The sequence below is a fragment of the Sarcophilus harrisii genome, chromosome 2 (assembly GCF_902635505.1).
Source record: "Sarcophilus harrisii chromosome 2, mSarHar1.11, whole genome shotgun sequence".
In the NCBI taxonomy this organism is placed as follows: Eukaryota; Metazoa; Chordata; class Mammalia; order Dasyuromorphia; family Dasyuridae; genus Sarcophilus; species Sarcophilus harrisii.
The window spans coordinates 336656686-336728774 of NC_045427.1; the positions used below are offsets into that span (position 1 = coordinate 336656686).

The 72089-nt window shown below is 34.2% G+C and overlaps 1 protein-coding gene across 1 annotated transcript; it reads left to right on the plus strand.

Annotated features, from left to right (window-relative positions):
* Positions 1 to 26025: 26025 nt before the first annotated feature.
* PAX9 (paired box 9) lies at positions 26026 to 40794 on the plus strand. The gene is made up of 3 exons (XM_003756436.2): positions 26026 to 26692; positions 30124 to 30263; positions 40106 to 40794. The coding sequence occupies exons 1-3, from the start codon at positions 26026 to 26028 to the stop codon at positions 40358 to 40360; spliced, it is 1062 nt and encodes a 353-aa protein (XP_003756484.1). The 3' UTR covers positions 40361 to 40794.
* Positions 40795 to 72089: the final 31295 nt, after the last annotated feature.

Below are 72089 nucleotides of genomic sequence, written 5' to 3' on the forward strand. Positions count from 1 at the left end.
GAGGAAAGAGGATAAGAAAGGGAAAGACTAATAGGGGAAAACAGCAGTATTAGGGGAAAGGTGTAAAAAAGGGAGGGATTTTAAAGGATGTTTGAGGGAGTCATCAGAACCAACATACTGGGGATGAGGGAAGGGGGAAAGGAAAGAGAAAAGCATAACGTTGGATAAATAAGATGGCAGGAAATACAAAATTAACTATTTTAACTGTGAATGTGAATGGGATGAACTATGTCATAAAACAGAACTGTATAAAAGACTGGATTAAAAGCCAGACTCTTATAATATGTTGCTTACAAGAAACACATTTAAAGCAGAGTGATACACACAGAGTGATGCTGCAGATGAAGTTTAAAAAAAAGCAGGTGTAGCAATCCTGACCTCTGATCAAGTAAAAGCAAAGATAGATCTAATTAAAAGACACAAAGAAGGAAAGTATATCTTACTAAAGGGTACCAAAGATAACGAAGCAATATCATTACTAAACACATATGTACCAAGTGGTATAATATCCAAATTCCTAGAACAGAAGTTAAGAGAGATGGAAGAAGAAATAGACAGTAAAACTATGCTGGGAGGTGAGGTTTAATATTTGCTCCCTCAGGACTAGATAAATTGAATCACAAAATAAATAAGAAAGAAATTAAGGAGATAAATAGAATGTTAGAAAACTTAGGTATGATAGATTTATGGAGAAAACTGAATGGAGGTAGAAAGGAGTTTGCTTTTTTCTCAGTGGTTCATGAAGCCTATACAAAAATTGGCCATATATTAGGACATAAAAACCTCAAAATCAAATGCAGAAAGGCAGAAATAATAAATGCTTTCTTTTCAGATCATGATGAAATAAAAATTACATTCAAAAATTACAGAGGAAAATAGACCAAAAATTAATTGGAAATTAAATAAGTTAATCCTAAAGAAGGAATGGGTGAAATAGCAAATCATAGACACAATCAACAACTTTCATCCAAAAAAAGGACAATAATGAGATAACATATCAAAATTTGTGGGATGCAGCCAAAATGGTTATATGGCTGGTTATAAGGGAAAATTTTATATCTCTAGATGCTTACTTGCATAAAATAGAGAAAGAGAAGACCAATGAATTGGCTTACAACCAAACAAGCTAGAAAAAGAATAAATTAAAAACCCTCAATTAAATACCAGATTTGAAATTCTGAAAATAAAAGGGGAGATTAATAAATTTGAAAATAAGAAGACTATTGAATTAGTAAATAAAACTAAGAGTTGCTTTTATGAAAAACCCAACAAAATAGAAAAACCTTTAATTAATTTGATTGGAAAAAGGAAAGAAGAAAATCAATTATTAGTCTCAAAACTGAAAAGGGTAAACTTTCCACCAATGAAGAAGAGATTAGAGCAATACTTAGAAGTTATTTTGCCCAACTATATGCCAATAAGTTTGATAACTTGAGTGAAATGGAGAAATATGTACAAAAAATACATCGCCTAGGTTAGCAAAAGAGGAAATAACTTATTTAAATAGTCCCATTTTAGAAGAAGAAATAGAAGATACTACTCAGCTTCCTAAGAAAAAATCTCCAGAGATAGATGGATTTATGTGTGAATTCCACCAGACATCCAAAGAACAATTAATTGCAATACTATAAAAACTATTTGAAAAATAGGGAAAGAAGCAGTCCTACCAAATTCCTTATATGACACATTTAGATGCCGATAGCTAAACAAGATAGGATAAAAACAAAGAAAGAAAATGATAGACCCATTTCCCTAATAAATATTGATGAAAAAATATTAAATAAAATACTATCAAAGAGATTACAGAAAGTCATCCCCAGGCTAATACACTATTACCAAGTAGGATTTATAAACAGGAATGCAGGGCTAGTTCAATATTAGGAAAACTATTAAGATAATTGACTATATCAATAACCAACCTAACAAAAATCATATGATTATCTCAATAGATGCAGAAAAAGCATTGGATAAAATGCAACACCCATTCCTATTAAAACACTAGAGAGTAGAGGAATAAATGGACTTTTCCTTGATATGATCAGTAGCATCTATTTAAAATCAACCAGTAAGCATCATAAATAATGGGGAAAAACTAGAACCATTCCCCATTAGATCAGGAGTAAAACAATGTTGCCCACTATCACCATTACGATACAATATTGTATTAGAAATGTTAGCTTTGGCAATAAGAGAAGAAAAGGAGATTAAAGGAATTAGAGTAGGTAACCAAATTATCACTCTTTGCAGATGATATGATAGTATACTTAAAGAACCCTAGAGAATTGACTAAATACTACTAGAAACAGTTCACAACTTTAGTAAAGTTACAGGATACAAAATAACTTTGTAGAAATCATCAGCATTTTTATATGTTAGTAACAAAGTCCAGCAACAAGAGATACAAAAACCAAATTCCTTTCAAGATAACTGTCAATAATATAAAATATTTGGAAATCTATCTGGCAAGGGGAAGTCAGAAACTATATGAACACAACTACAAAACACTTTCCGCAAAAATAAAGTCAGATCTATTCAGTTGGAAAAATATTAAGTGCTCATGGGTAGGCTGAGTGAATATAATCAAAAATGACAATACTACTTAAATTAATCTACTTATTTAGTGCCATACCAACCAAAGAAATTATTTTACAGACCTAGAAAAAATATTAACAAAGTTCATCTGGAAGAACAAATGGCCAAGAATTTCAAGGAATTAAGGAAAAAATAACGCCAATGAAGGTAGCCTAATTGTACCAGACCTAAAACTAGATTTCCTCTGACTGGAAATACGGTTCGTCCACAAATTATGGGCTTGCTCTGAAGGATTGTGTATCTTCAGATGGCAGGTTGCTGATCTCTTGTGAGTGGAGGATAAAGGTATTCCTAAGGATAATGATCTGCTAGAGGAAATAGCTTTGTAAAGCAATGATCATCAAAACCATTTGGTACTGGCTAAAAAATAGAGTAGTCTATCAGTGGAATATGTTAGGATCATAGGACAAAATAGTCAATGACTATAGCAATCTAGTATTTGACAAACCCAAAGACCCCAGCTTTTGGTATAAGAAGTCACTGTTTGACAAAAACTGCTGAGAAAATTGGAAACTACTAGGGCAGAAACTAGGCACTGACCCACACATAACACTACATACCAAGATAAGGTAAAAAATAAGCTCATGATTTAGACATAAAGAATGAGCAAATTAGAAGAACATAGGATAGTGTACCTCTCAGATCTGTGGAGAAGGAAGAAATTTGTGTTTAAAGAAGAACTAAAGTACATTATGGAATGCAAAATGGATAATTTTGATTTTATTAAGTTAAACAGTTTTTTGTTCAAACAAGACTAATACACACAAGATTAGAAGGGAAGCAATAAATTAGGAAAACATTTTTATATTTAAGGGTTCTGATAAAGGCCCCATTTCTAAAATATATAAAAAATTGATTCAAATTTATAAGAATTCAAGGCATTTTCCAATTGAAAAATGGTCAAAGGATTTGAACAGACAATTTTCAGATAAAGAAACTAAACCATTTCTAATCATATGAGAAAGTACTCTAAATCACTATTAATCAGAGAAATGCAAATTAAGTCAACTTTGAGATACAGATTCACTAAGATGACAGAAAAAGATAATGATGAATGTTGTAGGGGAAAACTGGAACACTAATACATTGTTGGTGGAACTGTGACCAGATCCAGCCATTCTGGAGAACAATTTGGAATGATACTCAAAAAGTTATCAAACTGTGCATACCCTTTGACCCAGCAGTATTTCTATTTGGCTTATATCCCAAAGAGATCTTAAAGGAAGGAAAGGGACCCACATGTGCAAAAATGTTTGTGGCAGTCCTTTTCATAGTGGCAAGAAACTGGAAACTGAGTGGATGCCCATCAGTTGGAGAATGGCTGAATAAATTATGATATATGAATATTATGGAATGTTATAACTCTATAAGAAATGATCAGGAGGATGATTTTAGATAGGCCTGGAGAGACTTACATGAATCGATGCTAAGTGAAATGAGCAGAACCAGCAATATCACTATTATAGAACAATCAGTTCTGATATACATGACTCTTTTCCAACAATGAGATGATTGATGCCAGCTTCAATGGTCTTCTGATGAAGACAGCCAGAGAGAAGATTGTGGGAACTCAGTGTGGATCACAATATAACATTCTGGCTCTTTTTGTTGATGTTCACTTGCATTTTGTTTTCTTACTCATTTTCTTTCCTTTTTGGTCTGATTTTTCTTGTGCAGCAAGAAAATTGTATAAATATGTTTACACATATTGGATAACATATATTTTAATATGTTTAACATAGATTAGATTGCTTGCCATCTAGGGAAGGGGATGGGGGGAAGGAGGAGGAAATCTGAAACACAAGCTATGTAAGGGTCCATGTTGAAAATTTACCTGTGCATATGTTTTGAAAATTAAAAACCTTTAAAAATAAAAAAGATATTATTAAAAATGAGAAGAATCCAGCCAATCTAAACTACCATGTACAAAGAACATTAAATACAATTGTCAAGGGTCTAGTCAAACACTTCCATTCTCGCCAATGTTATTTTCAATACCATATCATAATAAATACATTTTAATCAGTAATTTCATGTTTCCAAAACAAAGAATTGGTTCTAGTGTGAGCCACTTTTAATTGATTCCAATACAAGCCCTGAGGGAGTTCTATGATATAACAATATCTTGTGGAAAAGAAAGTAAGAGGAGTATGACCTGAGTCCATCAGCATTGAGAAAGCAGAAGACAGCAGGTTTATTATTTTCAGGAAAGAGAAAGGAAGGAAACAAGCATTTATTAAGCATTTATTGTGTTTGAGACCAATATAAGCAAAAAGGAAAGTACTCTCAGCCCTCAAGGAACTTAGATTTTAATAAGGGACAATGTACAAAGAGATCTGGAAAGCAGGTGAAGGAGGCAAAAAATGAAAGTAAACTATATTTGAGCATGGTTTTAAAATTGAGACTATGTCAGAATTAGGTTCAGGAAAAAGAATGAAGGCAGGCAAGTCTGGGGCCCTTTATCAAATGAAGATTTTAAGAGACAGTTATCAATGAAAAAAAAAGGAAAGGCCTGATGAAGACCTATTCCTTAGTGATTGGTCCATAGATCCAGAAAGTTCTTCCAGGGTGAGAGGTCCCAGGCTTTTAAGGAAGATCCAGGAGGTACCAGCAGTGAGTATTGATGTACAGAGGGAGTCAGGAATGATATAGGGAAGGAAAAGGAATTTGAACTCTTTGAACTCAGGAAGCTGAATCTGAACTCTTCTTCCTGACTCCAAGATCAATATTCTACATAATATTATCTAGGTACTCTGTGGAACAGAGAAATGAAAAAAAATCCAGCTCTGTCTTTCCTTTAATTTAATCTCTTCATTATTCTTCAATAATTGGAAGTCATCTTCTCCCACTTCAATCTCCATCAGTCTCTTTCTCCAAATAGAGAATATTACAGTCTGTTTTGAGTCTGAAGTTCTAGACTTATAGGTATTTTTAAAGAACCTTTTTAAAAATTACTCTAGACAATAATTTCCAAATCCCTTCAAATTCAAGCCAGAGATTCTGTGTCCCCATCATTAATCCACATTGGCAATGAAAGTTCCTATTTTTTCCTTAGTTGGAGGCCTTACTGATGCTCTTTATTGCAAAACTTACATATCCTTAGTGAAGGAAGAATACTTCCTTCCCAACTAATGAAGCAAGACAGACAATCCTTCTTTAGCCTATTAAATCAATGAGCAACCCCACTCTGACAGAGGCACTCCCTTCTACCCAAAACCTTTGGATCAAGGCCAGGAGGCTGACTTCTGTCTTGGAGAAAATCCTCCTGTATTGCCCAGAGCATATATTCACAAAGAGCAATGCAGCCTGAAAAAGAACAATGTGTAAAGTATTTTGAAACTAGAAAGGTTTACTTAGAACATATTTCTAGTTGTGGGGAGAGAATGGGATGGGAGTAGTAAGGGAGGAAGGAACAGGTCAAGGAAATTCTTACTAATGTGCTATGAGTATAAAAAAAACTGTGAAACTTCTCTGTGAAATCATCAATGGTAAGAGAACTATTTAACTTAGTCCTGGCTGAAAGCCATTGCCCTGACTTTTCTTAGAAACATCAGGAAGGCAAAAGGTTTCCCTGGCTATTGATTTTCGAAAAGTTTGTCCTCTGTCAGCTTGGATCTGAAGCAGTATTAAAGAATTTTCCTTTCCTTAACATATGTGTCTTTCCTATAACCTAAGTCCACTATCACATTGAAAGAATTCCTTCACTGTCCCTACCTCTCTCTTCAGTGAGAAAGAAAAGTTAAATAAAAGGGGAGATGTGATTTGGAAGGGGGGGGGAAGTTAAGAGATTTCCAGACTTGATCAAGGAGCAATAGCCTTTTTTTATACATATAGCTTTTTATTTGCAAGTTATATGCATGGGTAATTTTATAGCATTGACAATTGCCAAACCTTTTGTTCCAATTTTCCCCCTCCTTTTCCTCCTCCCTTCCCCCAGATGGTAGGTTGACCAATACATGTTAAATATGTTAAAGTATAAATTAAATACAATATTATTATGCATGTCCAAACCATTATTTTGCTGTACAAAAATAATTGGACTTTGAAATAGTGTACAATTAGCCTGTGAAGGAAATAAAAAATTCAGACAGACAAAAATAGAGGAATTGGGAATTCTATGTAATGGTTCATAGTCATCTTCCAGAGTTCTTTTGCTGGGTGTAGCTGGTTCAATTCATTACTGCTCTATTGGAACTGATTTGGTTCATCTCATTGTTGAAGATGGCTATGTCCATCAGAATTGATCATCATATGACTAAGAACCATTACATGGAATTCCCAGTCCCTCTATTTTTACCTGCCTGCATTTTTGATTTCCTTCACAGGCTAATTGTACAATATTTCAGAGTCTGATTCTTTTTATAGAGCAAAATAACAGTTTGGTCATGTATACTTATTTTGTATTTAATTTATACTTTAATATATTTAACATGTATTGGTCATCCTGCCATCTAGGGGAGAGGATGAGGGGAAGGAGGGGAAAAACTGGAACAAAAGGTTTGGCAATTGTCAATGCTGTAAAATTACCCATGCATATAACTTGTAAATAAAAAGCTATTAAAAATAATTAAAAAAATTGATCATCATGTACTATTGTTGTTGTAGTATATAATGATCTCCACAGCATCAGTTCATGTAAGTCTCTCCAGGCCTTTCTGAAATCATCCTGCTGGTCATTTCTTACAAAACAATAATATTCCATAATTTTCATATACCACAATTTATTCAGCCTTTCTCCAACTGATGGGCATCTACTCAGTTGCCAGTTTCTGGCTACTACAAAGAGGGCTGCTAAAACATTCTTGACATACAGGTCCTTTCCTTCTTTAAAAATCTCTTTGGGATATAAGCCTAGTAGTAACACAGCTGGATCAAAGGGTATGCACAGTCTGATAACTTTTTGAGCATTGTTCCACATTGCTCTCCAGAATGGCTGGATGTATTCACAATCCCACCAACAATGTATCAGTGTCCCTGTTTTCCCACATCCCCTCCAACATTGTGTATTATCTTTCCCTGTCATTCTACCCAATCTGACAGGTGTGTAGTGGTATCTCAGAATTGTCTTAATTTGCATTTCTCTGATTAATAATGATTTGGAGCATCTTTTTATATGGCTAGAAATAGTTTCAATTTCTGTGGTGGTTTTCCTGGAAGCAGCCTTAGTCTCAGTTGAAATAAATAATTATTCCAAAATTGCAGCCAGCTGGTAAAAATGCAAATGTTTATTTCTCCTTCCAAAATAGCCCGGTTAGTTGAGGCCTGGCTCCAAGAGATCTTGCAGCTTTGTCCTTGGCTTCTGCCTCTGCTTTCTTCAGCCTCCAGTCAGCACCAAGTTGGAAGATGCAATGAATCTGTCTGTACCTCCAGTCAGTTCCACCAGAAGAAGTAACTTCAAGCTTCAAAAGCTCCCTGTATTTATGTGATCTCCCAAAGGTTAACTCCACCTTCTGGAGGGAGAGGGATTCAGACTAAGCTCTACACGTGTGAACTCCATTGAGTACTTAGATACTTATGAGCTCTCTAAAGGTGTGAACACAAGCATGGTTTCCATCAGTTGTACTTAGTACCTAGTTCAAGTTCTAACCCAAAATAACTTTTTCTAAGATTAAATCAACTCCAATGGCTTAACACTTTGTAAAGATTCCAACAAATTTCTTCATCTGAGAATTGTCTGTTCATATCCTTTGACCATTTATCAATTGGAGAATGGCTTGAATAGCCTTTTTTTTTTCAACTTGTTTTCCAATATTCCTCATGGAACAGTATGGCAGCAAAAATTTTTCCTTTATGTAGACTTTTGATTTTTCCTTGGAAAAGATAAAAGTGATCTCATCAAACATAAGATTCAATTCAGGAAATTTGGGTCAGTTAGGATTCTATCCAAGGGAATATTCCTGTAATGAGTTTGAAGGGATCCTGGACACTGAAGAAATCTGACCAAACACTTGAATTGAATATTGATGTTTTCTGAGAGTTAGATATATACTTTGCTTGTGAGATTAGAAGAGGAAACCTTTATATATCTTCTCTTCCTCTTCTAAGAAGAAAGAGTAAGATATAAGAGGAATAGAATTAAATTCTAAGTGATTAAATTGAATTTGAAAAATCATTCTGACACATGGAGCATCTAAGATTAAGTTAGATGATTGTCAAGTCCAAGAACTATTTTAAAATTTTGTTTTAAAAATCAGAATGAGTTTAATAAATTGTTTTAAAGAAGCAAAAGCAAAATTTAAAGTTTTATAATATTTTTCAATAAAATTACTCCCTATCCAACCTGATAGAAAATAGAACTCTTTTAACCTTCAATGAAAAGAAGAAGGCTCTATAACTGAGGTTAAAAGGAGTTGGGTTAAGCCAAAGGAGCAGCAAGATTTTACTGTGTGCAAAAACATTCAGACATTTGGCATTCCTTTTGCAATAAAATTTTATTGATGATCGTTTGAAAGTTATAGCAACTCCAAAGTTATAAAACTTGTCATAAAATACCAAACAGTCATTAGCTTACCTGACCTCTTCTCAATATAAACATTTACCTCCAAATGTATTTTGTTCCTAGCTATAAGGGAAAGGAAAGGAGTTAAAAAGATTAAAAGTTTTACCCACTGTTTTATTTATTAAAGCTTTTTTTTAATTTTCAAAACATATGCATGGATAATTTTTCAACATAGACCCTAGCAAAACTTGGTGTTCCAAATTTTCTCCTCCTCCCCCCAACTCCTTCCCCTAAATGGCAAGTAATCCAATATATGTTAAACAAGTTAAAATAGATGTTAAATCTAAATATATAAATACATATTTACTCAATTATCTTGCTGCACAAGAAAAATCAGATCAAAAGGAAGAAAAATGAGAAAGAAAACAAAATCCAAGCAAATAACAAAGAGTGAAAATGCTATGTTGTGATCTACACTCTATTCCCCCATTTACTCTCTTTATCACAAAATCATTGGAACTGGCATCAGTCATCTCATTGTTGAAAAGGGTCATGTCCATCAGAATTGATTATTGGATAATCTTCTTGTTGCCATGTATAATGATCTCCTCGTTCTGCTCATTTCACTTAGCATCAGTTCATGGAAATGTCTCCAGGCCTCCCTGAAATCGCCCTGCTGATCATTTCTTATAGAACATTCATATTCCATAACTTATTCAGTTATTCCCCAACTCATAGGCATACACTCAATTTCCAGTTTCTTGTCACAACAAAAAGGGCTGCCATAAACATTTTTGCACATGTGGGTCCCTTTTCCTCCTTTAAGATCTCTTTGGGATATAAGCCCAGTAGAAACACTGCTGGATCAAAGAGTATGCACAGTTTGATAATTTTTTGAGCATATTTCCAAATTGTTCTCCAGAGAGACTTACACGAACTGATGCTGAGTGAAATGAGCAGGACCAGGAGATCATTATATACTTCTACAACAATACTAGATGATGATCAGTTCTGATGGATCAGGCCATCCTCAGCAACGAGATCAACCAAATCATTTCTAATGGAGCAGTAATGAACTGAACTAGCTATACCCAGAAAAAGAACTCTGGGAGATGACTAAAAACCATTACATTGAATTCCCAATCCCTATAGTTATGCACACCTGCATTTTTGATTTCCTTCACAAGCTAATTGTACAATAATTCAGAGTCTGATTCTTTTTGTACAGCAAAATAATGTTTTGGTCATGTATACTTATTGTGTATCTAAGTTATATTTTAATATATTTTAACATCTACTGGTCATCCTGACATTTATGGAGGTGGGGGGTAAGAGGTGAAAAATTGGAACAAGAGGTTTGGCAATTGTTAATGCTGTAAAGTTACCTATGTATATATCCTGTAAATAAAAGGCTATTAAATAAAAAAAATTTAAAAAAAAATTGTTCTCCAGAATGGCTGAATCCATTCATAATTCCACCAACAATGTATTAGTGTCTCACTTTTTCCACATCCCCTTCAACATTTATTATTATTTTTTCCTATTGTCTTAGCCAATCTGAGAGATGTGTAGTGTCTCTCAAAGTTGTCTTAATTTGTATTTCTCTAATGAGCACCTTCTCATATGATTAGAAATGGTTTTAATTTTTCATCTGAAAATTGTTCATATCCTTTGACCATTTATCAATTGGAGAATGGCTTGAATTTTTATACATTTGAGTCAATTCTCTATATATTTTAAAAATGAGGCCTTTATTAGAACCGTTAAATTCTACCTACTGTGAAAAATAAGAAATCTTAAGCGTTATGATCTATATTTATTCCTTATATTGGAAACAATGAAAGTTACATCTAGTTATTTATATTTAGTGTTGATAAATCTTTTTGTGGAAAGTATTATTATGTCCTTCTCTTCCATAATGTAATTTATATTTGTCAGAGCTTAAAATGACTAGAATCATATATGATCTCATATATTATATATTCTTGGTGAACATGGGAAATAGAGATAGGAAATTAGTCATACCTAATTTTTTTGTAAGAGCTCTCTTCTATCTTTAGATATGTTTTTATTCATAAAGGGTGACATGTTGCCTGCTAGCAGAAGAGATGCTCATAAAATGGAACTAGCTATATATGCTTTATTATGTGACTTGAGAAGTGAATTATTTAAATCTTTGCCTTATTGTTTTGAATCATTTCATATCTCTATTTCATTCCAGAGAAAAATAAATCCTCTGCTTCTAAAGTACTAACAATATAATTAATTCATAATTCCATAACCTGTAAAATATTATAGCTGGTATCAGCTTAAAAACTTTGATAAACATTTGAAAGAGTATTGCAGAAAGTAATTAAATTTAACTTGATTTCCAACAAATGTCTAGGGGCTGATTTTTATAATTTTCTATGTACAATTATGTTCATCTATTTTTATGTGTGTAGATAGGGAATATATCACTTCTGAGTAATTTTCAACTCTTAGGCTATATTTTAATTGGCTATAATTCATAGTTACCTAAGGTTGTGAATTTAAGTCAATTTACCATTAAAAAACGTAATGAAATATAGAAATGATTGACTCGTCTTAACTTCATGCTGATTTCTCCAAAGCACATGAAACTCTGAGTAACCTTTTAAGACTTAAAACAGATAAATGTATATAACTATTTGTAGAAATATATTTCGAGAGAAATTATAGATGTGTCTTGGCAATCTAAAGTATAACTGATTTATGAACATACTCAAACTCTTATTAAGTTAAAGTTGTTATATTTTAAAATCTACGAAAAGATGTAATGAGATTTTAATGAGAAAAGAAAGTTTCAACAAAATTGTGTGTGAAATGTGTTTCCCTTTACTTTCTTTTTAAAAGAGATAAATGTTATATCATGGGGAAATATTAGAGGAAGAGAGGGGAAAGCTCTAAGTTGTTACAATCATTAAAGAATCAAATTGTCCTCAGTGCTTAAGTCCTTTTCTAATTTTATTTTAAATGTTTTTTTTTTTTTTGGTAACAAAATAGATGGCATTTGCATATAATTGCATTAATCTGATGCATTAATCGTCTAATTTCCTAGAATAACAAATGTTTCTGCCCATGGTGTTCTAAGAAAGAAAATAAAAAGAGAAGTATTCACAAGCAGTAGAGCACCAGTCCTGACATATAGATGGATACACTCACACAAGCCTTGTGCTGATTAGAGTTTCTTTGAGGATGACTATGAGCATGTAGAGGATATTCTGAATATAGCTTTTTGATTCTTGGACAATTATGAATAGTTCATTACAAGAGTAGACATTAGAAAGGATGAAATTAACAATCATCATAATTTAATTTAATAAAATTGCCTATTTATATGACTTTTATAAAAATGCTTGGATAATATATGCAGTAACAAAAAAGGGGGATGAGTCAGCATGGAAAATGAACAGCTATCTCTAAAGGGAAAGACAAAATTATTTCTTTTAAATTACTGTATTTATTCCTTCCTTCCCTTTTATCCTTTCAGTTTATTTTCAATAGAATTAATTGCTAGAAAACAAAAATTTGAGCTTTATGTGTATCATTCCACTTTGTTCTAGTTTCATATCTCACAAAATACTATTGACATATATTCATTGCTATTAAGTACCAACTTTACCTGGTTGTTGAGTATGATAATCAAGTTAGAAAAGAACAGTGATTCCAAATACATTAAGGATATCATACAATAGTTGTAGCAATGCTCTCCATCTTTGTGAAAGCAGTTTGATAGCTATCTTAACGTAATTCTGATTTTTTTTTTTGGTGATAAATCATGCAAATATTCTTTCTTCTCTTCTCTTTTTATATTTTACTTTGTACATCCTGTGTTTATGAGAAAGAGTTTTTTGTTCAAATTATAAACTTATTTGCTTTCTGGGATGATTCCAGTGTATCTTTAACGTAATTGCATTTGAAGCTTTCTGTGTACAGTTGGGTGGTAAGATTGTGAAATCACAACTTGTGTCTTGGAGTTCTAGTGGCATGTACAGACAACAGCATTCTGCCTTCATCATTTCTGTTGACATAAGAAATCATAAAGAAAAAAAATCAATATTAATCAGCACCATCCAATTGTAACTTATTCATCCCTTCTGTAAAATTTAGTGTATATTTTACCCCAAGGGTGTATGCTCCCTGATGAGTCTAATTTTCCTTTAATAGTAATAATACCCTGCATGAGTATAATGCCTTTTATCTTGAAAGTTCCTCAAGTGCCCTAGTATTTATATGTTCAAATTCAAAGTATATGTTTATGGTAAGGTTTCCATATATTCATGTTTAAATCTCTGTGTTCTTATTTGCTTTCTTAATTTCTTTCGACACAAAAAAATCCTTGAAAGAAATGAAGTATAAATGGAAAACCTGTTTGGGAGCTAAAGTCTTTTCATCCAATTTAGTAAGAAGAGATTCATTAGAACATGTAAATTCTATATTAAAATTTGATGAGGGAGTGTTAGAGGGGTAAGTCTCACTGTTTATGCATTCCTTGGTGATGTTAGTTTATAGATAAATTCCAAATATTTGAGCTTTAAATGCTGCAGATTTCTAGAGTCTGATCCCTTCTAAGGGAGAAAAAACAATTTCCCCTGGTCCTAAATTAAAACACACACACACACACACACACACACACACACATGAACACACACACACACACACACTGAGAAACAGGCAAATTTAATAAGAAAACATTTTTGAATAAATTAAGGTTAAGGCTTTTCAAGTCTGTGGAAGGGTGAGGATGAGGGAGATGTGTAATTAGTTTTAAATGATGTAATTCTGTGAATAGACATACTTCTATATGGAAGCTACATGACAGCAGTCTTTTATTGTTCTCAGTCATAGATTGAATGTCTTGATCGAGAAGGAATTGGTTTTGGATTTTTATATATCTTATATAGCTTACCTTTAAGCCAATTTGTTTGCTAGAAAACTATAAATGTATGTAGTTACACTGCACAACCATCTTCCAAATAATTAAACTCTGAAGTCAAGTGAATTAAAGCATTAGAGTTAGAAATAAAAAAATCTAAGCAAACAATAGCACAGTTTTCTTATATAAAACATAATGACATTGAATATATGTTGTATTTTGGATCATAGGTTAGGCTTGTAAGTGTACCATTTATTATGTAATAGAAGCAAAGAAGTGGAAGAATCTAATGCTGCCATTTCCTGAATTTCAGGGGTTGAAATTTTTAGCCTTAACGTGGCATTATTGTAGGTTTTTACAATTAAATAGGGTAATTATTTTCCTTGCCACTGAAAGGTAGTTTCTCCTAAAGGACTGAACCGTGCAGTAGGCAGGGCATTGCATCAGAACCTAATTATTTGGGACAGGAATAGAATATAAGTTCCGTAGCCAATAAAAGCTGTTAAAGGAATTTATATAGGCAGAACCTCAGTTGTCAGTTCGCCAGAACATTATAAACAACAACTCTATTTCTTCAGAAAGATGTTGGGGGATTTTTAACAGTCCCCTCTGGTGTAGACCTTTGCTTTATCCACTTTCTAAAGAGTGGTTTCAGCACTAGATAACTTACTGTTACTGCTCTGTCCAGCACCAGAAGAATTGTATCAAACAAAAGAGTTACAACAATAATTAGACAGATTTAGTTAAAAGTCTCTGATCCTTTATGGTGTGTGTGTGTGGGGAGGAGGACGGGGAGAGGGAGCAGGGGAGGGAAGGAGAAAGAAAGTAGGAGTGAGGACAAAAGAGAACTTGCCTGACTTTTGAAAACAAACGAATTTTCTGGTCAATAACTCATAAAATATAAATGAATAATTGTTCAGAGTAAAATAAAAGCCAATTATTAACTGGATGGGTCTAAGAATGAAAAGACAATACGAAAACTTAAGTCCAGGCCAAACCATTTCCATATTTTATCTCTCCCTTATGACCACACTGTTCCATTCCTGACATTCATCTTTTATCAAGGAGCTTCATTCACCTTCTCTTTTTCTTTCTTTTGAGGAAACATTTTGAGGAGAAAAAATCGGATCATCAAAATTACAGTTCTAAATAGTCTTGTGTGGTTCTTTTATTAATTTACAAGTATGTTTATAAATTTATTTTCAAGAATAAACCCATTTGTTTTCATTAAGAATAAGAACATTATTGTACTACATCAAAGACAAAGTTTTTTAGGCTTTTCCTGAGAAGCTTTGAAAAAAATATCTTTTTTCCCTCAACTACCTGAGAAATATCTACATATTTTATTAAATGTCTTATTAACATTTTTATAGTTTTTTTTCAAAATCAGGGAAATCAGTCCACCAATTAAATATAAAAACTTTAAAAAATTAATTTGCTTTGTGTGAAACAGTGTACTAAATACTAGGGGTAGGAAGACCACCAAAATTTTTTACATATTAATTTTTTTTAGAATTAATCAGGCATACTGGTTTAGCAAAACATATTCTTCCCCCAAATTCCTACACTAAGCTAGGGGGAAAAAACCTGATAATCAAGTCAGTGAATCATGTAGTTTTTGTTTTGTTTTGTTTTTATTTTTGAAAAAAAATATTTTAGATATATGTTTAAATGTTTGCTATTTAAAGCCAATTCACTTTTTTTCTTATTATTTCAGCAGAGGTTGATTTGTGTGGATGAAATTATTTTGTTCTGAAGATTTCCATGATTTCTTCCTTCTTATTAACCCCCTTTAGTAATTAAAAAAGGTTATTCTTATGCTCTCCTCTGATTACATTGCTATAATTTTGTTGCTGTAATACTTTTCATTTTTCTATATATCCAGCATCACACAAAATAATTCCCTATTTAATCTAATGATGGGATCATGGCATTCCAAGATCTTATCCAGTCAAATACCATCATTTTGCTAGGGTAGAAACTGAGGCCCAGGGAATTTAAGTGACTTATAGGATTTGAATAAAGGTCTTTTAACTCCAGAACTATTCTGTCTTTCAATATACCATGCTGCTTCCTCTGACACTTTGTGGCTTCAAGTACTAAGTCAGAGGCAGCCAAAGAGTTTGTGCACAATACCTCTGTATCATTTGTCTCTCCTTCAAGGCTGGTACGAACCATGGTACATCATAATCTACTGGAGTCAATACCAGATTCTGGGCTCTTTTAGGAACCTGACAAAGAAAGGTATAAGGAGAGAAGTTCAGAAAAATTATGCCAGATTTATTTCTGAGAAGAAAAGCCCAAGGCCAGCTAAATGCTAGTTATTGCTCCCTGTATGGGCTCAAAATGAATAAAAAATTGACACAAGAAGGCATCCTGTAACTAGTGGGAGCTACTTGTAAAAGAAATATGAACTTGCTTGATTGCAAAAGAAAAAAGGAAACTAACAACAAAAGTTCCCCAGAGATCCTGCTTGCTAGAAAGGACTAGAAAAAATCTTGTTAATCTGCCAAAACTAGAACTCTTTTTAACAAATAGAGAGAGTCTCTTTGCAATCCTGGGAATGATCCAAAGAATAATTTACTAGACTAGATCTGACTGTGAGACCTGAAAACTAAGGCTTAGAATTGTTTTAGAAGCCCAGAAGTTTTAATTTTTAGAGTTTTAGTTGGACACTTAGTACTTCCACTGGACAAGGCTAGTTTCGTGGGAACTTGGCTTAGCGTGGCTCTAATTTCTTCTCTATTTCTTTCTGACATGGACTCTTTCAGAAGATATACCTCAGAAAAATAAATCCTTTGAACTAGAAAAAAAGAGATGCAGTTGTTATTTTCTTTTATTCCTCCCCCCTCCTCATATGTCTCCAATGCTTTTTAAACTGTCAAAAATAAAAAGTAATCAAACTCACCTCCCACATTGGTGTAAGGGGAAGGTATTGTGCCAAGATGTATGGATCAATGCTCTCTGAGATCCAAGCTGCCTGAAAGAAATCACTCTCACCTTGACAGATTTGTTAATTATCCATTTTAATGCTATTATTTCTCTGATCCTCATCTTTCAATTCCTACTTTAATTCTCTTTAAGAAATAAAAAATAATAATAATGAATGGGATTCTGACTTTCAACCCTGTACTGGCCAAGATGTAAAGTGTTGGGAAAGTGTGGGGGGGACAAGGGAGTAGCTGAGAGAAGTTGACACTTTGAATTTAGATGAAAAATAAAAGATGATTAATTCTGTTATAAGCAAATAACTTCCAATTCTCTCCTTCTTTGGCATCCTGTCCCCACTTTGGAAAATTTAGAACAATTGATAGAACATATAGATGTTCTATTGGTTGATGGATAGATGAGAGGAGATGAGAGGAGACAGAGTGGGCTCAGCACAAAGGCTTGCAACAGAAAATTTTATACTGGACTTAAGAACTGAGAGGGGCTTTCAAACACTTGTGAGGGTTTTTACTTTCCCTAGGAAGGCCATCTCAAGGCCATCTTTTGTGGTTCTCTATCCTTTCTCTACTTCCATGCACCTAAGGATCACATCCAGGGCAATGATAGGCTTTTTAAAGAGACAGATTAATTTGTGATTCAAGGAATTTAGAAGATGGGTTAGATCCCTGTAAACATTTGAGGATAAAAAGCAATTCTTAGGTAAAGGCCAAACCTTAAAGATGGGAAGGGTTTTGGCATACCCTTATTCTGTTCTCCAAGTCCTTCTCAATTTTGACATGAAAGAATATTTCCCCTGTAGATGGTGCTTTGAAAAGGAAGGAAGAGGAATAGAGAGAAGAAACCTTGTTACACCTAGGGATCAGGTAGTTCTGGGATGATAAAGACCCGAGAAAGGAATGATATAATAACAATATTAACAATGATAATATGTGTGTTCCCATATCTCCAGTAAAAATAGACTGTCCAGGTTGAGACCTTGGACACAGGACTCTGGAAGGACTTCTTAGCTATGTTAAGAATTTGGAAGTAGTTAGGGCAGTGGCCAGAAAAATTGGCTAATAATGTCTTGGTACATTGTGGCAGGCACAATCCATTAGTACTTCTTGAAAGTCTTTGCCCAGGAAGTGGAAAGCAGATCCCTGCACCAAAATAAGGTCAAAGGATTTAGAAACTGTGGTTTCTAGAGAGAACCCCATCGCTCCAGGGAGCAGTATGATCCTACCTGAACAAACTTCATTGCTGATTTCTCACCACTGATTCATCTTTAAAGCCAGACAATAAAAATCTGAGATAATGATGGGCTTTTGAAGGTGCTGGTTGTCTTTGCCCCAGCTTGGAGCACCACCAGGACAAGATCTTCCTCATATGGGCTTGCACAAATTCTTTCATTTAATCCGGGGCTAAGTGTATTTGTTCCAACCACCTTGATCTCTAGAGATTAGATCTAAGGGCTTTGACATCTCTCCTGATCCCTTCAGAAATCCTCTGCCATCCAAGGAGCACCTCTTAGAGCCCCTCTAAGTACAGAACCATCCTAAATAAAACGTGTTGTGGTAATAGTATTCCCATTGTTTTAATCCCCAAAGGAGAAAAAAAAAATCCTCTAAACACAATTTCTCGACATAGGAGCGAGGAAAGTTTTGATGGAGGATGAAAGTGATGATAGTGGGGAGCTGTTTTAGCAGATCTTAATCTGCATATGTAAGAATGAATTTAATGAAATTAAATGATTCAGTTATTTTAAATGAACCTGGTCTTCGAAAGAAAGAATGAAAGAGAAAGAAAGAAAGAAAGAGAGTCTATTCTGTCCCGTAATAGATGTCCCTAGAGGAATCTGTCTCAGATCTCAATTCTTAGAACTATGAAATCTTTAGCTTTGGGACTTTTAGCCGAAAAATCCTTGTAATTTAGTAATGATAGATAAGAAGTGCAAACGCTTTTAACCAAAGATCCCTAGGTGCTTGCCCTTCATCAAAGGTTTCTATTTCTGTGGGTGCTGTGACACAAAAAGAGAAAAAAACTAATTTGTTTGACAAAACGAATTAGATATTTGACTTAGATACTCAGTGTTCCAAAGCCTGAGATTTCTCTATGTCTATCAGTCTCTCAAATTCTCGTGTTAATCTTACGCTAACACGATCAGAGCCTTTCCCTTAAAAACAAGTTCGCAATTATTTAAATATTTCATTAAAGAAAAATGACCACAACAAATATGGATCTCTACAAACTTTTTAAAAACTTTGAAAAGTGAAATGGGGATAAAGCTTAGGTTTTAAAAGACACGACTGGTTTAATGCATTCCCTCCCCCCTACCCTTTTTAATTTTTTTTTTTTTTTCAGGGAAAGGTTAGCTAAATATTTGCAGTCTTTAGAATGAACCAAATCGCGTAGTTTCTCACCTCGGAATTCTGGTCTCTTCTGAAACACAAAGCGGAGGAGGCGGGGGAGAGAAATCCCATCTGATGTAGATACTAGGAAACCGAAAAGAAATGTCCATCGTTTTTAATTGGGGAAAACAAAGGGAAAGAAGAAACTGAGTAACAACTGGGGCGAGGGTTTGGCTAGAGTTGGGGAGGAGCACTTAGTAATAGGAAACAGAAGAAGAATTGAAAGCGGGTTTCCAGAACCAGTAAAGGTCCTTCCCCCCACCCCCATCTCCTCAGAAAAAGAAGGAGCAAGAGTGATCCTAAATCAGATCGCAAAGCCGACATCCAGTTCGTGTTGCAAGCTACATGTAAGTAGCTTATCCCTTCTGCGGCGCTGCATAGAGTTAAGATTTCATCGCTTGTGAAAAGGGGCATCAGAAAGTTCTGCTTTATTTTCACTGGGAGGAGTTGTAGGGGAAAATGAAAGAGCAGGGAGGGTTGAAAGGAAACGGCGAAAAAGAGAAAGGTGAAGACAATTGCTTGAGGCAATTACATCTCTCATCCCAACCCTTAGTAGGATAGCCTCTGTATTCCTCCAAAGAGTGGAGCTTTGACTGTAGATTCCTCCCACATCCTGTCTTCCCGCAAGGGAATCCCCTTAATCAACAGTCTACAAGATGGTGTCTGGGAGAACTCTCTGTATCCATCTACCTGTTCTCCCAGAGCCTCGATGTTCCTTTTCCTTTTTTCGAAGAAATACATCTTCTGTTTTTCAATTCATCATGATGCAGAGACAGCTAGACATTATATCTTCTTAACTTCCCGAAATCCACCCCTTCCATCGCCATCACCTATCTCCGTCTTCTTTCCCCTTGACTGCTCTTTACTCCTTTCCTTGAGTGTACGAACTCGACCACATACATATTTTATGATCTGCACCACCCTAACTTATACATGAAAAAGTAAGGGCTATTTGAAGCCGCCTCTCAATTTAGAGAAAGACGGAGAACCCATGCTAGAAAATGGGGTTATCTGTACCGAGGATCCGAGTTGGTCTCTGCAGCAACTTTCCCACACTGATTCGGCTCTTCTCCTAGTTCACCTGGGTTTGTATAACCGAAAGCTGCTTCACTGTATTCTAAGCCCCAGGTTGAGACTCAAGTAACAATTAGAGCAGTGTTTGTCAATTTAGACAACCGTTTGGCTAACTGAAATTCCGAATCTCTGTAAGACACAGATCACACACACCTGTTTGGTTTCAATACAATCCTCCCTCTGCTTCCTCACCAAGCGTGCCCTCTTCTCCCCACGGGCTCACATTCATTCACTAAAAGTTAAAAAAAAATCCATTTTTTGATTCCAAATAGATCCCCTCACAAACAAATTTCTACTGCAATTTACAAATAATGAAAGTCCTAGTAACTGGAGTTTAGCTTCGAGTTTGTTGCTTCCAGAATCCCTCCATCCCATCTTTAAAGGACTTGGGATAGGAGATATCCTCAGGTATTCCTTGCAATGATGTGCCCTAGACTGTCATTTGTTCAATAGGATTGATCTTCTTTCATGAATGAGGAAAGATTGAGCATAATATTACTCTTTGGTATTTTTTTTTCTCTCTGTTCTTTAACAATTCAAGTTGAAAACTTCTGTACAACTTTGTTCTCACTCCTTCCTCCTCCCAGACCTGACTCATTTTATGCCTAAACAAAAGGAGTCCTTCAGACTGCAAATAACATGCAGCCCATGTTTTTATCAGACTTTTATGGGGCAAGTCCCTCAGTTTTCCTTCTCCAGTTCGGTATCTGAAAACAAAACAAAACAAAAAAAAAAAACAAGTTTAGAAAGTCTTTAGACCTTTTCCAAAAGCCTAAAACCTTTTCCAAGAACCATCAGAGAATGATCTGGGTACAAGTGTCTGTTTGTCCTAGAAAGGTGACTGATGTTGGACCTGGAAAATTTCTCCTTCAAGGACTCCAGGGTGAGGCAGGAAAGGGAAAGATTACAGGTGAAATCTTAGGGGTCTGAGTTTGGTGACAGATTTATTGAATTTTTATAGAGTCTCTAAGTCAGCAGCACTATGGGGAAAGGGGATGCCAAAGGAGTCATCCGGATTTAAATCGCTATTGGTCCTAACTTTCAGTTCTAGAATGGCAGTTCAAACTCTCTAGTAGTATTGTTTGTAGTTAAACTTACCTCTATACAACCCTCTTTCCCTTTCCCTGTGGGACCTTCTCCCCTGGTAAAGGCCTGTATGTAAGCTTTGGGAAGTCAGGATTAGATGGGGTGAGATGAAAAGGACTTCTTTCTCCTCTCTCTCTTTCCCCCTTCATATTCCTTGTCTTCCTTCTACTTAGAATTTCTCAATGGGTAAATATTTACATTGAAAGCTGAGAACGAATGGGTCTCCCCTAAAAGGAAGCCAAAGAGAGAGAGGAGGAGGTTTTTTTTTTTTTCCCTTCTCTTCAATTTGAAACTGCTAGAGGCATCGATATTAGTGCTTTTGATTTGTCTTTAAATTTTTGATCAAATTATTTCAGTTCATATTTTATTTCCTGGCCAAGGAGACAAAGCACCTCTTCAGTCTAAAATTGACCCTTCTGCCTCTTCACAAAGACTTGGATCCGTACTCTCATCTATATCTTCTGTCTTCTAATAAATTCTCTTGCTCTCATTTTCTTCCCAGTCACTTTTCTCTGTTTCTCAATTTCGGGGAAGCATACAACGTCTTTTAAAATAAATTTCTCGTCCCCTCATTTAGATGCTCCGAGAGTGTAAAACTGGGAATTTAGTTTCCTTTGATTATTTGACATTTAGGTTTATTACCAATCTAGTCACGGGAGCAGATTATATACCTTTTACTTTTGGTCTCTCCGGAATCCCTCCGCCTTGATAAGCAGTGAAACTGAACTTTATGCTCTGCCTTCACACCTCAGTAAGACGGAAATAAGACAAACAAATTCGCTGCTTGATAAACCTTTTCTCTAAGCCACTTGGAAACAAGTTCATAGAAGTTCTTTTTACCTAATACATTGGGGATATATATTCAGAGCAAGGGAAAGAGGCCCAGAATCTTTGAGTTAAGGTAGTGGGAGTGGTAAACTAGACATAAACGAGACTCATAGTAAATGCAAACAAGGATGGGAGATGGGGGAGGGAAGGTGTAAGTAAATGTGGAGAAGTGGGTAGTGCATAATAGTTAAAGCGAACTACAGAAGTAAATAGAAAGTGGGAAAGGTAAGGCAGAAAGGCACTGGATATGTTCTAGATCGCAGAAAAGGGAATCTGAGGTGTAATCTCTAAGGTTTTTTTTTTTTCTTTTTTAAATCACTCTCAAGAAATTTCGAAGAGCTTGGTGCGAATCCTTCCGGTTATTCACTCTAAATTTTCTGGGGAAGCTGGAGACGATTGGGGGGGAAAATAAACAAACCTCGTTATCAAAAGCATTGGGAAAAGAGCCATCCAAATTGGTGCAGTCTCCCCAAATGTTACACTGCAGTCGAGAAAGTACTGCAAAGTAAGTTGACAATTGTAGCCAACACATAGTAGTGGGGATGAAATTTTTTTTGCAGACATAAGTACTGTAATTAAATTTAAGAATGACAAGAATTTATAAATTCTCATATAGTAAAATTTGTCATTTCTTGTTTAACACCTAGAGTATGTTTATAAAGCCTGAGGAGAGAATTTATTTTTAAAAATCTTTTTGTAAATGGCAGAAGTAAATGAGTATTTCTGAAAAGAAGGGTATCCTGATGAGGTTTTGTAAGAATACTATCAAGGCAGATTAAAAATCCAGATGATTTTAACAAAAACATAATATCTCTGAGCATTATTTCCAGTTTTGGGACTTTTCATGATATTCTGATTGAGTTCCTATAAGAGTTTTTTTATTATTGTTTTGAACAGTTGGCTTTTTCTTTTGTTTTAAATTAAAGGAAGTGTCAAAGTAAGGGAAGCTTCTTACTAGAGGGGTGATATTGAGAATGTCAATTTAAGATTTCAGAATATCAAACACTCCTATATGAGAATAACTATATACCTAAATTGACTACCAACCTCACAGGGTTGTTAGAAGGATCAAATGATATCCTGTATTTAGAACTACTTTGTAAATTACAAAATGTTTCAAAGGTAATTATTTGATTTTATACATATCAAATACATACTAAATGTAGTATTGTAGTTTAAGAAGATGTAACCCACTAATCAAATTCAACAAGACATATTTGACTTTGCTTTCAGTTTAAACAATATAATCCACAACCTATAAAAACATAAATATTAGAACTCAATAACCACAGTGTGTATCATGCCTTTGTTATTTCTATGATAATGCAGAAATATCAAAAAAAGCCAGGATAGTTGGTTTCATTTGTATACACACATTCACACACAGGAACACAGACACACAAGCATGAAAGCATGACATTTTCATCTTTCACTCAATCTTTCAGATTTAAATCATGTGCTATCTTCTTAACATTCGAATCTGACACAATTATATTGGTTAAAAATCAGTTATGAACAATAGCAGTTCAATGGGAAACAACTTCAGAGTGCTTGAGTTCCACATGGTTGGCTTGTACTAAAATTTTACCTTTAGAAGTAATATAGCTAGAGGTAGCTGCCCTACTACAACTTGAGTATTGTACTTATTGTAATTTAAGACTACTGACAAAAGCTGGGTCTTACTTCACTCCAATCCGGCGGTTCTTTTTGGCCCCAGGATCTACATAGAGAAGATACTTTTTTATCTTCTCTAACTTATCTTCCCTAAAAGACCTTCTTAAGGTAAAGCCAAAATATGGCCACTAGCTTGTCTTCTGAATTGGAAAACTTAAGCAGTTTCAGATAAGGATTTTCTGTGGTAAAGGATATTGAATTTTATCAGTCTTCTTATCCCAGACACTGAATTTGGGTGGTCTCACCAGGCCTACCTTTCTTTCACTATGACCAAGTTTCTAAAAGTGCCTCTTCATACCAAAGTTATGACGTCATTAGAGATTAAATAATTCTAAATGCTTTTCTTTTTCTTTCCTCAATCCACACCTTCCAACTCATATGTTAACTTCAATTATTTGATATTAGACTAAAAAGTACTGATAATGCTAACCTAAAGTGTTTTTGACCCAACGTAATCGTTCCCTTCTCTTCCCGGTCTCTTTCCATAATCTGGGTTAATGTTTAATTTAATTTAATTTAATTTGACTAACCAATATATATTTATTCATGATTTTTGCTTTCTCTTTAAGTTACAATAGGGCAGATGTTAAATATTCATTTCTATTGTTATTTAGAAATCCAGGTGCTGAGTACTACTAAGAGAGAACGGAAGGAGTTTCCAGGATTGTACTGTCAGTTACCTTCTGCAGCCAATCTCAAAATCATTTTCTTTGAGGCCCGCCTCTTTGGAGGTGGGTCATTGGTGATTGATAGGCAGAGACACTCAGCCCAACTCAGCCCAGCCCACTTTACTGCTTAGATTGAAATGCAGAACTCGTACCTCTTTCTTCGGGACACAAACTTCCTTTTATCCCTTTCCCCTTTTAATTTCTTGTTCTCTGCTCCTGGGTTCAACAGGAGGGACTCGTGGCTAGAACTAGAGGAGACTGAAGCACTGAGGAAATAGTCAAAGTTAGTTCTTGGAAGTCTAGAGTGACTGCTTATTGGTGTCCTGGTCAAAGGAATGGGTAAGTGGCTGCGTACTGTAATGGGAAAATTTTCTGTTCTGTCAGACTGGGTGGGAGGACAAGTGGCAGAGGAGAAAGAGAGAGAGAGAGAGAGAGAGAGAGAGAGAAGACAGAGAGAGACAGAGAGAGAGAGGGACACAGAGAGAGACACAGAGACAGAGACAGAGAGACAGAGACAGAGACAGAGAAAGAGAGAGACAGAGACAGAGAGAAAGAGAGAGAGACAGAGACAGAGAGACAGAGACAGAGACAGAGGAGAGAGAGAAACACACACACACAGAAAGAGAGAGAGAGAGAGACAGACAGATAGACAGACACACACACACACACACAAATAGGGAGAGGGACTGAGAGAAAGAGACGGACAGAGAGAGAGAGACACAAAACTAGAAAGGGACAGAGACAGAGACACAGAGAGAAGCAGATTCAGAGAAAGGAGGAGAGAATTATAATTTGTTACCGGAAAGTCACAACTTGCTTATTGACTTTGCTTGTATTTCCTACACGTTATAACAATAAGTTAAAAGTCAATAATACAGGGAGATCTAATGTCTGGGTGAGTGATTATTAAAGCCGTTAGAATAAAGGAATTTTTACATTATGGATCACTAGAGTACCGGTGGAGGCATTTTGTTACACAGGCGTACTCAGCATATTTGGCTTCCCTTAGAATCTGTCTTTAGAGCTGGTTGAGCAGAATAACTAGCTGAGCGTAGGATGCTGAAACAGAGAGAGTTTGTGAATCCCAAGAATTGTGTCCGATTTCCCCTAGTCAGTTTTGAGTTTTGAGTTTTGAGAACCCCAATGATCTGACTGCCTCTTTATTTTTAATTTGCGTCCAGAGCAACTAAAATACTTGGACGGCAGAAAGAGGGTAAGGAAATAAAGTAAGTAGACGTTAATTTCAGTAAAGTTCCAAACAGTGCGATTTGGGAGACACACAGATTTGAGTCTAGAGAAAGGAGTGTCAGTTCAGTCATTGGGCTCTTAGAGGGACTAGTCCAGGGATCTCTTTAGTTTTTTCCCTGAGAACTTCAGGAAGGAGGAAAACTGGTGCTTTGATAGTTGTCACAACACTCTGTGTGTGCGCGTATGTGTGTGTGTTCGCGTGCGCGTGTATGTTCTTTTGCAGAGCCAGCCTTCGGGGAGGTCAACCAGCTGGGAGGGGTATTCGTGAACGGGAGGCCTCTACCCAACGCCATCAGACTCCGCATAGTGGAACTGGCTCAATTGGGCATCCGACCCTGTGACATCAGCCGACAGTTAAGAGTATCCCATGGTTGTGTCAGTAAGATACTGGCGCGCTACAATGAGACGGGCTCCATCTTACCTGGGGCGATTGGGGGGAGTAAACCTCGGGTCACTACCCCTACAGTTGTGAAACATATCCGGACCTACAAACAGAGGGATCCAGGAATCTTTGCGTGGGAGATTCGTGATCGTTTGCTAGCAGACGGTGTATGTGACAAGTACAACGTGCCTTCAGTCAGTTCCATCAGCCGAATCCTTCGCAACAAGATTGGGAATCTATCTCAGCAGAGCCAGTATGATTCTTATAAACAGCATCAGCCACCGCCTCAACCCACCTTGCCTTATAACCACATATACTCCTATCCGAGTCCAATTACTGCAGCTGCAGCCAAAGTACCGACTCCTCCTGGAGTGCCCGGAATTCCCAGCAATATGGCCATGCCTAGAACTTGGCCCTCTTCACACTCTGTCACAGATATCCTGGGAATCCGTTCCATCACGGACCAAGGTAAGTTCGGGCCTGAGAGGGAGAGAGGAAATAGTAACAGCGAAGTTTATTTTTTCCATTCCCCTTCTCACGGCAAACTCCTCTTTAAGACTTTTAAATCGCTTTAGTACTCTCCACTTGGAAAACTATTGTCTATGGATTGTCCTCCTGACCCTTCTAACAGAAGACGTCCTCCCTAGTAATTGCAATTCGCTATTTTCTACTCACCTCAGAAGCCATCTAAACACCTTACCTAGCTTCTGTTCTCTAGAATTTGATTCAAATTACGAATCCAAGGCAGTATAACTTCAAGTTTAAATAGCAACGGGGAGAGAAAAGGATTCAGCTAACTCTTCGAAAGACAATTCAGCTCCTAGACCAGGCCTCTTGGAGCTAGGGCTTTGCATTGAAATTTCTGTGTTCCCCTACTCATATTCTCTTAATCAGGCCAAATTTGCTCAGACAGGAAGTTCAAATGTCACCTAATTGGTTTCATTCTTTATGCTTCACTTTATGAAACAGTGAGTGAACCAAAAAGAAAACCATCGGTTACTTTGTGTGGCTCTCCTTCCATGAACTAATCTTCTACTTTATTATTGTTCATGTTTCCATTCTACCTTTAATTGGGGAGAGGGAGAGAGAAAGCTATGGGAGGGAGATAATGTCAGTCTTTGTTGATAGCTGTTTCTCTTTAACTAAAACCTCCACATTCTTGTGAACAAATCTTTTAACTTTTTAATTTTGTCTAAAGTGAAATAGACTAAGATTCTTTATACTTAATACCTTCTTTTTCTTTTATTTTTTTCCTTCATACTGTTTATCTTGCGTTTGTCCTCTGTTTGTCTTTGTCCTCTGCTTGTCTTTCTCTTATTTCAGCTTCCTCTGCATATTTTTCAGTTCTGCAGCCAGAGTAGAAAGCTGTTTTGATTTTGCTTTTAGTTGCAATAGGATCGTTTCCCTTTTCTCCTTTTCCCCTTCCATCCCCCTGCCTGTCCCAACACCTCTCTGTCTCTGTCTCTGTCTGTCTCTGTTTCTCTCTCTCTCTCTCTCTCTCTCTCTCTCTCTCTCTCTCTCTCTCTCTCTCCCTCCCTCCCTCCCTCCTTCCTTCTTTCCCTCCTTTCCTCCCTTCTTCTTTCCTTCCCTCCCTTCCTTCCTCTGCCGTTTTCTACATCGGTAGACTAGGGAATGAACATCTTTTTGGCCGGGCAGATTAGCTTCCTAAAGTCCGGGGTAATCAGTATTTCCGTAGGCGAAGTTTGTTTTCTTTTACTAAATTGTTAAAAATGCCGAAGAGGCAGATCTCAAATAATAGTGAGGACTAAGAGGTGTGAACCTTACTTATATCAGCTCTCTATGCGTTTGGAAAGAGCAGAGGGGCAATTCCATTTTGGGAAGGATAGATACCTTTAATTATTTCCTCCTTTATTAACACCACATTGGCACAGTTGCCTCTTTCAGTAATCAAACAATAGTCGCAGCTTTTCATTCCCTAGTTGTTGATAACAGCATTTAAAAGACTCTTCTGAAAGCCCTCATCAGAGCCAGTCAAGTTAGAGTGAACAGAACATTGGAAGCTGCGTTCTGAGGGTTGTTTGCCCTTGATTTATAGGATAAATTGACCTCGCTGACATTTAAAGGAAGCTTCTATTCATGAGAAAGTGTGGGATCTGTAGGAATGGGGGCTCTCTCAGCGATCTCAGTTTCTTGAGACATCTGGCTGGTGCCCATCGACTACATTTTGCTGAGAAAGACGAAGAGATATAGACAGCTCTGTGCTGGAACGTAGACTCAATCCAAATGGGAACTCGACTTAATTAATTTATGAGGAAAACTCATTCAACAGGGGTAGACAAAATTGAAAAAAAAAATGTTCTCCTAACAGGAATCACAGTTAGACTAAGATGTCGCTTGGCAGTTTCTCTGATTAGTGAGTGGGGAGGGGAAGATCTTTGTGATGTATTTGTTGTTGTGGTTTTTTTTAAATGCTCTAACATTGAAAATCTTGCTTGTGAAAAACAATTATTCTATCTAATCATTGCTCCTAAACATTCTCTCGTTGGTATATTTGTGTGTGTCTAAATTTCTAAAAAAAGAAAAAGTCCAACCTTTCAGTCCATATCACTGAAAAATAATATGATGTGAAGTATGCAAGTCCTAAACCCTGTGTCTCTTTTAAAAGAAGCATACTAATAAAAAAGTGATAACGAATGAATAAGCATAGCTTTAGGTTAAATTTTAGAATTGTTTTGTCACTATATTTGTGATTGTCAATTAGAAACAAAAAAGATTTGTAAACCTTTCGTTCATCCTCCTAAAATATCGAATTATTGAACATGTTTTTATTTCTATTCTCTTTCCCTTCCTTGCATGACCATTCTTTTTCTAACATTTTCTATAAAGCCTAGGATTTCAGAATGGTAAACAACTTATTTATTATCACAGTCCCTCACTTTTTCATAAGTACTTCTACTGTTCATATCTAATATCTGATTGACACAAACATCTCGACATTACCTTCCATCTGTATAATTGTAACAGTATCAGAAAGTCCAGATCAGGCGTACATATGGGGAAAATGGGCACTCATATTCAATTCTAACTATGCGTTATTCTTGTTATTTGTTCGTAGGCTTTTCAAAGTACTTTTAAAATATTTTTAAAATTTCCATTGTTAAGTTTTTCTCGTGCTGTAGTCCCATCCGGCAAGACTAGTGCCTAGACACCTCTTTTTTCAGAAATAATGTTTGGGGGTTTGAGGAGATTTTTGTAAATTCATAATAGAAGGAAATGCTAACTTTCAATTCTAATTTTTTAAAATTCAAGTTCAGGATTCCTCCCCTCCAAGAAAAGGGACTGTTTAAGAACTCCTGAATTCCACTGATTTACATGAAAAAATGTGAAATAGAGAGTGATATCTGTAAATACAAACACATTCACACTAAGACTGAAATGCTTGCATTCTTTTCATCTTTTAGCTCCAGCGTTCTTAATCTTGCTTGATTAGCCTCCTAGAGAAGTCGAGTTTAAAATGGAGAAGAGTTAGGCTTTGCCTCTTGCCTCTTCATTTTTCTTTCCTTGATGCGGGGAAAACATGCTTTCTCATTTCCTCCTCGTTTCTCCATTAAAGTCAGGTGGAAAATAAAAGTCTTTGTTTTTTCTTTTTAAAGCAAAAAATCTTGCTGGAGGAGATTGCAGCATAAGACAGGCTAAAAATACTTTTTAATTTAAAAAGAGATGGCTTGGCCCAGTGCTGGGGAAGGGCAGGGTAAGACCAGAGAGGAATTTAACTGAATTCTGCAGACTCTGGATTTAGAAGCATCATTTAGCTCCTTTCTGGAGATTTTAGGCAAGTTTGAGGAGATGTTAGATGTCTCTCAAGCTCACAAAATCATTTCATGAAGCCTCAGCCAGGCTCCAGCTTGCCTAATTTCTGCTTTTCTTCTCTACCACAGTGAGCGACAGTTCCCCTTTTCATAGTCCAAAGGTGGAAGACTGGAGCAGTTTGGGCCGCAACACCTTCCCTACCCCTACCCCACACCCAGTCAACGGTCTGGAGAAAGGTTCTTTGGAGCAGGAGGCCAAATATGGACAGGTAAGGAAAGACAGGGGTCCAAAGGCATCCCTGGAGTTAAACTTTTAGGAAAGGTCCACAAAGGCACACTCTGAGACTCTTGAGCTAGGAATTGGTGGTGTGTATATTTTTTAAAGCCCAACGATACAATGAAGAGACACACATTTAATCCTGAAACTGTCCTATTATATAAGTATGATTGCCTCCATTTTACACACCAAGAAACCTAAACTAGAAGAGATTTTAATTAAGTGACTTGCTAAAATATGATCCCTAAAGTTCCTTCCAACTCTGAAATCAATGGTATCAGGATTTTTTGGATATTGGGGTTATTCCATTCTTGGTCACTGACAGGCACTAATCCTATACCGAGTTGGTAATGTTAAGAGCCAGCTTCGCCCCCTCTGTCTTTCCAAGGAACACAGGCAGAGAATTGCCTAAATTCAAAATTTCTTTTCTTTATTCTCACTTTGAACCTCTCCAGTTCTCCAAAGTTCATGTGCATTAGCATAAAGTGGGGGATCACAAATGGATGCTCCCAAAGTCATAGGAGGACCTTTGGTTTACATAATACAAATCTCCTCCACCCTCATCCCCCAGTCTTAAACCTATGCTCAAAAGGTGCACAGCCTCTGTACAAAGACAGGAGAAATGACAGAGTCAGATCCAGATATTGAAAATTTCAGGATGGCATTGGATGGCAGGAGACGGGCTGTTAGCTCTTGAGTCCAGCATCTAGCATTCTCTAGTCATAAAGAATCTGGGGAAGAGGATGGAAGATAACACAAGTGGCTCTTTTCTGGGCTGGGGGAAAATGTCTGAGCCATGACCAGCAACTCCTTCCATGCATCCCCTGCCAGACTCAGGGTAAATGTTTCTGATGGCTCAGAAATGCCCAAAGTGGAAAGGAAAGAAAAGAACAGAGAAATCCATAGTTTTAGTTCCAAATTCAGCTGGAGTTCTCTTTCGCAACTCGGTCTCTCATTTGGTGGTTCTGGTGAAATCTTTAAATAGAGGTTTCTGATTAATGCCTGCTATGGCTGATTTGGGAGTCAAGACAATCCATCTGCGGGTACTTTCTGGTTTAGGGATGGTGCATTTTAATCTTAATTTTAAACACTTCTGGGGATTACTGTGGCCATCACAAACCAAAATCTGCCACACAGGGAACTGGGGTAACTAGATAAAGTTAATAAAATTAGCATTTGTGATTAAAGGTCAAATCATAATCTCCCCAAAAAGGCTTAGTGAGAAAACCTCAAATTGTACTGAATGGTGGTGGACTGTTTAATTTTTGCTTCCTTCCCTTTCCCAAAAGGAGATATTAAAGCACTTAAAAAAAAAAGGAAACTGACCACCACCACAACAACAACTACAACAAAACCCAAGCCAAATAAAGATTACCACCCTAGAATTTTAAATCTAAATTCAACAGTTAAGTATACACTCGGTATGTAAGTACATACTCAGGCTTTCAAGTTACAAATATACTCAAATGTTACCCCAAACATACTTATTGTCCAAATTCTGAAAACTCCAAATACCTAGCTTTTACTGGGTGCCTTTATTTTTGCGTATTCAAGATTTCTCTTTCTAGAAGGAAAAAAAAAGATTATTAACATAAATTGAGCTTTTTACTTATATTAAGCTCTTGGAAACCCCGAATGATTTCCTTTTACAGAAACTTTCCTTGCCCCACTTAAATAACAAAAATGGAAGAAAAAATTATATACACTATCTCATTATATTCTCTCAAGGACCTAGGTATCAAGAGTCTGAGAATCATCCAAGGTAATACCATTCTTATGTAGCCCAGTGAAGACTAGAAGATCTTTTTTAAGCTTCCTGGCCAGAATCAGAATATTTTTCCCCCTTTTCAGTGATACATAACTTCTACCAAAACATTTATTAACAAGGAAAGAGTTTTCTCTTTGTTCACTGTATACCTACTAAAAATAATATTGATAAGAAAAAATTATGAAGAGGTCTTTGATGTTATTAAACATCAAAAGATGTTTCCTTCCCCATGGTGAACTTTTAGCAATCAAATTAACTTTTATGAATTCAAGAGCATAGCATATTATGTTTTTGAGGTCAATCTTCAGGATATCTCCAAGGACTTTGATAGACATTATTATATATTCTATGAATAGCATAGAAAAATTCATAGATGGAAAGGATTTTATTGTTCTCTTGGGATGCCTCTTTATAGTTGATGAAATCGGTTGCTATACAGATAGTTTCTCTATGCAAATAAAAAGACCTTGAATCTCTTTTCCTGTCACTTAAAATTTGTAGATCTTTTCTGAAAAAGCTTAAATAAATTTTATTCATATATATGATCATAAAGTTAAATCGATAAAAAAAATAAAAGTTTGAACACTGAGAGATTTGCTTCAAGATGACATTCCAAACAAAAATTGCTTATATTAGACAGATTTAATATTCAGAGATGGTAAATCTTAGAACTGAACCAGACATAGAACTTTAAGAAACAGTAAGTCAAACAGTAGTAAGTCTCTTCCTGTGCTCAGGAAGAAAAAACTAAAGCTGAAAACTGATTTTTTTTTAACTTCAAAGAAAAAAAGTGTTATATGTCAAAGTAATCCATGGATATTCTTATTTGCATTATGTTTTTTTTTGTACTGCTAAGGAACTAATTACTATATTATTACATTTAGAGAATTAAAAATAATGCAAATGTTTAAGTAATGAAAAATGTCTGGCTACTTTGAAGTCTTTGAGTGCCTTGTTAATTTTCTAAGGCTCTAAGGATGTGCTGGGTTTAAGTTTAATTTAATTTACATATTAAACAATATATCCCTTTAACTTTGCAGTACACTTTACATACTTTATCTCATTTAAGCCTCACTGTAACCCTTTGTTGCAAAGCCTTTTACAGATGAGAGAACTTGCACTTAGATTAAATAATTAGCTGATGTATCACTTAATAGTAATAATAATAACTAAGTATCAAAGGCAGAATTTAAACCCAGCTTTTTCTGACTTCAAGTCCAGGAAGTAATTCACTATGATCCATTTGATTCTATAGATCAAAAAGAAACCTGTATGTATTTGAAGATTCAAACACCTTTTGATTATGGAATGTAATATAATTCCTTGGCTAAAAAAATCATACATATGTATACACATGCTCATGTGTGCATATATCTTTTCATTGTCCAAAAAAACACAACTTTATTAATATTACTTCTGAAAATGTCATCAATATTGTCAATAAAAAATGCAAAGCTTTTGGTAATATGTTTGGTCTTTAAGTCTGTGACTTTTGGGGGTTGCATGGAAAGAAGGTCACAATTTTTAACATTTACACAGTTTATTACTCTTAAGTGTCATTTGTGAACACAAAAGATATTATTTAACTTCCTTTTGCTGTGCAGTATATGTGTATATTACACATTTTCTTTTTCATTACATAAATGAGGAATTGTAACTGCAGAACATGAATCATTTATCCAAGGCTAGGCATCAAATCAAGGGAGAAAATTCAGCTTCTTGAGACTCAGATCATAAAAGTTCACCAAGTCAAATTACAATGCAGGATGGAGTGGGAGTAGTTGTAAAGTTCAATTTTAGAGAGACAAATTTAGGTTTGATGTTACAAAAAATTTCCTAACAATTAGAACTACTACAAATGGAATGGCCTATCTTAAAAATGGAGTTCTTCAGCTAGATGCTAGATAATAACTCAGTGGTCCTTTTGTATTTAGGTTGGACTAGATGGCCACTGAGGTCTCTTAAAACAAGCTGAAAACTGATTTTTTTTCACCCCAAAGAAAAATCTGTTATATGTCAAAGTAATCCATGGATATTCTTATTTGCATTATGTTTTTTTGTACTGTTAAGGAACTAATTACTATATTATTACATTTAGACAATTAAAAATAATGTAAATGTTTAAGTAATGAAAAATGTCTAACTACTTTGAAGTCTTTGAGTGCCTTGTTAATTTTTTAAGGCTCTAAGAATGTGCTGGGCTTAAGTCTAATTTAAATTTAAATATTAAATAACATATCACTTTAACTTTGCAGAATACTTTACATACTTTATCTCATTTAAGCCTCACTGTAACCCATTGTCGCAAAGTATTTTACAGATGAGAGAACTTGCTTAGATTAAATGATTCTCAAATTCGATGGTTCTATATGACTGCAACAACCAAAAACATAAGATTTGATGGCTGCTGTATACTGGTGTTTTTTGCTTCCCAATTTAAAGGTCCAAAGAATGTCTGTTCGATTTTTCATAATTAGAGCCTTATATACATTTCAGTTACATATCCATATGTTTGAAGGAAAGGTCAGCATAATGTTTTTTAACATTGCTACACTGTATGATTGGCATTTTATGCTACTTTTGAGTAGTCCCTTTCTACTTTCTCACACAAATTGGAATGTTTTGCAGATAACTACTAACAAATTCAGATTGTCTTTATCCATGGATAAAAAATAGAAACATTATTATTAAGCTTAAGAAAGTAAAAGAAAAAGAAAAATACCTACTCTGTTTCTCACTCTATGAATCAATTCTTTCTTCTATTCTTTCATGGCTGATTCTTTGCCAACTTCAGTATTGAGAACACATAATCCTTGGTGGCTACTGTGACATAATACAAAATATTTCACAAAGAATGATGGAAATTTATGTATGAATAATGGCTTTATAATAAATTGATATCTTTTATTAGTTTAAATTACTTAGCAAATTATCTGCAGGCATTCCCCCAGAGTTTTCCAGAAATTAAAAAAATATATATGTTTATTACCCAACTGAAAAGAAAATTGAAAGATAGGTTTTCTGGCTTTCAGTTACAGATATTATCCTCACTTTAGAATAAAATAACACTTCTTTGGAATTTATGATGATCTCAATTATGAAAGTATTATTTAGACTGATTAATTTTAACTGAGTATTAACAAGCAAAACTTTGATGATGAAATATGTCAAATGTGAAATTAATCCTTTCATAAGACTTCATATTTTTAAAAGCTGTTGTCAACTTGCACAATATTTTAAAGCTGATGTTATATTTTTAAATTATAAAATGTAAGAAAAAATATCAATACTTCATAGTTTTCCATTCCCCAGGGATATTTAAATTTGCAACTTGATAACTAAATGTAATTAAGATACTTTTTTTGATGAATGTTGAAACAATAATTACAACTGTCATTTCATTTTATCAGATTTTTTTTGGGGGGGGGGGAGGAGACAGTTTAGTATATACTAGATTAAGGGAAAGGATTGACAGTTAGAAAAAAATGCTTACACAAAACATTTAGGGACTTTTGTTTATTAATATATCCCAGTGCATTTTCTTGCTTATGATTTCAAGATTGAAATTCCAGGTAAAGCATATCTATATTTGCAGTCAAGTTTATTTCACAAAAGTGCCAATAGAAAGCAAACTCAAGTGAGTTTGAGGGAATAGTCATTTGGAAATGTTTAATGGATAAAGGCTTCCAATGGCCAGACAGTTGTCATACCAGTTTCTTCTGTGGTTTGAATGCTGACAGACTTCCATTTTTTTTTTCCTCCCTGAAGTAGGAAAGAGACATAAAGACTTCAGGATCAAAAAAAGAGATAAGTAGGGTAGAATTTTTATTTGTGAATAACTCTTGATATTTTAGTCATTCAGATGATAATGCTTATTCTATGACAAAGTAAACATTCTGATTCAAAGACAAAATAGCATATTTTTGGACAAACAATAAGTGTGGCTTTTTGAGGTCGCAGAACTATTTGAATCCCAGTAACTTTAGTTATTTTCTATAATTTGGCAATTTACTCCTTTTCATTTTTAGTGAAGACTTTATTCAACAAGATTATGTTTTAAAAGTTATTTCTAATATTACATATTTTAACATTCTTGTTCAGTCAGTCACATCTAAGTCTTTGTGACTCCATGTCATGCCCTTCCATTCTTCACTATCTCCTGAAGTCTGTTCAAATCCATGTTTGTCCTTTCCTTTAAAATTAATTAGTTTTATTTTCTACTATTTGAAAAATCTCAGCAACCAAAAAATGCTCTTTTTAGAGAATTCTCTTTTGTATGTTTCTATTAGTTCTAGTAAATATTGTTTTCAAAAATCAGGCAGAATCAAACTGGTTCTGGAGAGCCTCTCCACAAACTTTTTTTTTTCCCAAGGACTATTGTAGGTCTTGATAGAATACATACATATAGAAGAGGCTAATGGATTGAGCTTTTATTTATAGCATCATTAGGTAAAGCAATTTTCAAAAATGAAATTTTCATTACTAATATTTCATTTAGAAAATTTGTTTACTCTTCCCTGGGGATTCCATATTATTAGTTGATTTATACATTGTATTTACAATATCATTAAATAGAATAATTTAGTGTACTTGCTTCTATTATATTTATGATGCACATTTGGGACCCTCTAGTTAAACTAAGTATAGCTTTTCAGATTAGTTGTACACACTCTTCATTGAAAGCATTAAGTACATCCTGGAAGTCTAGACCCATGTACTGATTTAGTAGGAAGAATAAGCAGTGTGGCTATCTGTAATACTTCTTTCTTTGCTGTGGAAAATTTTACTCTTTCAGTGACTGTTTCATAAATATCAATTGACTTTGTCTTTTAGAGACCTATGGTTTTCAGCAGTGGCACTTTCTAAATTAATAGTGAGAAAAGGGAAGGGTTTATGGAGTTTCCAGAGTGAATGTATAATAAAAGTAGCAGGAGATGGGCTCACTATGATGTTCAGAATCTGGGCCTTCATCTCTCCAACTTTAAGTTTATAAAGTTAAAAATATGTTTTAAAAACACATTTTCTCGCAGTGAGATCATCTTTAGCTTAATCAAAACCCAAAGGTTTTCTGGACAGCCATTTAAAGTAACATTTATTCTGGATGTTAAAAGAAAACATTTAGCCTTTCTGTGCTGCTGTTAAAGGAAGATGGCAAGGTTGACCTCACTCATAGAAGTTTTGGGAGGAGTACACAATAAAAATAACTAAAGTCTCTAGCAAGTTTTAAAGTGCTATAAAGTGTTTAATAATAATGAGATTCCTAACAAACATCAAGTTTGGGGCTCTGAAGATGGAGAAACTGAGTTGAAATGAAAAAAAAGGAAGCAAATTAGCAGCATATTTACCCTGAACTAGTAAATCTAGTCGTGAAGAGAAGCACCTGAAGGCAATGCTGGCCAGATTCCAGTGTACCACATCCCCTAGGCTCCAAAAGTATTATGTAAGAATTGGATGCAGCATCGTTTTCTAGAGAAGCTCAGAGTGAAATTTTTCTTCAGAATTACCTCCATAGTGAGATGGGAACACTAGCAAAAAAATATGGATGGGAAAACTTGAAACAAAGAATAGATTGATGATGTGTAAGAAGACATAAGGCACAAAGGAAAGGAGTAATATAAAGAGGGTATGGGGATGCAATTTTTTTTTTAACAAAAGCAGAAATTTCAGGGGGGAAAGGTTTGAAATATAGACAAACTGCTGATTTAAAAAAAGTAGGGAGAAAAAAAACAATAGGTAGATAATGGATTTTGTGAAGGAGGAGGATAGAATTCCTCTACCATTTTTATTCATTGAAAAATCAAAAGATTTGAACTGATTGAAGAGTTTTTCCTCCAACAAAAGTATTATACATGATGAGTTTACGTACATTTGATGTAGCTATCATTGCAAATACAATAAGTCTTTTCATTTTGTGGAGAGAGGAGAAGCAATACTGAGCTTTTTAAAATTGAGAATATATACTATTCATTTCTCCCAAGGAATTAGAATTTCTTGTTTATTATTAGAATACAAAACACTGATAATGTAGGTTTATATCTTTGCTAAGGATTATAACTCTGAAAAAGAAAGATAAAATTCAGGGTTAGCCATGTTTAAGATCAGCCACAGATGTGAAAAACTTTCAAAAAGGGAAACTAAATAAATCTTCTAATTTTTCCTGGTCTATTGAAAACTCAAAAATATCTTAAAGCATCCTTTGATATATTGCTGGCTAGGTCAAACTAATCATCAGTCTTTTTGCTCAAAGATTTCTATTCTGTAGCTCATCTCCTAAATCTCCTGGTACTTTTCCTCTTCAGAGTAATAGGACTTTCTGGAAAGACTCTGGAAAGAGTCACCACACTACTTCTAGAATACGTATGAAGAATTAATATCACATATCTAGTTTTATGTGTTTCAATTTTTAAAGAGAAAATTTTAATGAGAAGATCCATTTGAAATTTATTTTATTCTTTCTAATAGATATCTAAGAGAAACATGATAATCTACTTAGTAAAACTTCCCAATTGTTCCTTAAAACAGAAAATCATGGAATGTGTTTGAATAAGCCAAAGGAACATAATTTATCAACCAGTAATAATTAAAAATTATAGTAATTTGAATTAAATTATATAAATTAAACTAGAAAATAGTTAGAATCATTGAACTTTACGTTTTGGAAGGAATTTAGTGATTGTCTAGTGGGGAAAAACTTGTTTATTATTTAAATTTTATTTTTGAACTATATTTTTCTTTAAAATAAAGTATTTTGCATATATATTATATATTTGCATACATACACACACATGCACATTTCCATGATGAAAAATATCTGTGTGATACATATGTATGTATATGTCAAAGATACTATACACACATATATGTATGATTTTGAATAATGAAAAAATTTTCTGAAAAGCAAAATTCCTCAGTCATGCTTTCATTAGAAAAATATGTAAAAATTTTAGTTCATTCATGTCAGCATTAGGAAGCAAGACTTTTTTTTTTAAACATTGTAGAAAGTGAAACAATTACAATTGATTTGAAGAGCACAGAGAAAGTCCATGTCAAAGTCAGAATTATAATTCAGGGTGTCTTTTATAGTATTAATAGTAATAATAGCAACAATATTCCAAAAGTATATAATTTCCTAAGGAGTTGTTTCTGACAAACTATACTTTTGTCTTGTTTTGTTTGTATTTTTAAAAACATTTATTGATATAATTTCAAAATTCATGATTAATTCAACAACTCTTTAAGTGAATTGTCCAAGCAATTTAAAAATTTCAAAACTATATTCTAAATGGGAGGCTCGCTTCTGGAGAAAAAAAATTCTGATAGTTAATTATTCACTTATATGACATCTATGTAAGAGGTTCTTAATCTTTTTTTTTTTTTGTAATCCTTTCTCAGTATATTGTTCTTAAAAGCAATGCATTTAAAAAAGAAATGAAAATAGGTGAAAATAAATATGTAATGTTTCCCATTCAAGTTCACAGACCCTTGAACTCCATTTACAGACCATCCTTCTCCACATGCCATCGCTTGCCTCCAAGTTTAAGAATCTTCAGACTAAGAACTTCTGAGCTGAATAAAAAACTCTAACCAAGACAAAAACAAAAAATGTGTTGTTTGCTTTTCTTTTCTTTGTCAATTAAGCATCTGTGGTAAGAAAGCTAAAACACTTCATATGTCATATTTAAGGAAGGTTATCTACATTGTAACTTCCTACTGACAACTATGCCCTGCTATCTTTATTAGAAGGGATATAAATTTGCACAAACACTTCAAGGAAAGAGCTAGAGAAAATGAATAGTTGAATAAAGTGCTAAAAAGCTTGATGAGTATCATTTTTTCCCTCACCTAATATTTGCCCTAGCCCAGAGGAATGAAAATTTGTAAGACTGCTTTTTGGGGTTTGTACTATGCCTTTTGTCCTAATAATAAGAAACCAAATATTCAGATGGTATAGTTCAATAACTTGCTCAAAAACAACCTTCTACTTCTTCCTAAGAATCTGTTTTCTTTTTTTTCAAATATAATTATTTTTCTTTCCTATACTTCTTTTATTTTCCTATCTATTTCAGGCACCAAATGGCCTCCCAGCCGTCAGCAGTTTTGTGTCAGCATCCAGCATGGCTCCTTATCCTACCCCAACCCAAGTGCCACCTTATATGACATACAGCGCTGCTCCTTCTGGTTATGTTGCTGGACATGGTTGGCAGCATGCTGGCAGCACTCCACTCTCCCCCCACAACTGTGATATCCCAGCATCGCTGACATTCAAAGGCATGCAGACAGCCAGAGAAGGTAGTCACTCCGTTACAGCTTCTGCTCTCTGATATGAAGTTCAGTTCTGAACAATTTAGTCCCAACCTTTTTCACTCTGTATCAGTCAATTCTCTTCTTTCCTCCAAGGCCACAATACCTTATCCCTTCTATTCCCAAACCTTTCCTCCCTCCTTTTCCAGATTCACACCCTCTGTGTTAATGACCCTTAAATATTTCTTGTCCTAGCATCTCTTCCACAGCAAAGCTGAAATAACTTTAGGATTCAAATAACAGAAGCAACATGAAGATATTTTCTATTGCCCACACAGTGTTTTTACTTATAGAAGAACCTGTATCCCTTAAAGGGCTCAAGAAACTTTTTTGATTTCATTGATAAAATCACACGTGTATATTTATTCTAAATCAATCTGAACTTTTAAAATGTGCAATTTGTTGTTGAAGTTTGTGAAAATCAATAAAGGAAAACAAACATAGAAAAACGTTATACTATACCCTTTAATCAATCAAGGTGACCATGTAACCTTTGCTTCATAATTTATTCGCCTAGGGAATAAATCAACAACCAACCTGTTTGAGTGAATCAATTGATTTTGACAGAGGACTTAATTGGGCTGTGGATGAAATTGTGTGTAGAACCAAGACAATATCTCAATTGTGTTCCTTCTGGTGCTTCAACCTGATTCCAAAGGCATGATTGTTTATATTTTCTGTCAGTTTGTAAATATGGCTTTGGGTAGCACTTGTGGTTTTGTATTTTGGTACTTTACTATTCCTTTCTGCCCTACCAATCTTCATTCACTTTGGAAGAAACTTTTTTTTAAAGATGACTTTCTGGTAATCTTTGATTTTGATGGTGGACTACTCAGGCACTGGGAATGTGGACTCCACACTCCACCAACTTTTGCGTATGCAGTGAAGTCTTCAACATCTCATGAAGGATTTTTTCCCCCTACAACAGAGGAATCAAAAGGCAAAAAGGACAAGTCAATTTTCTCTACTGTACTTTAAGCAGAGTACACATATGCCAAGCATAAAAAGACAAGCAGGTGAAACATAATTTGAATAACAACAAAAAACATAGAAGAAGTCACTAGAAGCTTAAGTTTAATGTGAAACAAATGCAAGGACAATTTTTCCCATGAACTTAAGTTAAAAACCACTGTGAAACAAAGTTGTACTTTTATTGTTGACTTGCATGTATGTTTAGCAATACAGCTCAAAATTATGTTGTAATTTAAAGAAAATGGAAAGTTTAGCTTTAGTGAATGTAAAAAATGGCTTGCTGTGAAGTTTACATTGATGTATAGAAGCATGTTTCACTTACAGGTAAACTGGTGGTGGCAATAGATATATAAATGCTACTTAATTCTTAAATTCCCTTTACTAATTTCTGGATTCACAGGAAACTTTTAATTGCTAAATCATGTGATCTCAATTATTTTCTAATTTAATGTTAATAACAGAAAATGTGTATGTGTGTGTGTGCGTGTGTGTGTGCGCATGCATGTGTTTGTGTGTGTTCATACATCTTAGCTGTTTCTTTGGCAAAGTTCTACAGATATTTTTTTCTGTTCTGTTTATTAACTTCACATGCTTGAAAATAGAAGCATGGAAATGATATGATTTCTTTTTTAATTGGCAAAATTCATTTATTAGAATATTAATATATTGTGGGTATTTTTTTGACCTGTGCAATAACTAAAAGGGTATGTCACTAGATATGGATGTTAAAGATTACATTCATAAAATGATCTTGATTTCTGCATTTCTATACTATACACAGCTTAAATGGCAATCCAGTTCCTGCTATATCAATTTGATGGTCTCATTCATCTTAAATTCAAATAGCTAAATAATAAGCAAATTCCCCACAAACATCATGGTGACCAAGGAAGCCCTTTCCCATCTCCACCCTCCCCTCTCAAATAGCTGTCCTGTAACAGCCAATGCAACCTAACTTCAGTGCCACAAAGAGGCTTAAAGCAAAAGGAGCAATTGAATTCTCTAGGGCTTTCTTTGATCTGGTTAAACTATTATTGACATCTATAAGTTTCTAGTCTAGTGAAAAAGTAGACTATAAACCAAAAGAATGAGAGGTGCCAGTCCAATGTTTTTAAAGTGTTTGGACACTTTAAAAATTGTTCAAAGAGGGACTTTTCTGCTTATCAGAAAAACTGACATAGATGATAAAATTATTCATTGTCGTTTTTTTGTGGTTTTCCAGGTGACATAAAGTCTTTAAAGAACACTAGTTGTTACTGGCCACATATGAAATCAAACAATTTTATTTCTTTTTTTTCTATTTTCAAAAGTCTATTGTTATTATGCTATTTATAAACAGTTTTTTATAGTTCTTGTATTTTTTTAAATATGGAAAACATTTTTAATTCACATGGTGTAAATTGAAAATGACAAAAGCAAATCCCAAACATTATCTACTATTGAAACTATCTCACAACTTGAAGTCTCTCAAAAAGCTTAGAAAGGGAAAGAGAAATGCAGTGACCTTTTTGTTTGATTTTTTTCTATTATTATTATTGACATATCCTCTCTGTTTATCTGGGGATAAAAGCATTCTTTTTAAACTGGCAGATATATTCTTTAGATGCATTTTCCCACATTGTCCATAAGGAGAGGCTAACACTTCAATTACATGGCCTTTATGCAGGCAAAGCCCTCTTTGATATAATTTGGGAATATAACCTGTGTAGATAGAATGCAATTGGATCTTACTAAAGGGACATTCTCATTTTTCTTTGCATTTCTGTTTTTAATCGTCCTTTTATGGAAAGATTGGGCTGAAATATAATTAAAAAAATCATTTTGGAAAGAAGGTACAACAGAAGGCTGTGTATGTATATAAGTATATTAAAAGCCTTTTATTTTTATATTTTGAATGCTTTAAATTAATAAAAATAATAATTGCAATGTTATCTTTTAATTTTAATTTTTAAAATATTTCTAACCAAAGTTTCCTCATGACATTGGTTCACTCATATATGTTTTGTCAAGTAAGGGGATCTCTCTTTGCTGATTTAAGCTACTGGAGTAATATCTATAGATCTATAACAAGAAAGTGTAGTTATAGAATCTGATGTAGTTACATAAAAATCAAAGATATTTTTGTTAGTCTATCTTAGTACAAGAATCTTTGGAAATGCTAAGAATGCCCAATAATTTAAAATATTTGTACCTTCATGATATATCATAGATAACAGACTTTCTTACCTGAGCTATCATTCAATCAGGAGTGTAATTTTGATTTTTGTATTTCTCTAATAATCTCATAAGATTATGCAAAAATCTGGATAATAAATAGTGACTTTCATTTGTTATTTTGAATAAAACAAATAGCAGGAAAGTGTTTCCAAATATGGATTCAAAAAAGGAGAATTTGTTGTATTGAAATTTAATATTTCCGAGTCAAGAATTTCTGACATAATGATTTGTAAAAATGGCCCATTTCAAACAATAGTTCAAAATAATATGATAATCAGTAAAATTTATGCATGTACATGTGTATACATATATATAATATATAATAGGGACTCATGTCACTATATGGAATCACATTCATTCTGATTTAACTATTTGAAATAGTGAAAGTCAATGGAATAATTAAAATATTTAAAAATTAACTGATTTCACTGTTTCAGAAATTTATGTACAACAAATTTCCATTTTCACATGCTTGAAACATTTTCATAGTATCTTTAAAAGTAAACTATTTATACAGGAATCTAATTACTTATTGAATATTTAAAAAAATTTCAAAACTTTGTTTTTCATCGAAGTACTTGAGTACTGTTAAAAATAGCAACAAAAATATTTAATTTTCTTTGACTTTGTATGATGAAGTAATTATTATTAACATGGTAAAGATGAAGTGGGATTTGTGACACATTTTGTTAGAGAATTCATTCTAGTCATTCCTACTAATGTGGCTACTATATGAATATTTCCACATTATGATTACATATTTGCTCTAGGTTACTTTTCTGTCCATGTTCCATGTTGCCAATTACAGTTTAAATGTATATCCAGAGAAATATTTAAATAATTTCTAAATGTGTTAGTTCTGGAGGAAGTTGATTTGTGCTTTATAGTTCAGTGTCTATCAACATTAATATTAGATTCTGTTTTGATCACTGTTGTTATAGAGCAGATATTCATTATCTCAAAGGAAAAATAAAAGATTTCATAGGCAATCCATGAATCACAAATTTTCCTGAACCCAAGAATATATATATTCATAAGCCAAAAGCATCACTGCACCACCTAGGGAAAAAAAAAAAAAGATTATCGTTATTTAATTCTTGTGGAATCTTCTGTTTTCTGTGTTCTTCAATGCTCAATACAATGTAATGGAGAGAAACTATAAGTAATTATCAAGATATGTGCATTAATGATTTAATACACATCAATAAGACATATACATGAGTATATATGTATGTACACATTATATATGTTATCATAAAGTAAATAGAAACACACTTAATCTTATTAAGATATGGCCTGAATACAAAAACTCATTTTTGGAATCTTCAAATGGAAGCAATAGAAGTATATTTTTCTTGGTCCATGAATTAATTGTCTTAGCAGTGTTCAGGAAAAAGCTTCACCTTTCTTAACAGCAACAACAACAAAATGATACTTTCTCTTACAATTATGTCAAATAACATATCACTTCAAATTGCACTGCAATGAATGCCAAGAATACTATCTAAAAGTATAGTGCAAAAATGACTGGTATAGTTTAGAATGATATTGTATTTTAATCTTCAGGTTTAGATAGAATGAAACTAAAACTATAAGAGTGTGGAGTTGGGGTTGGTTATTAATCATCTTGTACAGAATAATTTGCAGATATGACAACTGCATCAGCATATTTGAAGAGTATATATTCTCTCTGATATGCTTTAGTAAATCTGAGGTGCTTAATGCTGCCTTTACTCACTCATAGGACAATGTGAAAACTATTCAATAGGTATCCAGTTTGTTAAAACTTTGCACTTGCAAAGTAATTTTAAAAATCAAGATTCTTTACTACTGTATTAGTGTATGGAATAGTGAAAGTAAAGCAGGTGGATCATTTCCTGGTCTAGTCAAATTTGAGTTCAAAAGCCTTTCTGAAAAAAAAAAAGGTTTAAGTAGAGATTTGGAGCAGGGAAAGGAAGATAAAGGGAAAAATCTTCTTGAATGAATGAAAATGCATTATGATTATTGATTACTGGCTTCTGGTCAGTTTTGGAGATGATATAATCAGATTCATAAGCAGAATCTTTCTTTTTAAATAGAGGGTGACTTATAGGAAGAAGACATTAATAATGGAAGAGGTATCGGAGTAATTAATTTTATTACCAGGGTAATTGAGTAAATGAGTGTGAGTAGTGTGGTCCAATGCATACTTTTGCACTTATTCACAAGTGGTTATGTATAATCCAGAGCTATTTGCTCTGAATACAGAGGAATGATATTATTATCTATTACATAGGAGTAGCTGACTTTTCCGGTGAGATATAATAACTGTGTGTGTGTGTGTGTGTGTGTGTGTGTGTGTGTGTGTATTTCATTCCTTAAATAAAAAAAATCAAGTTTTCAGGGTGTTCATCTCTGAAGGAAAGGTCATGTATCTATATGTGTCAATTGAGAAAATCTATGTAAAGTGCTTACCTCAAGATGCTATATTATTTTAAGTTGAATTATTATTTTCATTATTATTTAGGCTAATTATAGGAAACCATTGTCATTTTTGAAGGGTTATGTTTTCTTGAATTTATAGTGATGAAACATGCTTTGGTTTATGAAGCCTTCTTAGAAAGAGAAGGAACACTTCTCTAAGGGAATTCATCTCTTTCCCTTTATTTTCTCTCTTCATAAGGAAAATTTTCTCTGAAAATAGAGGTAAGGCATCATTCAAGAATTAACTAGGAGCAGAAGAATTTTCTTGATGGGATGCTTGTTTCTTACCGAAGATTTTCCCTTCAGTAAGAAGCCACTATATATCCTAAGACAGCCCATGAGTTTGTGGGTTTGTTTAAGTTTTATTATTATTATTATTAATTGTTTTAACAAACCTGGTGTTTGGCTTCTCTCAGAACTTCAGCAAGGGAGAAGTCCCTATATATACTAAGGCATCTCAAACATTTAATGGTTTGTAGGTTTGTCTGAGTTTTTAATTTTAATTTTTGTATTTACTTGAACTGACTTCTATCAGGACTTCATCAAGGTAATAAATATTTCTTTTAGAAAGCTACAGACAAGTATCTTAAAGACTCACTAACAACACTAACAACTCTTAAGTTCTCTCCTTTTTTTCCCACTGTGTTTTGCCATGTGGGGAATTTTTATTGTGTTGGTAACAGATATGAATTTTGTAAAAATAAAAAATTTAAAGAAAAAACACAGAAAAACAAAGAAAGAAGGATAGATTTAATGGAGATATCATTACCTGGTCCAAGTCTCATAATTTTGGGAAGCAAATTTTCATACAAAGCAAAAAAACTATAATTAAAAGGATTGAGAAACATTTTTATTCTGAAAACAAAATGGGTTTATCTCTAAAGGCAACTTTTTATATAAAACTAATCATTTGAAATGATATAAATCTAAAACCAAAACAGTACCTGCCTAATGGCCTATACAATCAATTGGATGAGGACAAAGAGTTAATCAATGTTCTGTTACCAAATCTTTCCTGATTCTGTCCAATCAGAAATATGCCTTTCATCAGCAAGATGGTTTTTCCTTTTAAGGAAAGACTTATTTTCAAGACAACTATTAATATGGGCAAAATGACTTCTATGACTGAATTTTTAAATTTCCAAGTTAATCCTCACTTATGAGCACATTACAACATATGTCAAAATAAAAATATTACTTTTTATCTTGAGAGAGAGACGTAAAAATTAAAAAGATAGAGAAAAAGAAAGATTTCACAATTTAAAGGCATGATGGCTCACACTTCTCATATTCACTGTCCTAGAAATTTTTGATAAATATAATTTTACTTTTGTTTTTAGTCAAAATTTAAAATTTTTCTAGCCTTAGTTTTAAAAAAAATGTATTACTAAGCTAATTAATTATAATGGATTGACAAGTAAAAGGCTCATCTTGGGCCTCAGGTTAAAATAGGCAGTGGAGATGAATAAAGAACATGGTACTATTGCAGAACATACCTTTGATAGTGTCAGAAACTTTTACAAACATCAGAGAATTCTCTCACTTTGCAGTAAGTTTCTCAGATGTTGCCTTGAGTTCCTATGATGCATGCACAAAGCAAAAGGCTTTATAGTTCTAATAAAAATGGAAGTAAAATTCATTTTTGCAACAATTGAGCAAAACCATAGGTTTTTGCCATTATTAAAGTAAGAATGTTATCCTTTTTTCCTGATAGATGGTTGCCATTGTTTTAAAGCAGGTTATATGCTTGATCTTTCCAAGAACTTGTGGTCTTTGAATTTTACTTTTGGCAACATCGAAAGGAATGTTAATGATTGAAGCTATTATTCCAGAGAGAAGACCAATTCCAAAATTTCTCCAAAATTCCAAGTTTGGATCCTAAAAGAAAAGAAGAATTAACTAATGAAAAAAGGAAACAAAAACTCCTAAATATGTTTAACACCATAATGGAATATATATGTAACTAAATGGAAAACTCTGCCCAGCCTAAGCACATACATGCTAGTTCAGAGGAACCCGTTAGGATTTTCCCGGCTGGAACTTGTTTTCTTGACAATCCCATTGGCTATGTTTTTACACATGGTCTAAATTGCTGAAGTACACATTTCCTCACACAGGATTTATAAACACAGTTCATAAAGAAAGACTGGCATGGCATATGGGGATGATTTGTATAATTGGGCTTCACAATGTACTTAGTATTACTGTATCAAAACAGGAGAAATCCAAGTGCACTATTAGCTAATTGGCCAGAATATTTTACAAATGACAGCAACTTCCACCATGAAGCCTACTAAAATGCTCATTTGTGTGTTGGACCCCCAAATGTTAAATTAAATAAAAGCTAATCTCAGTCTGCTGCTATTCCCCTCCAGGTTTTTTGCATTTATTTTCACGTGTAGCTGATCCACTGTACTAGGAAGTGCTAGCTTCCTGTTATTAACAAACCAACTTGGGACGGCTGCAAAACAGCCTGTGACATTCTGTGCATTATAAACAGTAGTAGTAAGTCACTGAGGTAATTGGCTGAAGAATTTACAACACTGTTTTTTGAATCTACTCTTCTTTCATGGCAAGGAAAAAGAAGAGAAAAATGAAAGAAGAGAAAAAAGAAAACAAATGTTAAAAAAATTTCTCTATTTGTATTTTGGTCCTTCAAATTAGTTTGATTTGATTTCCTTTAACTTGCTACCCTCTCCTGGTATGCTTTCTAACATCAAAGTACTTAATTAGGGCTTATGTGGGAGTCACTTTCCTTCAGACAAATTCTCAGCCTATTTTTATGCTCAGTAGAGCTCACATTAAGTTCCTTTATAATGAATTTGCTGGGAAGTTCTGATAAGTTTTTAAACCTTCCTTCTTGCACTGCAGGCTGGGTAACAATTTTTTTTTTTTTTTACAAACATACCCCATGCTGCTTGTCTACATCCCCTTGAAGACAAATAATGGTTCAGAAACTCTTTACCAATCATTAGGAAACAGAGAAACAATAACAGTTATACCATGATATTGCTCTGTTCCATAGAAAGCCCTAGGAGGGGGTAAAGTACATCTGATTTCTATTTTGAAAAATAAAACAAACCAAAAATTTAACTATCACAGGTCTCTTGTGTCTATAAAAGAGGATAAATATCTATGTTCTCTAAAAAATTCATCTAAACCAACATTCCTACTTATGGAAATTCCTAAATGTCTAGGAATATAAAATGTGACAGGTTCTGTTAGAGTTCTTGGACCTGGGCCCTCACAGGTTCCTTTTCGATTTGAAGGGATTGGTGAAACAATTTAAAAATAATTGTAAAGCACAATATACAAGGAAGAATTAAATTAAATGAAGATGAGTCTGTGCATGATAGTTATTTCCATGTATCTGAAGAGCTGGCATATAAAAGAGGCACTAGACTTATGCTTCTTAGATGCAGAGTGGAGAATGAGAATAAAAGAGTAGATTACAAAGAGGCATATTTAAGCTTGTTTTGAGAAGGAAAACAATTTCCTAATGATTAGAACTGTTCAAAAGTAGAATGGACTGTCTTGGGAGATATTGCATTTGGTTCCCCCTCATTAGTGATATTCAATAGAGGCTGGACAACCTCAGAAATATTTCATAAGAGGTATATTTATTGATCATATACAAATCAGAGTGTGTAGTCTTTTAAGTCACTTCTAATGCTCATATTTTATGATTATGAATTCTTGTTGGCATTGATGACTGTGCAGAGAGATATATTTTGAATTGTACTGGTACTTTGAACCTAGGAGTTTCAAGTTCTTCAAATCTGGAAATGTGAGGATTCCAGAAAAGATGTTTTGAATCTTAGGAATGATTTATAGGAGACTAGTGCTGAAAGATTCTTTCTTTGAATCATAGTATAGTGCCCCTGGGTCCTAAGCCCAACATTCAGTATATAATAGTACAGTGAATCAGGTCCTTTGGTTTGAAAAACTTTCATCTATGTTTTCAAAGAGTTATTATTGAAGTGATCACAGTAACCATATCAATTTATTGAATTCAAAACAAAACAGATTTAATGTCATCACAGAGAAAACAAATGGTAGTCAAAATATAGAATCTCAGAGAATTGTTCTATGTCATTTTTCTTACAAATAAAAATATACAAGAAGGGACCATTCAGGGATCATTATTATAAAGGTCAAAAAGGAGGAAAAGCTGATTTAGGAGTAAAAAAAATATGGTAATTAATTTTACTGAGAATTATTTCTTTTATATATATCTGTAGGGTACTTACACCGACTCTTAGTTCTGTCCAAGCAATTTTAGCATGCTCTTCAAATAATGGGTGACAAACTGATTTACATGTTTTTCCATTTGATTCTCACAAAAATACTGTGAAACATATTAATAGAATTAAAATATCTTTATTGAGGCCAAATGGCCTATAAGAGGTTGACAATGGGAGTTGATACTGATTCCAAATGATTCCAAAGTACTTTTTGAAATGTTCTTTCCTTTTATGTCATGCTTCCTATTTGAGACAAGGAAAGACTTTTTTTTTTGTGGTGAAAACTGGAGGACTAAGAGGATTAAAGCTGAAAAGAGATCTTAGAAATTATCTAGTCTAAATATGAGGAAGCAGGCTTATAGAGGCAAAATGTGTATGTCTGAGGGACTGGGAGGATAATATTGCCCTTTTCAATAACAGGAAAAGTAAGAGGTTCCTTTTTTTTTTCTCTTTTTTCCCCTCTTCTCCATTGCTTGCAATAGATTTTTACATTTTCCCATTATTTTACATGTTATTCTTTGCATCTGAAGTCATTAAGGGGCTGTCTTTCCTAACATCTCTGGCTCATGAGTCTCTCCTTAGACATAAATTGTATACCCAATCAAGAACTTAACTTTGGTAGCTTCCCCTAAACTGAAAGAATTTTCACTGAGAACCCAATTGTAGAAATCAAGAGTCAATATGGGAAACTTACATTCTCTCAGGAAAAACTCCCTTATGGCAGAGGACAGTTATAAAATGGTAGACACATAGATAGACAGATAGACAGACACACACATACCCATACACACATACACACATGTATGCATATAAAATTTGAGGCCCAAAGATGGATTTCAAACTCTATCCTTATTAGTGAAGATCAATGCACTGCATAGAGGGTGGGTTAAATTTGGCAAGAGTAGAAGAGAAAAGAAATCTGATCTCTTCAGTCTCTTCTAGCTTTAAGCTTTGAGAATGATCTCTCTTCAATATTACTCTCCAATTCCCTCACCTCAGAAGGGGAAAAGACTGAGAAGAAACTGACATAAGAGGAGCATCTCAATCATGTCCCTATCTATCTTTTGGTCCACCAGAGACTGAGGAATTTCCACTTGGTGAGTTCTAAGATTCTCTTTCTTTTGCTGAGTTCTCTCTCACTGAAAGAACTCCAATTTATGTTGTATGGGATATGTTCTCATATGTATATGTTTTTTGATTTCTGTTTTAGAGATTTATATTCTTGCCTCCTTGCAAGCCATATGACACCATCCTCTTGGTACATATAAACAAATATGCAGATATATAGATATACATTTATACACTCACATAAGCACACATTACAAGTGTATGTTTTAGATGTGTATATGTATGTATGCATACACACATGTATATACATATTCATATATGTATATATATATACACATATATACATGTACATGTATCTTCACACATTGAACAATTCCTTCAGCACAATTCTTAACATTCTAGAGACATGTCTTGGTTTACTTTTTGGGTTTCCTCATGCTACCTCTCAACTAGCTGGCTATGTTCATATCTAGTTATGGGTCTGAGGACTATTTATTTAATTGCATTGTTTCCAAAAAGCCATTCTGAACCAAAAGGTTATATCTCCATTCACACACAAATATGACTCCTACAAAGCTTAAAGGGGAACTGGGCTTCTACTGGGCAATTAGGTAATGAAGACTCCTAGTAATATAAAGATAACCAGTATCAGCAAGGTCAATCTTCTGTATTTTTTCTTTTTTAGTGGGAGAAAAATAACTTTCAGTCTCCCAAAATTCAGTCTTTCTTGATTGATTTAAAAGTAACTTGAGTTCTAAGGAAATCTCCCAATACATATGTTGAATAGTCAGAAACAATTTATTCTCTGATTTCCCAAGTTGGGGTGAGGAGCGCCACCTCCAGTAAGAAATTGCCATCACTAGAGGTATTATCAAAAACATCACAAGCAGCATGAAGGCTGACCTAGGTTCATAATTTGTTTCAAGAAAACCCAGAAACCAAAGTTATATCATCTATCTTAGTTTTTTTTATACCATGGTCATAAACAATTAAGAAATATCATTTGAAAGATCTAAAGGTTCAAAAGCTTAGAACTTTTCTATTATTATCATATCTTTTGAATGCTGTTTCCTCATGAGAGAAAAAGAAAGTTTTAGCAAATGTTTAAGAAAATAAAAATCTGTATATATACATATGCACATATACACACAACTTGACATCCATGAAAAATATTAGCTAAAATTACAATTGGGGTGTGATAGAAAAATGTTAGTCCCAAATTCCGGATCTCTAGTGACTATTTGTTTAACATATAAGACACATTACAAGCACATGTTCCAACAGTGTATACATATGCATAAAAAGCAATGCTCTAATAATGATAGAGAATCTACTTAATAATTGAACATATATAAAGAGTAGCACATGCTCAAATAGAGAAACATAAAAATATATATTGTTAAGAGGCAGATTTATGGTATGTAATATATTTATTGTATGTAAGAATTTCTAACAATCACCATCAGTGAACATATATAATACATTACATGTAAGGTATATCTTATATTCCAAATACTGTATCTGTGATTTTGCATTGACTGATCCCATGCCTAGAATTTTCTCCTTCCTTATCTCTATTACTTAGTTTTCCTGGCTTCTTCAAAGCCTCAGTTCAAATCTTACCTTCTCCAGAAAGCCTTTTCTGGTCTCCTCTAACTGCTAGTGCCTTCTCTTTTCATATTACCTTACATGTAGTTTGAATTTATATCATATGTATCTAGTTGTTTACTTGTTATCTCCACCCCCATTAAAATGTAAGCCACTTGAAGGCAAGGTCTGGTTTTATCTCTCATTGTATCCCCAATGTTTAGCATAGCATAGCATAGTCAACTGTAATATTCTTTGTTGGGTTTTTTTAGGGTCTCTGGGAGCAGCCTTCATTTCAGTTCTGGAATCATCAGAATAACCAGGGGTTAAAGTCCAAATCCTTTATTATCTCTTTCAAAGTCTTGTCTCCTTTTCTGGGACCTGGTTAGCTTTCTTACAGGCCAGATTCTTTATTATCTCCTTCCTGGGGCTGGGCAGCTTTCTGGAAAGCCTTTCAGAATGGCCTTGGTCTCAGTGGAGAAATGCAGGAGGAGACCCTGCCACCAGGATGGTGTGAGATGGGATGAATGAATCTGAGTCCAAGGGCTTGTGCTTCAGCTTCCAGTCAGCTTGTCTTCTCTAGCTCTCTCTGAATCTGGCAGAGTTTGTCCAAGCTTATATGCTCTCTTATCACAGGTGTGAATCTTGTAGAATTATATTAAGTACTAAGTACATGTACAGAACTAGACTACCATGCTAAATTAGATAACCATTGTTTTTATCGATTCCACTGACTTAACACCTTGTAAGAATCCTTGTTTCAGCGTTCTGGCCCACAACAATTCCCACTTTCTTTTGTTTTAGAACATAAGGTGGTCAGTCTCCCTGACTTCTCAAGTAGGTGAGAACTCCCAAAAAGGAGGTGATCATACCTTCTCTGACTCTTCAAAAAAGGGGTGAAAACACCATAAAAAGAGGTGATCACATTGTCCCTGATGTCTCAGGAAGGGAGATGAAAACACCAAAGGAAATGGGAAATCAAATCAGATTCGCAGGTTTCTTAAGGGACTCACTTGAAACAGGTATACATAAATATCAACATGGGAGGTATTACACATAATTACATAAATTATATAAGCACATAGTAACACAGGCTAGTAGTGATGTTACAAATAATATGAATCAACATGAGGAAGTATACATGTCCATAAGTCCTAGAAACAGTCCAAAAGGAATCTATTGTCCATTACTTCACGTGTGGGGGGAATTCAATGATTCCTGCAAGTTTTTGAAGTCCTGCATCAGTCTTATCATGTGTTATAGAATCCAATGATTGCTGCAGATTTTGAAGTCCTGTATCAGTCTTGTCATGTCTCAGGAAATCCAATGATTCCTCCTGGTTCTGAAGTTCTGTAACAATCTCATTATCAGCCATACTTTTTCAGTGTCAGATGTTTCTTAGGTCTTCTCCTTCATTTTGAGGTTTCTCTCTTTTTCTGTCTCTCTCCGATGGACAAGGTAAATGTGGCTCGTTGGCATCCATCTGATTCCTTTTCCATCTGTAGAGATACAAGCAAACCCTTTCCCCCAAGCAGTTAATGTATCTAGTACCTTCTATTTACCACTTTCTAAATCTCTCTTCATCACTTGGTGATTACACTGGAGCTGCTTACACTGGACACTGTCCTTCTGTTGGGTTAAAAAGCCTGTATTCTCCCCAATTGTAATCCCTTTCTCCCATATGATTCCTTTTTGGCTGATTGGTCATGTAATTCCTTTCTTCTATCAAATTGCTTCTCTGCTGATTGATCATATCAGAGTATCGAGCTTCTAAAGATTCTCTGGATATAACCTTGGCTGCCATAATGCCTCAGCTGTTTTTTGTTTGAGATTTTGGAGTTGGGCCCTGCCTTTCATTTCCCTGGGTCAATCTACATTCTGAGGCCCAGTGGAAGCCCTTATTGCATTTCGGACACAGGGTTTTAGATTTTATTCACTCTATTTCTTTGCCTACATTGGGCTTTCAGATGCCCTATTTTTTCCACACTGAAAGCATGGAAGAGTTTTTCTGGAAGTCCCTTGCCAAGAGGGACCCTGTCTTCCTGTGTTCATCATAGTCTGGGTATAGTAAGCACTTGTGTCCACTGTGACACAGCATCTTATGATCTCCTCTAAAGGAGCATCTTTGTGTAGTTCCCATATAATTCTTTTACAAATCTCATTAGCATTTTCCTTAGCCAGTTGTGTTATTGTAATTCTTCTTGCTACATTTTCTTCAATGGTTCTTGTGACAGCTGTTTGCAAATGTTCCACAAAATCAGCAAAGGGTTCATTGGGACTTTGCTCTATTTTTCTGAAGGCTTCACCTCCATCTTTTCCTGGGAGGAAGCCCCACGCTTTGATAGCAGCAGCAACAATCTGCTCATATGTTGCTATAGGTAATTAATCTGTGCTAAAGTCTCTGCATACTGACCTTTACCTTCTAGTTGGTCAAAGGTGATTTGTTTATTAACTCCAGTTTGCCTATTTCATTGGGCTTGTATCCTGTATAATTCACTATACTCTGAAAGCCACAACAGATTTTGTCCAGGTTCTAAACATGTCCTTGCTATAGATTTCCAAACACTAGAGGTTAAAATTTCATAAGCCAAATTCTCTAGTAACATCTTAACATAATATGATGTAGCCCCATAAAGAGTGCAACTCTTTTTCAAATCCTTAACTTTTTCCAGATCAAAAGGAGTCTATCTTCTCCTGGCTTGATCTGAAGGATAAAATTCTTCAATTCCAGGGTATGCTTCTATTAAATCAGATCTATCCTGTCCTTCTTTTTTTTTTTTTTTTTTTGCTTTAACTAATGCCTTTTGTAATCTTGTCATAGGCTGTTTCATAGGTGGTGCTGATTGTGTTACTGCCTCTCCCCCTCCTCCTTCTCCCTCTACCCATGTATAGTTAATTCAGGGAAGTAGGTCAGGGGTTGGGGAATGCCATAGTGGCTCCTGCTGTGAAGCCTCACACTCCTTAATTTCATCAGAATTGTACTTATCTTTGTACCATTCTTGTCTAATTCTTCATCCTTTTCACCTAGTTTGTCTGTATCCTCTCTCTCCTGCTCTTTCTTCTTTTTTCTTATTTTGTAACTTATATAATTTCCTAAAGTCAGTTGTATTAAGTTATATGTGTAAAATATTTCTTTGGAAATTGAATCACGGCCATTATCATTGTAGTATTCACATAGTTGCTCTCCTAATTTTCACGCATCTGGATCTAATACTTTTTCCTTAGAGAACCAAGGAGATGTGTACTGTACTGTTTCTAAAAGTTCAATGATCTGCCCCCAAGTTACAATCAAACCTTGGTTTTTTATAAGTTTAACCAAGCTTTTGACAAATTTTCCTTGTGGTAGAGAAATCTCCTTTCTAAACATTTGTCCCATTTTAACTGGAGTACTACTTTAGCCCTTTTCAAAGCTTCCTTCTTGTACTCATCCCAATTTCACAGATGTAGGTTCTTGGTCCCATGTTCAGGTGCCAAAATGTAATGTTCTTTGTTGGGTTTTTTTGGAGTCTCTGGGAGCAGCCTTTGTTTCAGTTCAGTAATCACCAGAAGAGTAACCAGGGGTTAAAGTCCAAATCCTTTATTCTCTCTTTCAAAGTCTTGTCTACTTTCCTGGGTGCTGGTTAGCTTTCTTGTAGTCCATATTCTTTATTATCTCCTTCCTAGGGTTGGGCAGCTTTCTGGAGGAGGAGAGTCTGCCACCAGGATGGTGTGAAATGGGATTAATAACCTTTAAAAATGCCTTTTATTTGAGTAATTGATGTGGGAAACCTTAGTATTGTTATTTGGCTACATGTGTAGAATGGTTATAAGTCCAATAGACTTATGTTTTTTCCGACACATTTCTTTATATATCTGAAATAGTTGATAGTATCATTATAAAGAAATATTTATTAAGTGCCTATATGCTAGGCACTTTGCTAAGTGCTGGAGATAAAAAATAAGCAAAAGATAGGCTTTGCCCTCAAAAACCTTACAATCCAATGCAAATTGAACTTGTAAACAAATATATGCAAAGCAAGCTACATGCAAGATAAAGAGAAAACAATGAACAAAGTAAAGGAACTAGAATTGAAAGGGTTAGGAATACCTTTAATAGGATTTTGGTTGCAGCTTTAAAAAAACTGGGAAGCCAATAGGTAGAACAAAGAAGGCAGAATATTCCATATATAAAGAAAATAGTTAGAGAAAATGCCCAGAACCAGGAAACAGAGTATCATGTTCATGGAAGAGTTCAGAAGGTCACTAGATTAAAGAATATGTGATAGAGAATAAGGAATGAGAAGACTGGAAAGGTAGGAGGGGATTAAATTACAAAAGACTTTAAATGCCAAACAGAGTATTTCATATTTGATTATGGAATTTAGAAGTAGCTAGTAGAATTTATTAAGCAGGAAATCAGACTTCTGTTTTAGGCAAATTGCTTTTGTGGTTGAAAGGACTATAAATTAGAGTAGGAAGAGACTTGGAGCAAGGAATTCCACAATCAAGCTATTGCAGTAACATAGACATACAATGATGAAGTTCTGAACTATGATGGTGGCTATGTCAGAGGAAAGAAAAGAGATAAGTGATATTAAAGAGTCTAGAATGATATCATGCCTGAAAGACTTAGGACGATATTGTTCTCTACAGTTACAAGAAAGGTATGAGAGGCATAGGATTTAAGGGAAAAGATAGTAAATTCTGGTTTAGATATATTGAGTTTAAGATTAGACCTCTAATTAGAGATGTTAGTAAGATATTTGGAAATGGAAGATTGGAGGTTTGTAGAGAGGCTTTGGTAGAACAGGTGGATTTAAGAATCATCAGCATAGAAGACTGATGAGATCACCAAGTCGTATAGGAGGAGAAGAGAAGAAGGTTCAGGACAGAACCCTGAGGAACACAATTTATGATTTTGATGAGGATTCAGCAAAGGAAACTGAAAAGCATTGGTTGGAGAGGAAAAGGAGAATCTGGAGGAAGTAATGTGTTGAGAATAATGTTCCAAAAGCTTGCAGAGAAGAGAGTTTTAAGGGGGATGGAGGAATGGGCATATCAGCTGGTGAAATTTGAACAGGAAATGCAGAGTACAGTGGCCATAAGGATACAGCCCAATGGACATCTGTCTTTGAAGACCTAGATCTTAAGAAGTGCCATTTTGCCCAATTTATTCTCTATAATGAATTCTTTGAGAGGATGGAATGCCTTGTTTTTCTATTTGTATACCTAAATCTTAGCAAAATGCTTATATATTTTATGCCAAGAACTATTGTGTTAAGCACAGGAGATACAAAGGCAAGATATTGGCCCTGCTCTCAAAGATTTCATAGTCTTTAAACAGGGGTCCTTAAACTATGGCCCGTGGGCCAGATGTGGCAGCTGAGGACGTTTATCCCCCTCACCCAGGGCTATGAAGTTTCTTTATTTAAAGGCTCACAAAACAAAATTTTTGTTTTTACTATAATCCGGCCCTCCAACAGTCTGAGGGACAGTGAACTGGCCCCCTATTTAAAAAGTTTGAGGACCCCTGTATAGGTCAAACAATAACCATGCAATTATGTACAAACAAGATATATAAAGGCTAAATTAGGAATAGTCTCAGAGGGAAGACACTAGGATTAAGGAGGATTAAAAGAAACTTCTTGAAGATGGAACTTTAGCTCTGACTTGAAGCAAAAAGGAAGCTAAAAGGCAGAGATGAGAAAGGAAAGATCATGTCATAAATATTTAGTAAATATTTTTGATTCATTCTTTTGTTTTTTAAATAAATCAGATGATGCTCCAATGTGGTTTTAAAGTTGGTTTGACAATTATATCCAGAATATTGATTAATTTTGATTTTGATCCTTAAGTATATTTTGATTGATGTGCCATAGGACTGCTTTGTTCAATAATTTTTATCAATAACACATAAATACATTGAAGTCATACACATTAAATGTTTGTATGACAAAAATAAGAGGGGGGAATGATATGTTATATAACAGACTCAAGAAAAAAACAAGGTAAAATAATATACCTGAAAAATTTGACATAATTAAATACACATATTAAAGAAATCAGTCATCTAAGTACAAGTTTGACAGTGGTTCATATAAAAAAATAATACTGCCAAACATGTAATGTTCCTTAGAGGTATTTAAGCAGAGACTAGATGATAATTGATAAAGGATATTCTAGAATTAATTCTTCCATTGGTTATTCTAAGTCTCTAACAACTAATTAACAGCCATTTATTAAATGCTATCTATTTGCTAAAAAATGTAAAAGCTATCATTGGGAGCAAAACCAGAAATGAAACAATCCCTGAATTCAAGTAGCTTGCATTCTAGTGGGGAAGACAACATATATAGAGTTATGTACAAAACACAGAGAATGTACAAAGTAATTTCAGTTACTTCAGGTCATTAATAATTTATGAGGCAAAATGTCTTCATGCAGAAAGTGATTCTTAAACTGAATCATGAAGGAAATCTGGGATACCAAGAATCAGAGGTGAGGAAGAAATGTTTTCTGTGAGTTCAGCCAGTTCAGAGTAATAGAAATAAGAAATAGAGTGTCTGAGGACAGCAAAGAATTAAGCATTCCCTAAAAATTATCTCTGTAGGTGTTCCAGTGGTGGCATATCATTTCTCCAAATTTCTGTAGGACTATCAGAAAAACACATCTGGCATGTAATATCTTATATTGCATGTATGTATGTATATGTATGTATATAATCTCCCAACTAAACAGAAAGTTCTGGCTTATTTACTATGCTGGAAAAGGCTTCAAGAATATTTTGACATCAGACTTCCTGCTTTCTGAGGACTAAATTAGCTAAATATTTAGCTAAGGGCAGTCCCAAGTAGACTGGCTATGAAGCTTTGGCTATGGTATCCTATGAAATAAAGAAATGTAACAATGACTTTCAGTTTTATAAGGCTCTGGCTTCCTTGTGATTCCATGATAGTGATAGAGTAGTGGAAAAGAAGATAGAGTTTCTAATATTTACACAGTTTTTAGGAAATCTCCAAATATTAATTTAGCTTTTGGGACTCTTTTAAAAAAATCATTGAACTAAATTCAAAAGAAGAAAAAATACAGACTAGAAAAAGACAGAAAAGGAAATTAAAAAAGCAAAATAAAACAAAACATTGTCAAGTGCCCAGCAGAACATTAGGGAGGATTCAAAATATATAACAAAAAATGTCCACTTCAAGAACTCATATACAATAATAGAAATAAGTTTTGACTTTTTGATTGTTTAAGTTTGACTTTCTCTTAAGATAATGATTGCTAGCCCTACTTTTTTCCCCTAATAAATCCTACTCATGATCCTTGTTGTAGTACTTATGTACATCTTTTATTTCCTCTTGGTGCTAAATCTTCTACTTAATTCTGCTTTTTAACTTGCCTTGCTATTACTTAACCTCCCTCTACCCATGGATCCCTCCCTTATCTTCTCTCTCTGTCCCTTCCTTCCCTGTTTATCCCATTGCCATTAATCTACACATCTTATCCCACTCCTGTTAATCTAAACACCCTGCTTTTCCTATGCAGTCCTTTATCCTCATCTTTATTCCTTTCCCAATAATCTATACAGCTTGTCCTATTGCCATAACTCTACATACTCTTCTATCTCCATCCTATTCTTTATCCATTAACCTACATACTTTTCCCATTGTCATAAATTTACACATCTTTCTTATTATACACACCCCACTGTATCATTTTCCCTCCTCTCATTTCTTTATAGATTTTGGTGGGTGTTATAACCTTCACGTTTTATATATATATGCAATATTTCTGGTTTGACTCATTCCCGATGTGAGTAGGTTTTAAGAGCTATAAGCCCTTTTTGCCCTTCTAATGCCTCTGTGTCCATTCTTCATCTTAATCTTATTTGAATAACATAATTAATATTTTTACCTTTTACTAGATAGTTTTGCTTTTTAGAATCAGATAATACTTACCTCTTCCTCATTGTTTCTTTTGAGCTATCCAATTATTGATATCATGTCAAACATATGTTATACCATTTCCATGTAAAAAACATAAACAATTTGTGTTGAGTTCCTTTGATATTGACTGCTATGTGTTAAATTTTCTATTAGATTTGGGTTTTGTTGAGACAAAGTCCTGAAAATCTGCAAGTTTCTTGAATGTCCTTTGTAATGTCCTGAAATTGAGCAGATGCACTTGGACAGCTGAGAACTTAAGGCTAATTGGACAATACTCTATTAGCATATGCTTGGAAAACGGCCTGCCCCACTATTCTGTGCTGGTTTGATCTGTTGGTGTATACAGAGAATTATAGGAGGGGTTAGAGGATGAGTAAGACAAGCCAGGTGTGGAGATTCCTGTGTCCATTCCTCTCACTTCAACAAAGAATAAAGATTAAGGACTTTGCTTATCCTGATTCCAGCTGACTCTAAAGTGTCCAGGGTGCTAACTTGGTCTTCACATTTGATGCCCAAACAGAGACAAAGGACTTTATTTTCACTGAAGAAGTCTTTGGTGACCAGGAAATTGGGTGAGTATTTTAATAGACAAATAGGGAACTTATTTTGTTAAGGGCTAGCTAAACTAGTAACCTTCTCTAGCTGAAATGGGGCAGATGTCAGGAAAAGATTCACTCCCATCCCCACCTCTACTCCCACCCCAAAAGGGTGCTACAGAAAGCATACTTAAGTTGATCAAGGGACAAAACTTAATTGTAACTTGGGAACAGATTGCTAGACTCTTGGGTACATTAGAACGCATGTCCCCTTAGTTCTTAGAGGAAGAAGAAATAGGAATAGATAATTGGAAGCTGGTAGGAGATCAGCTATGTGAATATTACAATAATAAAGGTCCTGGTTCAATTTCCAAGGAAACATTCTATATATACAACATGATACAATTGGCCTTAAAGACTCCTGCAAGTTATAGAAAAAAGAAAAATTTTCAGAACAGCCAGATGAGGAAGTGTGAGGAAAAAGAGGAGGACAAAGAATGGATTAATGACACTGCCAGAGGGTATGGGGAGTTGAGGTTCAAGGGTGTGGTGATTCTCCTTCTCTCAAGGCAGCTTCAACTCTGCCTACACCTGCAGAGCAGGGCCCTGACACACCCCCATCAATTCCACTTTCTGGAATGGAGGGAGGAGGAGTAGTGGGAGGGGCAGTGATATCACCAACACCTCCCCCACCCCAGCAATCACCCCCTCCTATGATATATTTAAGCAATTTACTTCCTCCTCTGTTAATCTGGGAAGCCTATATTTTTAGATGTAGTCATCCATTTTGCTTAGATTATCAAATTTATTGGCATAAAGTTGGGCAAAGTAACCCCTTATTATTTCTTTAATTTTCTCTTCATTGGTGGAAAGTTCTCCTTTTCATTTTTAAAACTACTAATTTGATTTTCCTCTCTCCTTTTTCTAATTAGATTTACCAAAGGTTTATCAATTTTATTGTTTTTTTCATAAAACCAACTCTTAGTTTTATTTATTAGTTAAATAGTTTTTTTACTTTCAATATTATTAAAAAAGGCTTTTTAAAAATTTCACTGTCCTCTTCTAAAATTGAACACATTCCTCTTTATTCCCATAGTAAGTTTCTGTGGTTGGGTTCTTTTTTCTTTGACTATATTTAAAAATCAGAATTATTAGTGTAAGTATCTCTAATCCTGAGGTTGGGGACATGGTACCTCTAGCTTCACTTCAACTCTCTTTTCTGATCTGAAACCCCAAACCAAAGGCCCACAGCCATCAGTGTCCCTGCCATACTACTTGTGTATTTATAGGTATTCTGGTTCTTTCTTGCTCAGGGTGGCATCTCTGCAGTACAGCTGGACCTGGCATTCCTAAACAGCAGAAGTTCCTTCATTCATCCCAGACTCAGATCCCCAATTCTCTAACTGTCTGGGAGGTGAAAGTTCCTATGGTTTCTGCAGAGGTTCCAGCTGAAGCCAGCTAGCCCAAGGGCTTCCCACTTGCTGTTTCTGATTAGTTAGCCTAGAGGTGTTTGAACTTCACACTGGTTAAACCCCATCCTAGAATTTTTCTTGGGTCTTCTTGGGTTGTCTCAGGAGTTCCTATTCTACTCCAAGCTTTGTTTTCACTTTTGTTCACCTTGAGATGCAAATTTGTTCTGTTTGTGGGGGAAATCTGTAGAGCATGAAATTTTCTGACCAATTTCACCACCTTCCCAGAACCCTCCTATTGGTACTCTTAAAATAAGACCCTTGTCCAATGAACCTGCATAAGCATACCAATGGAGGAATTGACTCAAATCAATCTTCACATTCTCAGTATAAGTGAAATAAAAAGAGAGCAAAAAGGTGAAACTCAAAGATTTTCCTTTGAGAGACAGAGTTGGCTAAGTTGTCTTTATCATGTATCCAAAGACAACAGGAAATACAATTTCATGGGTTATTTGGTCATTTTACATGGAAGTCCTCATGATATATTTTTAAAAAAATAACCTATCATGTAAAAGCCTACCTTTTCCACAAAAAACCCTATTAAAAACCTAGAAAGACTAATAAAAATCTGGCACAAAAAAAACCCAAAACAGAATTAAGTCTCATTAAAAGGTACCCACAAACTAGTAGTCTGATATAAAGGTTACACCAGGTAATATTATTTGAATTCAGATAAACATGGGAGGGTAGGAAAAGGAGATACACTAGGAAAGTCATCAATAGCTCTTGCAAATATATCTGAAACCAGTTGACCCTCTGAATTGGTAGAGGAAGGTTCACAAGCCAGGGTAAACTTTAGTCATTGGGAACCTAAAACCAGCTCCATTCCTCTTAGGTCAGTTACTGTGTATAGAACATGGAAATGGAACATGGCACGTTGACCAGAAGATTTGGAAATGCACATTTTATACCATTAAGTGTCAAGCAGAAGAAGGTCCAAATTGGTACTTGGAAATTTAATACTAGGGGAACTGTGCAAAAAACCTGAGACCAAAGTAATGTCTAAAATTCAACTGAGGCTTGTCAGGAATGTAGCAAAGAACAAAACTAAATACTAATTGTAGATGACATTTTGAGAAAAAGAAATAGATTTGCTAAGGTCAGGATATTTAATGAATCACCAGCAGATTGATAGGGAAGTGAAAGAATGAAGCAGAAGGTGTGATTTAATATTAGCCGCTGATCAGACACAGAGAAGACAGGAACCAAAAATCAGGCCTACTCAATCCATCCAAGACTGCTGGGGAGGACTTCCTGAAACTCAAAATTCTTCTTCTGAGGATAAAAATATTAATAAGTAGAAGAGATCACTGAACACAATGGATATGAAGTATGAACTAAAAGAAGCTGAAGTAATGTAAAACCCAGAAGAGAAATACAACTATAGGAAAACCTTAAATGAAAAAAATTAGCTTGTCTGTAAGAATTACAGCAGCTGCAAGAAAATTCAAAAAATCTCTTTTAAACACTAAAAAACATCTCTTTTAAATACTTAAATTTTAAATGAAAACAGAATTTTGGAAAAAAAATTGAAAAGAGAATAAATAGCTTAATATATATCACAGGAAACCTTTCCCAATTAGTAGGCACCTTGAAAAACAATGAAGCAAATGGTTCCAATGTTTCTATGAGACAACAATAAATATTGGAATAGTCAAAAGATTGAAAATAAATGAAGAAAATATTTTAAGATTTCTATTTTTTTTAAAGAATAGAAAATAGATTGAGGAGAGAGAATTTAAGAATAATTTGGCTCCCTAGAAAATATGGACAAACAAAAAAGTGTGTATACTATATTTCGAGAAAAAAATAAAATTTCCCAGATCTATTTATTAGAAATCAAAGGCAAAAGGAAAATAAAAAAAATGCACTTATCACTTCCTAAAAGAAATTCCAAATGGAAAACACCAAGGAATAACCAAAATCCAGAGTTTCCAATTTAAAGAAAAAAATACTGCAAACAACAAGAAGTGAAGATGTTAAATAGCAAGGAATCACAATCTGCATTACACAATGTTTGGCAACAACCATTATAAAAAAAATTCTTGAATATGATAACCCCAAAGGCAAAAGATAAAGACTTATGACTCAAAATAATTTATCCTGAAAAGTTGAGTATAATCTCAGAGAGATAAAACAGATTTTAATAGAATAAAGGACTTTAAAATATTCCAGATGAAAGTCCCATTCTTTTTGTACAGCAAAATAACTGTTTGGACATGTATACTTATATTGTATTTAATTTAATTTTAACATATTTAACATGTATTGGTCAACCTGACATCTGGGAGAGGGGGTGGGGGGAAGGAGGGGAAAAATTGGAACAAAAGGTTTGGCAATTGTCAGTGCTGTAAAATTACCCATGAATATAACTTGTAAATAAAAAGCTATATAAAAAAAGAAAGAAACAACCAGCAGGATGTTTTAAGAGAGGCCTGGAGAGACTTACATGAACTGATGCTAAGTGAAATGAGCAGAACCAGGAGATCACTATACATGCCAACAAGATTATACGATCATCAATTCTGATGGATGTGGCTCTCTTCAACAATGAGATGATTCAAACTAGTTCTGATTGTTCAGTGATGAAGATCTATACCCAGAGAAAGGACTGGGGGAACTGAGTGTGGACCACAATATACCATTCTCACTCTTTCTGTTATCGTTTGCTTGCATTTTGTTTTCTTTCTCAATTTTTTTTCTTGATATGATTTTTCTTGTTCAGCAAGATAATTCCATAAATATGTATACATATTATGAATTTAACATATTTAACATGTATTAAACTACCTGTCATCTAGGAGAGGAGATAGGGAGAAGGAGGTGAAAATTTGAACAAAAGGTTTTGCAAAGGTCAGTGTTGAAAAATTATTCATGCATATGTTTTATAAATAAAAATCTTTAATAAAATTTAAAAAAGTTCTATTTGGAACCTAGAATGGTTTAGCAACTGGAAAAGACTAAATACTTTAAAAAGACTTAAATTCTAACAGTGAAAGAAGAAAGTGAACCTTTATAATTTTCATGTCTTAAATGGCTATGGAGATAATTAAGTGAAACATATGACATTGGGGTGGTTTTATTCTATTTTTTAGTTTTAACTGAGGAAAGAAGAAACTGAGAAAGAGAAACACATGAGGGAAGAAATGAGAAAGAATGTATAGATTTGCTATTTCCAATAATCTAGAAACACAATGGCATGTTAGGACTGAAAAGTGCCTGGCTTCCCCACAGACACTTTAGTAAAGCCTTAGAAATTCATCAGAAGTAACAATGACAAAGAAAACCAAAGAGATTTAATTATAAACTCTGTTAACTAATCTAGGACTGGTAGAAAAATTAGATCTCAAATTATATTACAAAGTAGTAATCGTTAAAATAGTGTTACTAGATAAGAAATAGAGTGATTGATCCATGGAAGAAAATAGGCACACAATAAAGAGAAGTAAACGACCACAGTAATTTAGTGTTTGATAAACCCCAAACAGCCAAAACTATTGGGCAAAAATGTGCTATTCAACCAAAACATACTTTGTTCAAATTGAGTACGTGAATTATTCTTAAAAGGGAGACTGTTGTTCTCAAAAAGGACCAAAATGACATCTCAAGTTATAGTATGTCTGACTGTGATCAGACTGATATCAGTTTGGAGTACTCTACACAGAGTGGCACAAATAGTCCATGTGAACATTTGGGATAGATTCTCTAATGTTGTGCATTATGTTTCTTTTGAGCTTTTTCAATTCTGCTTTGCTCATAGAGCTCAGTTCCTTCTCTAATGAGGGTACACCATGCTGGATTGTCCTATGCCAGTGTCTTCTGTAGTGCAAGGCAGTGTCTGGTGTCTTATCCTGTCAGTTGATCTTCAGAATAAATATGATAAAAAAAATTAGGAAGCATGCAAAAAATTACAATTTTTTTGGATTCATGGGTAAAGAGAGAGTTGATGACTAAGGAAGAAACAGAGGATCATAAAAAATGGGTAACTTTGAGTACATTAAGTTTAGAAAATTTTGCAAAAACATTCAAACTATATTACAAAATAGTAACTAACAAAACCATTTCTCAGAAGTTAAAAAAAAGAAGAAAAAAATCGATGATCAGATCAACATAAAATACAAAAGCATTTGAACATTGTCTTCAATGAAAACAAGGACATCATTAAACAGATAAAATTCTTAATAGTGCTTTATGGTTTTGAATATGCTTTATATCTTATTTCATTTGATACTGACAACAACCCTGTGAGAGAGGTGCTACTATTGTTTCTGTTTAACTGAAGATGAAAAGAAGGTTGAATGAGGTTAAGGACTCAGGGTTCTTATTCAAATTCAAATCTTCTTGATTCAAATATTAAGCCTTTTAAAGTAACTTATTCAGCAAAAACTCCAGAAAGCTAGAAACTATTTTTGAAGAAATTAGATTTATATGTGATTCTCTACAACCCCCTCAATTCAATTGATATAGTCAGAAAAGGCCCAGAATGTATAACTATATTAATAAGGTGTTAAACTAATTTTAAAAGATGATCACTGATCTATTTGTGAGGTAAGAACACCTTTCTGACTGAAGGGAACAGTTCAATTGACTGAACAAACAAATTAATCATGGTTCTAGATGCTTTACATAGTTAATCCCTAGAAGAATTTCAGTAGTTCTTAGGAATAGGAGAGCTTTTATGTGGGGAAAATATGTAGTGGTGGGGAAAAAACTTTCTTTTTCTCCTATCTCCTTGAACATGGAACTTTGAAGGGTTGTGCTGGACTAGTACGAGACTTCATCCAGTGAGGAACAGAGATACACACTCAAAAGACATAGGTAATTACATAAGGAAATAAGCATCTTCAAGGAGCATGGTCCCTGGTTGTTGAGAAGTCAGGCTATGAAGAGGAGAAGATCCTAAGAACTTATTTGAGTTATGAAGAGAAGATCCTAAGAACTTATTTGTGCTACCATCCCAGAAGGGACTTCGAATGCAAGATGTGAGGCTGAATTTGAGCTGTGTGAAGACTATGAAGATTGAAAGGACTTTCAAACCCATTATTATCAAAAGTATGAAATGCCTTTGGCACATGTATATCCCCCACATTTGTTTTGTTAGCACTGTACTCTAAGATTAAGCCCATTCTTCTTTTGAACACCATTAATATCTGTGACAAAATATGCCCTAAATTTATTTTTTGGTTTTGGTTTTTGGGAGTTTTTTTTTTTTTTTTGGGTAGGAGTAGGTAGAGTGCTATTTTTGCCCTGTCAGAAGTAAATAACTTTTTGTTATTATTCAGTCTTTTTCAGTCATGCCTGACTCTTTGTGATCCAGTTTAGAGTTTGATTTTCTATTTCCTTCTCCAGCTCATTTTACAGATGAGGAAAAGGAAGTAAATAGGGCCACATAACTGGCAAGGTCTGAAGACAGATTTGAACTCAGGAAGATGAGTTTTTCTGACTTGTGGCCCAATATTCTTACCACTGCACCACCTACATGCCCTGTGTAAATAACTTTGCTAAGAGCTAAGAAGCCTGTTGCATGATTGTCCATAGGATAGAGTTCTGGAAGGGACACATACAATTCATTTTACACATGAGAAAATTAAGGTCCAGTGTAATTAAGTGGCTTGCTCAAGGTCAGAGAAGAAATAAATAGAATAAATTGGATTTGAATGGAGGTCCTTTATTGCCAAATACAGTGCTCATTTTGTTATATAACCTTTGATGTTGTTTAATAATTTTTCAGCTGTGTCTAATTCTTCATTTCATTTTGTTCTCTTGCTCATTTTATAGATGAGGAAACTGAAGCAAATGCGGTTGAGTGATTTGTCTAGGGTCACACAGTTTATAAGTGTCTGAGGGTGGATTTGAACTAAGGAAGATGAGTCTTAAAAGAGTGGATAGAGCACTGGCCCTAGAGTAAGAACTGCAGTTCATATCTGGTCTCAAACACTTATGAACAATGTGACCCCGGGCAATTCACTTCAACCAAAATGCCTTCCAAAAAAAAAAAAAAAAAAGATGATCTTCCTGATTTTCAGACCTGGCACTCTATACTCTAAATCTGACTGCTGTATAATCTTAGCTGACTGTTAACAGGAAATATACCACTATGGGATAGTGAACTATATACAGTGCTATGAATATACATCCACAGGTTAGCCCTAGAACCTTAGATAGGAGCCACTCTCACAGGTCTCTACCTAGAAGAGAATGATCTCTAAATATCCAGGCCCTTGATGTAAGAAGATATAAACAAAATATAGGAGCGTATAAGGCTTTATCTTTTACAGCTCTTCATAGGGAAAACCAACAAAGGAAATGAATCGTAGGAGAAAAATGGACATCTTTAAATATATAAAATCAAGGAATTTTTCACAAACGAAATCAATAGTTAGAAAAGAAACGTAACTATTGAAACTTTTGTTACAACTTTCTCTGATAGAGTTCTGATATCCAAATTCCATATAGTAATAGATAGAAATATATAAGAATAAAAGCCTTTCTATATTAGGTAGGTGAATAGAATGTTCTCAAAAGAAAAAAAAAACAAGGCAAAATATTAGAAACTATGTTAAAAATGCTCCAAATCACTAATGATAACGTTTGTTGTAGTTTGCATTCCTACAACTTTAGGTTCAGTTTTACATTATATACAATTATCAGCAAACATTGTATGATGATCAACCAGGACTCGGCTCTTCTCACAATAATTCAAGAGAAGTATAAAGGACTCAAAAAGGAAAATGCTATCCATAACCAGATAAAGAACTTATGGACTCTAAATGCAAATTGAAGCATGTTTTTTCACTTACTTTATTCTTTACTGTGTTTTTTTGTCTTTTGATCTATTTCTTCTTTGACAGCTGTGACTAAAATGGAAATAAATTCTACATAATAGCATATGTATAAATTAGATCAAACTGCCTATCTTCTTCCGAACAGGAGAGGAGAAGGGAGGAAGTAAAATTTGGAACTCAAAATATTGTAAAAATGGATGCAAAATTTTTTCTTGATATGTGACTAGGGGAAAAAATACTATTTTAAAAAAGCACACACACACAAGCAGAATTGTTATTAGAACTACCAATTATATATTTGTATATATATAATCTCTATAATAATGTAATTATATATATATATTTATAGAGGGCTGAAACTCTTGAATCGTTGCACTGAGGTCAGGTCAAGCACTTAGGGCTAATTACCAATTAGACAATATTCTATGGGCATGTGCTTGGAAAATAGCCCTTCCCACTATCCTGTGCTGGCTCAATGATTGGTGTATACAGAGGATTGTAGGAGGAATTAAGGGGTGTAAGGGACTAGCCAGGGTCACTTTGGTGGTAGACAAGGAAGAAGGAGGTTGTGGAGATCCTGCTTCCATGCCCTTCACTTCTACCCCTAAAGACCAAAAATAAAGACTAAGGACTTTTGCTTATCCTGACTCCAGCTGATTCTAAGGTATCCTGGGTGCTAATGCGGTCATCATATATATTTAACATAGGAACTACCATGTTAAAATTTAATATACAAATTTAAAAAAATCCAACTTGGTAAAGATGTCTTGTTTGATATCCATTCTTCTTTTTCAGTTCCATTCTATATATGGAACTGTTCATGTTTAGTGATACAAATTTGAAAGTTGTAATAATAAAAAGATTTAAAATAAAAAGAAAAAAGACCATCCTGAAAATATTTGTAGCTTAGGAATCAACATTCATTTCAGAGGCTAAATATGTATATAATTTTTACAAAGAACTAAAAAATAAAGCCCCTCTGAATTAAATCAACATATAGCTTATCCAGCTTAATACAAAATGACTTTTATATCAAAGTGGTAATAGGTAAAGATGGTAAAAAAAAAATTCATTGGACTTAGAGAGGTGTGTAGAGTATATAGAAGCTTCATATTTTTATCTCATGAACACTTTTCTCTAGAAAAGAATCTGTGGGCATTGGACATGCCCAGAAATCTATTTTTAAAAATGAATTTTGCTTCATTTTAATAGACAATAAATAATTCAATACTCACATACATGAAAGTGATTCCCAAATTAGTTGAATATGTTTATTCAGAACAGTTATTTGTGTTATAAAATATAATATAATATAAATCTAAAATAAAGAATAAAATTGAGAAGTATGTGGCACTCAAAACTCCCTTAACCTGTCCTATTAGTAAAGCTATTGAAATAAAAATGGGATATGGATGGACAAAGGGATTTTGTCATAATTAAAGCAATTTCATTCACATGTGCAATTGGAAATTTAAAATACATTAGCACAATTAGCAATTAGCAAAAGTCAAAGAGCATCATTGGCTTAAAATATACACTAATTTATAAAAAGAAATTTATAGAGAAAAATTCTGGAAGATTGTGAGTAATGCTACCATATAAAACACTGAAGGAAATGTACAAAACTCATGCAGGATAAGCAAAAACACATAGATTGCAATACACACATTGGATGAAAAATACAGACTGATGCAATTAAAAGTCCTAGTTTGAGAGACATTAAAAATTTCACAGGTAAGGCATAACAAAAAAGTCTATATAAGTAAAATTGAAATGAAATTAATAATTAATAGTTATAAAAATCTTTATTATGAAACTGCTACATTCTTTGAGGAGTTTCTGTTGTAGTTTAATTCTAATGTAGATAATGAAATTATATAATAATTAATAATTTAATATTATTAATCATTAATATAATATAATTATAATATAATAAAAACAAAATTCTAATAAAATTTAGAAGTCAATAGACTTCTCTTAGAAAAGTCTGTTGAAATGTTTGTTTTCTCTTTAAGTGAAATAATCTTGGGAAAATGCTAGAACATCACTCCACAGAAGGTCACTAACTCTGAAATAAGATGGTTTAATTGATAAGCATTCTTTATGGAATGTGGATTATTCCCCAGATTATATCCTGGCAGGGCTCTAGGCTTTGGAATTAAATCAAAGTCCTTTTTAAAAGCTACACATCAAAATGTAATCATGCAGAAAATCAGCATGAAAATTCCATTTTTTTTTTGTTCTTCAAATTATCTTTTTAAAAATGTTATCAAACAAAAGCTAGTCTTAAAAGCTTCACTGAAATAGCATAAATAACAAAATGTTTTTGACATGAAAACAGAGTAGAATCATAATAGTAACCATCTGATTTGTTAAACCAAAGAATATACCACATTTTTCACATAAGTGGATGCTAATGGCTAACATTTAAATAAGGCTTTACGTTTGCAACATGCTTTACATATTTTATCTCATTAGATCCT

Excerpts from the sequence above, each read along its gene's own strand:
- PAX9 (XM_003756436.2), top strand. The coding sequence starts at position 26,026 with ATGTGTGTGTGTTCGCGTGCGCGTGTATGTTCTTTTGCAGAGCCAGCC. Across the intron at positions 26,693-30,123 it reads CCGTTCCATCACGGACCAAG|TGAGCGACAGTTCCCCTTTT; the intron begins GTAAGTTCGGGC and ends TCTCTACCACAG. Across the intron at positions 30,264-40,105 it reads AGGAGGCCAAATATGGACAG|GCACCAAATGGCCTCCCAGC; the intron begins GTAAGGAAAGAC and ends TATCTATTTCAG.